At 40.0% G+C, this 72,089-nt stretch overlaps 1 protein-coding gene and 1 non-coding gene across 2 annotated transcripts; both read left to right on the top strand.

Annotated features, from left to right (window-relative positions):
* The first annotated feature begins 34,436 nt into the window (after positions 1–34,436).
* SMC3 (structural maintenance of chromosomes 3) lies at positions 34,437–71,532 on the top strand. Its single transcript, XM_033183101.1, has 29 exons — positions 34,437–34,592; positions 35,692–35,767; positions 40,745–40,783; positions 42,378–42,445; positions 44,417–44,488; positions 44,830–44,909; positions 45,628–45,706; positions 48,190–48,307; positions 49,011–49,186; positions 49,655–49,735; positions 50,487–50,651; positions 50,945–51,066; positions 51,290–51,503; positions 56,163–56,266; positions 56,452–56,551; positions 56,973–57,133; positions 57,606–57,747; positions 59,713–59,863; positions 62,721–62,873; positions 64,782–64,933; positions 66,280–66,438; positions 67,380–67,487; positions 67,951–68,059; positions 68,584–68,831; positions 68,913–69,125; positions 69,430–69,621; positions 69,781–69,958; positions 70,141–70,247; positions 71,130–71,532. Exons 1-29 carry the CDS (start codon positions 34,578–34,580, stop codon positions 71,199–71,201), a joined length of 3,654 nt encoding a protein of 1,217 aa, XP_033038992.1. The 5' UTR covers positions 34,437–34,577; the 3' UTR covers positions 71,202–71,532.
* LOC117069978 lies at positions 43,391–43,490 on the top strand. Its single transcript, XR_004431745.1, has one exon. It is a non-coding gene; the product is annotated as a small nucleolar RNA U13 (small nucleolar RNA).
* Positions 71,533–72,089: the final 557 nt, after the last annotated feature.

The raw sequence follows: 72,089 nt of genomic DNA, 5'->3' as shown, positions 1-72,089 counted from the left end.
GATGCATATTTAAAGATATCCCAGCCGGGCGCGGTGGCTCAAGCCTGTAATCCCAGCACTTTGGGAGGCCGAGACGGGTGGATTGCGAGGTCAGGAGATCGAGACCATCCTGGCTAACACGGTGAAACCCCGTCTCTACTAAAAATACAAAAAACTAGCCGGGCGACGTGGCGGGCGCCTGTAGTCCCAGCTACTCGGGAGGCTGAGGCAGGAGAATGGCGTAAACCCGGGAGGCGGAGCTTGCAGTGAGCTGAGATCCGGCCACTGCACTCCAGCCTGGGTGACAGAGCGAGACTCCGTCTCAAAATAAAAAATAAAATAAAACAAAATAAAGCTATCCCATGTAAATCACTTAGAAGAGAGCCTGGCAGAAAATAAATGCTCAAAAAACTTTCTGTTATTATGTTCTGTTTATTATTAAAGTACTTTTTATAATTTTCTAAAAAGAGTTATGGTTTGAAAGACCCTTCCTCATGTTTAAAGGACACTGTTCCCTTCTCCATATGTCTGTGGTGATTGTTGATGGTTGTAGAAGTATCTGCTAGATCAGGATGTGGGCTGATAGCTGAGAGGGTGTGATGTTTGGGAGAGATTAGAGTCCTGGGGGGAGGTTTAATCCAGGAGGCCTTCCCGGAGGTGGGGAAGAGTTGAGGACAGAGTTTTAAAAGGATACTGATGACAAGATGAATGGAAGCATTATGAATGGTGTGGCATCTGGAAAATGGAACAATTTTGCCTACCTGGTATGAGAATAAACTGATATATCACAGACATAAAATGATTGGCACATAACAAGGACCCAGTGAAGGTTGATGATGAAGAAGGAGCAGGAGCGGAAGGGGCAGAGAAAGAGAGAAAGGGGCTGAGCAGGAGACCCTGGTTCTAGGTACAGCTGTGCCTCTGATTAGCTATGTGAGACCTTGGGGACATCATGCCCCTCTTGACACCTCAGACTTCTTTTCTTTTCTTTCTTTCTTTTTTTTGAGATGGAGTTTCACTCTTGTTGCTCAGGCTGGAGTGCAATGGCATGATCTTGGCTCACTGTAACCTCCGCCTCCTGGGTTCAATCGATTCTCCTGCCTCAGCCTCCTGAGTAGCTGAGATTACAGGTGCCTGCCACCACGCCCGGCTAATCTTTGTATTTTCAGTGGAGACAGGGTTTCACCATGTTGGCCAACTGGTCTCGAACTCCTGACCTCAGGTGATCCACCCACCTCTGCCTCCCAAATTGCTGGGATCACAGGCATGAGCCACCGTGTCTGGCCTCTTTTCTTTAAAATGGACGACTTAGGCCTAAGGTTTCCACCTCTGAGAGTCTCTGTTTATAAATATAAAATAATGACAGTCTCCGGGTGTGGTGGATCATGCCTGTAATCCCAGCACTTTGGGAGGCAGGTGGATCACCTGAGATCAGGAGTTCGTGACCAGCCTGGCCAACACAGTGAAACCCTGTCTCTACTAAAAATACAAAAAATTAGCCAGGCATGGTGGTGGGCGCCTTTAATCCCAGTCACTCCAGAGGCTGAGGCAGGAGAATCACTTGAACCTGGGTGGCAGAGGTTGTAGTGAGCTGAGATCATGCCATTGCACCCCAGCCTGGGCAACAAGAGTGAAACTCTGTCTCAAAAAAATATAAATAAATAAATAAATAAAATAATGACAGTCATTGTGTATTGCCACTTACTTTATACGAGTCTCTCCTATAAGCCAGGTACCTGTAACATCTCACTTGATTTTCACAATGACCCCATTCATGGATTCCACTAGTATTCTCACTGTATTGAGAAAACAGAGACTGAGAGAAGTAAGGTAACCCGTCCAAATGGTTGATCGAGTAAGCAGGGTTCCTGACTGCAGGAAGACAGAGAGATGCTGCCTCCTGGGGCGTGTCCTTTTCTACAGAGAAGCATTTTCTTCATGACTGAGATTGGGGGTGGCCCCGGTTCCCTGGAGATACCAGTGTTGCAGAAGGCTACTCTTCTTCCTGATCTCACTGCCCAGTTCTGTGGCCGCTCCCACCCATAACTTGAATGTCCCCCCACCCACACACACACCCCCACCTCAGCACAGTGACTTTCCCCCAAGGCTGTGTCACGCTTAACAGATGACACTCAGGGAAAGGCTCTGTGGTTGAATCACAGTGACCACTTCCTGTTCCATTCAGGGTCCCCTGTTCTCCAAAGCCCTCACTCTGCCATGCCCTGTTTAGTAAATGCCACAAAGTTTATGACTCCTGGACTGCTAGGGAAGCTTAGTCACCCCTTCCTATACCCTGATTCTACTAGACTTAAAGGCATCAACTCTCAGCTTCTGCACCATTTCACTACCTTGCAACAGGAGGCTAGTGGGACACCCTGTTTGTCCCGGGGCTGCACAAGTAGGCAAAAGGACAATCTCCATTCCTCTAGACTGGTGATGTAAGGCTGACCGGACAGGTGGGCAGATGTCCAAACCTCAGCCATGAAGTAAGGGAGGTAGTCACTGACCCTGTGGGCTCCTCAGAGGCACCTACTCACTGGATGTTGTTGTCTCCAAGCACATGGGTCAGGACACCAAGTGGAAAGAAATGCCAAGGGGGTTGTATGTCTTTGGGGGAAACCCCAATTCTCTTCATTTGCTCAGAAATGGCTTCCTGGAGGCTGACAGCTATCGCTGATGTTGAGTCTGAGAGCCGAGGAAGTCATCAGACACTAGGGGCCATCCAGAAGAGGAGACTTGCTCTGGGTAAATGCACAGAGCAAAATCTAGGGCCATCAGGGCGGGACTAAGATCTTCAGCAGTACTCAGCCTCTAAAGATTATGCTACAAGTATTTCTTGCCCCACACAAACCCTCAATAGATAATACAAAATAAAACAATCTAAATTCTAAAAATAAGTATGTCCTTATCAACATATCAATGATGTTACTTATGAAAATGGAAAAAAGATTCTAAAATTCATATGAAACCCAGAAGACTCCAAATAGCCAAAGCAATTTTGAACAAAAAGAACAAAGCTGGAGGCATCACACTACCTGACTTCAAAATTTACTATAAAGCTGTAGTATGGTACTGGCATAAAAAGAGACACATAGATCACTGGAACAGAGTAGGGAACTCAGATATAAATCCACACATTTGTAGCCAACTCATTTCAACAAAGGTGCCAGGAGCAAACAATAAGGATCATCCCTTTAATAAATGGTGCTGGGAAAACTGTTTGCAGAAAAATGATTCCAGACCCCTATCTCTCACCATAAACAAAAATCAAATCAAAGTGCATTAAATACTTACATCTAAGGCATGAAACTATGAAACTATTAGAAGAAAACATTGGGGAAATGCTCCAAGACTTTGATCTGGGCAAAGATTTTTTGTGTAATCTTTTAATGTAACCTCAAAAGCAACAGGAAACCAAAGCAAAAGTGGACAAATGGGATTACATTAAGCTAAAAAGCTTTTGTATAGCAAAGGAAATAATCAACAAAGTGAAGAGACAACCTACAGAATGGAGGAAAATACTTGCAACTATCCACCTGACAGGACATATAAAAAGCTCAAACAACTCAACAGGAACAAAACAAATAATCCCATTTAAAAATGGGCAAAATATCTAATAGGCATCTCTCAAAAGAAGGCATACAAATGGCCAACAGGTATATGCTCAATATCATTAATCATGAGAGAAATGCAAATCAAAACAATGAAATATCATCTCACCCCAGTTAAAATGACTTTTATTTATTAAAAAAAAAAAAAAGCAATAACAAATGCTGGCAAGGATGTGGAGAAAGGAGAATTCTCATACACTGCTAGTGGGAATGCACATGAGAACAGCCACTATGGAAAATAGTATTGAGATTCCTCAAAAAACTAAAACTAGAATGACCATATGATCCAGGAATTCCACTGCTAGGTGTACATCCAAAAGGAAGGAAGTCAATATATGGAAGAGATGTCTGCACTCCCATGCTTACTGCAGCACTATTCACCATAGCCAACATACGGCATCAACCTAAGTGCCCATCAACAGATAAATGGATAAAGAAAATAGGGTACATACACACAATGGAATATTATTCAGCCATAAAAAGAATGAAATTCTGTCCTATGCAGCAACATAGATGGAACTGGAGGACATTATGTTAAGTGAAATAAGCCAGGCACAGAAAAACAAATACTGCATGATCTCACTCATATGTAGGAGCTACAAAAGTGGATCTCATAAAGAGAGAGAGTAGACTGGTGGTTACTAGAGGCTGGGAAGGCGAAGGGAAGTGGGGATGAAGATAAATTGTTTAATGGGTACAAACATACCATTTGACAGAATACATAAGACCTAGTGTTTGATACATAAGGAGGGCAACTATAATTTATAATCATCTATTGTACATTTCAAAATAGCTAGAAGAGAATAATTCGAACATTTCCAGTGTAAGGAAAAGATTTTTTTTTTTTTTTTTTTGAGACGGAGTCTCGCTCTGCCGCCCAGGCTGGAGTGCAGTGGTCGGATGTCAGCTCACTGCAAGCTCTGCCTCCTGGGTTTACGCCATTCTCCTGCCTCAGCCTCCCGAGTAGCTGGGACTACAGGCGCCCGCCACGTCGCCTGGCTAGTTTTTTGTATTTTTAGTAGAGACGGGGTTTCACCGTGTTAGCCAGGATGGTCTCGATCTCCTGACCTCGTGATCCGCCCGTGTCAGCCTCCCAAAGTGCTGGGATTACAGGCTTGAGCCACCGTGCCCGGCCAAGAAAAGATTAAACATTTAAGGTGATGGACATCCCAAGTATACTGATTTGATCTTTATAAATTATATGAATGTATGAAATTATCACATGTCCCAAAACTATTTACATGTAAATATCATATATTAGTACATAATAAAAAGTTTAAAAAAGAAAAAATAAATAAAAACAAGCATAAGGAAATTCAGTAATGTTCTGATTATTTCCATAATGACTACTTCAGCCCTATTTTATCAGTGTCTTTTTTTCTCACTTTCTGTTGCCTCCACTTTGCTAGTGCCATAGCCCCATGTGGTCTACCTGTTGGACAATCCTGCAGTGGATAGACGTCACTGGACCACATGTGTTGGCCAATATAGGGACGATCTTTCTAACCATTTATGTTGTGTGACCACTAAGAGGGCTTCCCTGGGAGGAAGTGCCCAGTCACTGTTGTGTTCCCAAAGAGGCCAGAAGTCCCTATGATGGGGACAAGATCTGTGAGAATCTGGAAAGAAAGCAGCTTACCCTATGAAGTCTTTTCTAGTCTGATGATGCTAGGGTGGGCATTCCAAGTACTGTGGGATGGGCCTCTGGGGTCCCTTTGGGGACTTTGAGGAAAAGAGTCACCCTTTTCTCCAGGAAGGCCAGCTTACCCCTGGCTTGGAGGTCTTGGATCAGCCCTGCAGCTACATCTGGAAAACCAGCCACACTGTCACAAGATAGCACCAGGGATGACTGGATCAGGACCAACTCGGGGGCACCAAGGGGCATTTTAGCCACCCATCAGAGCACTCTGTGTTCAGTCCTATTTACATGTATGTTCCCCTGTGCTCAGCTATGAGCTCCCTGAAAGGCACAACAGTCTTATTGGTTCTTGTATCCCTGGTGCTGGCCCTTGGTTGAATTAATAGAATGAATAGAGCCAGGAAGAATGAAATGGTGTATTTCTTTAAGGCAGTATATAAATACATATTCTATAAACAATAAATAAAATGCCTTCCAGTTGTCTAGTGACTTTGCACAAGGATCCTCAGGAAACTGGTTATGTGTTCACCTCTGGAGAGGGGGGCCAGAGGACAAGGGTCTTGGGTGAGAGGGACACTATTCATCCCTTAATGCCATTTTTATCATGTGTATGTGTTAGTTATAGAAACTAAAATAAAAACACTGAGGTTAAAAAGTTCCCAAAGTGCTTCCAGCAACACAGTAGGCAATCTAAGTGGTGTAACAGAGTACCGGATATTGCAAGTGTGTGATGATTCTTACAAGAGGCTCTTGACCTTTTTCTCAGATTTATAGACTTTCAGTTTACAAACCCTTTTCATAACACTGAAATGTTTACTTTCCAGTTTAGAGCTCAATAACTCATCAGTTAAAAGTAGGCTGGTGATGAAGGCAGGCAAGAACCCTATCCCCCAAGAGAGGAGTCAGAGAAATGACTCATTTTGGGTGCAACAATTGACAGCCACAAAAGGGACCAAAGGCTATTGGCAAAAGATTATATTGTTTTCTTCTTTTCTTTTCTCTTTTCTTTTCCTTTTCCTTTCCTTTCCTTTCCTTTCCTTTCTTTCTCCTTCTTTCCTTCCTTCCTCCCTTCCCTTCCTTCCTTCCTTCCTTCCTTCCTTCCTTCCTTCCTTCCTTCCTTCTTTCCTTCTTTCTCTCTCTCTTTCTTTCAGACAAATACTATTTAGTTAAAAAGCAGCCCTTCCAGGCTGGGCAAGGTGCCTCATGCCTGTAACCCCAGCACTTTGGGATGCCAAGGCAGGAGTTTGAGACCAGCCTGGGTGGCACAGAGACTCCATCCCTACATATGGGAAACTGAACATTCCTCCCAATGCCCTGGGTTAACATATGCTGGGGCATCATCCAGCTACTGGTATGTACCAAAGACAGAGCTTATTTCAAATGACCCATTCCCTTCAATGGGAGCCAGAGCGAAGGAGGCTGGGCAGGAAACCAGCCAGGCTAGCCAGAGCCCACCAGCATGGCCTCGGGTCTGGCCCTATGTTAATCCACCAGTTCCTGCAGCCCTAATCAGATCCTGAGAGACCAATTTATTCTAAGTAATCAACAAGAATGGGAATAATGAAACAGGAAATGGATGTGTTAGTTTATAAGCCAATTCCTTGAGGCCAGCAGCAACAGGATTACTGCTGCTGCACTATTGTTCTCTCTTGATGGATGAGGCAAGTTGAGACCACTGTATAAGCAAAAGATTGCTCAGAATGTCAAAAGACTACAAAGGCACCTGGGAATTATTTAGAGGGAGGCAAGTGGTGTAGTAAAAAGAGGGTGGTCAGATGAAATTGGCTGGAAATCATGGCTCCAGCACTTACTAACTATGTGACTTTGGGCAAATTACCTAAAAGTCTATGTCAGTTTCTCCACAAATAAAATGGGCACCATAACACCTAACTCACACAGCTGTTTTAAAGAGTAAATGAGATAACATACGGAAAAGTCCAGGCACAAACTAGATATCACCAAATGCGCACTTCCTTTTAATTATTTTTACAGATAATTTTCAACTGCAAGGTGATACATCATGTTAATTACTGAATATGGAAAATGTTTGATAAGCCAAAGGAAAAAACTAAAATCTCCCACAATTCCATCAGCCAGAGATAACTGTTAGTAGCATTTTCGTATGTGTCCCTCCAGGCCTTTTTTATGTGTTCTTGTTTTTAAAAACAAAAACAGGATCCTACTCCCATGGTGTCTTAAAACCGATTCTTTTAACTTATGACCATATATTAACATCATCTCATATCTTCACATCCTCTACCGCATGATTAAAAAGAAAAAGTCGGACATGATATGGCCATATCATACATATATATATATATATATATTTTTTTTTTTTTGACAGAGTCTCACTCCGTCACCCAGGCTGGAATGCAGTGGTGCGATCTTGGCTCACTGCAGCCTCCGACTCCCAAGTTTAAGCGATTCTCCTGCCTCAGCCTCCCAAGTAGCTGGGGATTACAGGCATGTGCCACCACACCTGGCTAACTTTTGTATTTTTAGTAGAGACTGGGTTTCACTAAATTGGCCAGACTGGTCTTGAACTTCTGACCTCAAGCAATCTGCCCTCCTCACCCTCCCAAAGTGCTGGGATTACAGGCATGAGGCACCATGCCTAGCCTTATTATTTAATTTTTCAGACAGGGTCTCACTCTGTCACCCAGGCTGGAGGGCAGTGGCACGATCACACCTCACTGTGTGTGGTGTTGATCAACCTCCAGGGCTCAGGTGATGCTCCCACCTCAGCCTCCCAGGTAGCTGGGACTACAGGCATGCGTCATCACACTCAGTTAATTTTTTAATTTTTTTTTTTTTGTAGAGGCAGGATCTTTCCATGTTGCCCAGGTTGGTCTTGAACTCCTGGGCTCAAGGAATCCCCCTGCCTCGGCCTTCCAAAGTGCTGGGATTACAGGCATGAGCTACTGAGCCTGGTCGTCATCTTTTATTTAACTAACCTCATATTGTTGAGCAATGTCTCCATTATAAACAATGCAAAACTGAACATCTTAGCAGCTGAGCAACTTTCTTTCTTTCTTTTCCTTTTTTTTTTTTCTTTTTTTTAGACAGAGTCTTGCTCTGAAGCCCAGGCTGGAGTGCAATGGTATGATCTCGGCTCATTGCAACTCCGCCTCCCGGGTCCAAGTGATTCTTCTGCCTCAGCCTCCAGGTAGCTGGGACTATAGGCGAGCGCCATCACGCCCAGCTAATTTTTGTATTTTTAGTAGAGACAGGGTTTTACCATGTTAGCCAGCACTGTTGACCTCAGGTGATCCACCCACCTTGGCCTCCCAAAGTGCTGGATTACAGGCATGAGGCACCATGCCTAGCCTTATTATTTAATTTTTCAGACAGGGTCTCACTCTGTCACCCAGGCTGGAGGGCAGTGGCACGATCACACCTCACTGTGTGTGGTGTTGATCAACCTCCAGGGCTCAGGTGATGCTCCCACCTCAGCCTCCCAGGTAGCTGGGACTACAGGCATGCGTCATCACACTCAGTTAATTTTTTAATTTTTTTTTTTTTGTAGAGGCAGGATCTTTCCATGTTGCCCAGGTTGGTCTTGAACTCCTGGGCTCAAGGGAATCCCCCTGCCTCGGCCTTCCAAAGTGCTGGGATTACAGGCATGAGCTACTGAGCCTGGTCGTCATCTTTTATTTAACTAACCTCATATTGTTGAGCAATGTCTCCATTATAAACAATGCAAAACTGAACATCTTAGCAGCTGAGCAACTTTCTTTCTTTCTTTTCCTTTTTTTTTTTTCTTTTTTTTAGACAGAGTCTTGCTCTGAAGCCCAGGCTGGAGTGCAATGGTATGATCTCGGCTCATTGCAAACTCCGCCTCCCGGGTCCAAGTGATTCTTCTGCCTCAGCCTCCAGGTAGCTGGGACTATAGGCGAGCGCCATCACGCCCAGCTAATTTTTGTATTTTTAGTAGAGACAGGGTTTTACCATGTTAGCCAGCACTGTTGACCTCAGGTGATCCACCCACCTTGGCCTCCCAAAGTGCTGGGATTACAGGCATGAGCTACCGCGCCTGGCCCTGAGCTGAGAAACTTTCACTACTCCCCAGTGATAAATTTCCTGAAGGAGAATCGTTGGTCCATGTTGACAAACAGCCTTTCAAAAGTTTCAGCCATTTTCTGTTCCTACCTACCCAGTTTGTTATTTTTATTTTTACTTTTATTTTTATTATTTGTTTTTGAGACGGAGTCTCCCTCTATCACCCAGGCTGGAGTACAGTGGCATGATCTCAGCTCACTGCAACCTCCAGCTCCCAGGTTCAAGCGATCCTCCTGCCTCAGCCTGCGGAGTTAACTGCGATTACAGGCGCCCACCACCACACCTGGCTAATTTTTGTATTTTTAGTAGAGACAGGGGTTCACCATGTTGGTCAGGATGGTCTCGAACTCCTGACCTCGTGATCAGCCCACCTTAGCCTCCCAAAGTGCAGGGATTACAGGTGGGATCCACTGCACCCGGCCATCAGTTTGTTATCTCAATTGCAGGCCAACCCTGGGTTTTGTTTTTGTTTTCTCTTCGGCAGCCAGTACCCTAGCAATCACTTTCTCTTCTAGAGATAGTTCTGTACAAATATATAGATTTGGTCTCTGGGCCTCGCAAGGCCTCTTCTACCCAGTCTAATTCTGGAGACATAAGCTCTGGAGAAAATGGTCTCCTGCTAATTTCCCAGCCCAGTCACTAATCTCGTGTTACGGAGGATCCATGGTCAGTAATTCGATTACTGCTTATCTACTCTTGGCTACATTTCTCAAATGTCATTAGCCACATTCACAAATCTTGTTGAAGGTGAGTGGTTTCTGCGGATAGCGAATATCACTCATTTTCTATTTACACTTCGTTTCTGAGGGTAAGGGTCTCCAACATTGTTTGCAAAGGTGGACTGGGGAGGACAGCATTTTATCAAAGCTGAAAGTAGGAAATTTGGTCCTTGGGACAAATAGCAGGAAATGAGAGCTCAGATCAAAGGAAGGGCACCCCTGGAGGAAGGAGATGTGGTACAAGCAAAGGCGTTGGTCACACATGTGCCTTGGCTCATTGGCCTGTGTCACTTCAACCTCTGCTTCTGTCGTCACCTCTGTTTTCCCAACTCCCCTTTCTTCTTCTTTCCCTTATCAGGACCCTTGTGATTACACTGGGCCACTCCAGATGATCCAGGATAATCTCCCCATCTCAAAATCCTGAATTTAATCAGTTTTGTCATGTAAGGTTTCATATTCATAGGTTCTAGGAATTAGGATGTGGACATTTGGGGGAGTATAATTCTGCCCACCTCACCTGGGCAAGCCACTTTCTCTGGCCTGAGTTTCCTTATCTGCAAACCATGAGTCTCCGATAAAAAACTCTTCACGATCCTTTCCAGGTTTGGCTGGTGGAAATATTTTGAGTGAAATCCAGGGGGACTGAGGTGTAGAAACTGTACTCAATTTCTTACGCGTTTCTTTATTTCCTCCTCTAGAACTATACTCTCTCCTCTGAATGCTACCAATGTCACTTGTATGTAAGTTTTTATTTTATTTATTTATTTTTTGAGACGGAGTCTCACTGTGTCACCCAGGCTGGAGTGCAGTGGCGGGTTCACGCCTCAGCCTCCTGAGTAGCTGGGACTACAGGTGCCCGCCACCACGCCCGGCTAATTTTTTTGTATTTTTAGTAGAGATGGGGTTTCACCGTGTTAGCCAGGATGGTCTTTTCTTCTGACCTCATGATCTACCCGTCTCGGCCTCCCAAAGTGCTGGGATTACAGGCGTGAGCCACTGCGCCCGGCCTGCATGTAAGATTTTATTCATTGAAGGAGCCTGCATAGAGTGCTTACTATGTGCCAGGCCCTGTTCTAAGCCTTCTGCAGATATGAAACCATTGAACTTTCCATAATAGCCCTATGAAGCAAGTGCTATTGCTATCCTTATTTTATGGAGGCAGAGAGAGGTTAAATACATCTTGCACAAGATCACAGATGGCAGGACTGAGGTCAATCTTCAGCTGTCTGGCTTCAGAATCTGTACTCTTAACCACTGGCCAACCAGCGTCTCCTTAAAACACTTGACCACAGTCATGAGGCCATTGCTTAAGTCTCTTCTCCGAGACTGTGGGCAACTCAAGAGCAGGAGTCTTGTCTAACTCGGTGAATCCCAGCTCTGATAACAGCCTAGCACACAAATAAACCAAAATATAAGCATACTACTTACTACTCGAGAGCCTCTTGATCAGGGCCATGACTGCAGGACATAATAATAAACATTTGTGGGACACTTCAAAAGAAAACATAATCCTCATGCCAGCACTGGGAAGGAGGTACTATTATGATCTTCATTTTACAGACTAGTAAACTGCCACAGAAAGAAAAAGGCTGAGTAACGTGCCCAAGGTCAGGAAAGGATTTGAGTTGAGATCTGCTTGACTTCCAAGCTTGCATCGTGAAGGTGAGCACGAACTCCTTGAGGGCTGCAATTTTAAAGTTAGAACCAGGTTGGACTCTGGACAACCACAGAGAGGAACAAAAAAAAAAATGAACATTTTACTGGACAATGCAATATGCCAGGTTCTGGTGCCAGGTGCTTAACATAACTCAGTCCTCAGAACAACCTGGTTGTTCCATTTCACAGATGAGAAAACGGAGGTTTAGAGAGACTAAGTGAGTTCCCCAAAGTCTACTGGGAGAGCCAAAACTAGACATAATTCCACAATTCATCAACTTTCCACTATTATTAAGCTGCTGGGCCTCAGTTCTCTCATTTGAAAAGATGGAGTCCAGCTCAGCTTTTTTTTTTTTTTAAACAACATTAAGTGTGTGCTTATTGCATGCCAAACACTGTGCTAAGAACTTCACATTTATTTTGTAATTTCATCCTCATAACACCCCCTGAGGTGCTATATACTATTATTATTATTTCCACTTTACAAATAGAGAAACTGAGGCTTAGACAGATATCTGTTGTTACACAGCTACTCTGAGGCCCAGCCCGAGTTTAACTGAAGCTTGTTAGAATCATAAGCCAGACTCTTGCCTATTTTCCTGTGCAGCCTCCAGCAGTCTCTGGCAGCCTTTGGAGTGAGGACATCCTGTGTTCCTCTAGAATCAGAACAAGGCTGGGATGGACGTGGGATGAGTTCCTCAGTGCGTGGGCCCCTCTTCCTTTGGATTTCAAAGACTCACTTCAGTAAAGTCCTGTCAAAGTCAAAAGGTGACATTGAATGGACAGTCAGCCCAGGCTCAGAGTCCAGTCCTGGCACCTCAAGGGCTTGGCTATTTCCTCTGATCCTGTTGTCAAGGCAACTTGGATCCCTTTGTGGTTCTGTGGCTATTCTCCCTCTTGTGTTCTTGTCTTCCTACGGTTTCAAGAGAATACTTTAGAGACAGCAGCTCCAAATGGCCTACTTGTCACCGATTGAAGGAGATGCTGACTTGAAATAAAAACAGTTCCTAGGACCCTTCAAGGTCTCGACTAGAAAGGGCAATGCTCTGTAAACACCTTAAGGGCAGAGATTGTCTTATCATAGCTGTACCCCAGTGCCTCACAGGATGCCTGGAACAGAGTGGGCGCTCAGTTAACGTTGAGCAGATAAATTAATGAGTGAATGAATGAATGAGTGAATGAATGAACTGATGATGCAAAGGGCTCCCTAAGCTTTTCAGGGGTTGAAAAACTGGGGCAGAATGATGGGCTAAGATATGTGGCAGAACTAAGAATAAAAGTGCATTCGTGTGTGAGTGTGTGTCCCTTGGCAAAGGCTCCACAACCCCTGTGATGCGTTGGCCTGTGTACCTCCACCTCTCCCCTCTACATCTTGTGAGCTAGAGCTGTTGGTTGGGTAGAAACAGTTCGTGCGCACTCCAGGCTTCTGGCCTCAGGAAACAATCTCTGTCTTTCTCTTCCTCCCACCCCTGTAAATTGTGATAAAATACACACGACACAAAATTTACCATCTTAAGCATTTTTCAGTGTATGTTGATGTTAGTATGCAACCAGTCTCCAGGACTCTTCATCATGCGAAGCTATCTCTTTAATCTTGTGTCCATCCCAATTCTACCTACTATTTTGAATTTTAGCTACCAACAGACCCTGGGTTTTGACCTCTGCATTGAGTCTTAGTGTGTTACAGGACGGTATTGGTGACCAACAAATGTTCACTGGGTAATTGATCTTACTGTGTGTGTGTGTGTGTGTGTGTTTTCCTGCGTGCTTCAATCTCTTGGTCTAAGAGCAATTTTGGCTTTGTGATGCATCCCACAATTACAAGAACTTCTTGACCGCCCTCTAGTGGTAAAGATGAAGATATGACACTCAGAATAACCATTCGCCTGATGCTGATGTGAAAGTGGCACTTTTTTTTCTGATAACTCACTGGACTTTATATAATCCAAAATTGTGATTGCTCCAAAGTTGGCAGTTCATCCTCACTTTACAGATAAAGTTGACGTATAGAACATTGCTTTTCAAATTGGCGAAGGACCAGTTCTTTAAAAAAATTTAATCTGCAAGCCAATCAATTGTACAATAAAAATGAATTATTAATAATACTGGACATATTACATTAAAAAACAAAGATATACAAAATTAAAACCAAATTTCATTATCATATCCAACAGACAAAATTGCATTTCAATAAATAGAATCAGAATAAACATAACATAGGGAAAAATAATTGCAAAATCTGTACATGTTTATTGAATGTGTAATTATATGATTAATACATAAATTGCTATTGCATCATAATTTTTGTTGTTCTGCAATTATAACTAAATGAAAAATTATGAGTAAAACAGTGTTTCTCTACTTTGAATGAACACCATGCATATCAATATTGAGCATTCTTAATGGACAAATACAGAAGTTATCGCTTGCCAACCTATTTAACCTACCCAGAATGGACTACAGTGCTACTTGCAAAGTAGAATGCGTGATGAGATTGCTTCCATTTTTGTTGTTGTTGTTGTAATTTAAAAAAGGAAAATTATCTTATTTATTTATTTATTTTAGAAATGGGGTCTCATTGTGCCACTGAGGCTGGAGTGCGGTGGCAAGATCATAGCTCACTGAACCCTCCTGAGCTCAAGCGATCCTCCAGCCTCAGGGCCGCCCCCTTCTGCCGTCCCCCATCCCCCGCCAGTAGCTAGAAGGGACTCCAGGCACATACCACAACACCTGGCTTCAATGTTTTGTTTTATTAAGAGCTTAGTGGAGAACCAGTCTCACCAAGCTTTGTTAATGGGAATGGAAAAAGAGATTTTAAGACAGTTTTAGGAAGCTCGGGATTTCCATCTTTTGCTTTTCTTCAAAATGAAGCAAATGATTCTGTGTTTTCAAAATTCGTCAGTTATTCAATTGCCAGTTTATCCTGTAGAGTTAAATTGTCTTTCAATGAAAGCAACGGATTATGGATCTATGAATTTCCCATGCATGAATCTTCTTTTGATGGAAATAAAATGTAAATGTTCCATAACTCCATAACTTGTTTGACCATAACATTTTACAGATATACAATACCAAGATTATCACCGACATCACTGATAATTGTTGCTAAACTATGGGGCATGTTATAACGATCTCTGGATATTCTGTTCTTCCAAGCTTCTGTCATTTTTGCCCTTCAATCTTCCTTGCCATTGAAAATCATACTGCATTTTTTCCCCCTGCTTAGAAGTAGTAAAAGCATTTAAAATGCCAAAAATGTCACACAAAGAAACATACCTATTGTCCAAACTACATTTTTAAAAGGTTGGGACCTTATAAAAATGTTTGTTTGTTTGTTTGTTTTACTTTCTAGAAACACTAAGAGTTTATTTCACAGTCAAACATTCCTAATAGTACTTTTCTCTTCAGTAAGCATTGTATCTCACCTATAACAGATGTTTATGATCAGCTTCCATATCAACACATATTATAAGAGAATCATCTCAAATTTCATGCATTATCCTTTGCATAACTATTTTGTGCTATGTAACTAGACACTGTTTAGTTCAGCTAACATTTTTTCATTATAAAACTTCCTTGATAAAAAAAAGCAGCGCGTTGATTTACATTCTTCTTCACACTTAGTATGTTTTTCTGTCAATGAGGGTGCACTTTAGATCATTTCCTATAGCAGTCTTAAACCACATTCCTTGACAGTGTAATCCTTTATAGTTTTATATATTTAGGACTTGTTGTGCTTGTCATCAATGAAACTGAAAAAAATTCTTCCACTATGTTCAAATTGCATATATACTACGTTAATTGTCATGTTAGCAGTGTGTGGGCATTCAATAACTCGCAGTGAAAACTACTTTGCTAGCAGTGTTATTCTGTGAGCTAATCCGTCATGTCATTAGCTAGTTATGGAATTCATCCAGCCATGAAAAATGATATTTGAGTTACTTTCTTTGCCATGTATTCACCCATAATTTCAAAGATCTTTGATACAGCCTTGTGCTAAAGTCTTCCTTTTAAAATTTTGGCATCCTGAAGTGCTACTTTATAAGATGCTCATACATTACTAACGTTTATATGTGAAATATGAGCATCTGTTCTTATGAGTTTTTTAAATTCAACATTTTTTCAAGGTATTACTTAGGTTTTGAATTTACTTCTTTTATTTTCTATGTAAATGCTACATAAGGTTGATGGTCTTATGAGCTTTATTAGCTAGTATATCTCTGCAAATAATATACTATAGTTTTAGAATATTAGTATCAATTATGGCTACAAAACTGAACTCAATAGGTGAAGAATTATACTTCTGAGTAAAACTAGTACAAACTCTTTGTAGTAGTTTAATTTCTTTGAAATCACTTCCATAGTCAGAATCTGTTTTACTACTGCTGCTGCTGCGCATTCGCAAAGGTGTGTCTTTTCTTGATTAAAATAAGTCTGGTGAAGTTTGTTTTGACACATGTAAATTACAGTAAAAAATTATTATGAAAGTCTGCTTCCTAATTCAGCTAATATTTTTATTTTATTTATATTTTTCAATTTGAAAACAGTCACTGTTTATTAACTGACCAGATTACAAAAATAATCGTGGCGGACACCTTAGTTCATCCTTCTAAGGAGCCTTTTGATCTGGTTGTCCCTGTTGCCAGCATCTCCACCTTCTACAAAATGGGTGATCTTTTCCTTCATTCCTCCTCATGGAGAGGATAATTTGAAAGGCCTGAGGAAGTTATTTGCTTCTTTGAAGCATTTTCCAACAGCATAGACCTCATGAATCAGATCCACTGTGCAGATGATGCCATATTTACCAAGACATCACACCATCAAAGTGTTATCTGTCAAGACAATTTGCTTCGTATTGATTTTGCTGTGACAACACTTGGAGACTAGTTCATTTACTGAATTCAGGTTCGGAGACTGTCATGCAATATATGGCTCTACGATCCTCAGCATGTTAACTGAAGCATTGTTGAACTTAACAAAGGTTCTTGTGAAGATCTGACAAGGCAAAGAATCTGCAACACCTTTTGGACCCTTGGGCTGCCACCACGGAGACCTCTGATCCTGATGATCAATGCCAATCTAGGTTCTGCAGGTACACAGAAGTTGCCAGCTTTTCTTGCCATTCTAGCCATTCATATCTCAGTTCTATACATCTGTCTATATTCCTAGTGATAGTGTTTGGCTTCTTCATAGATAAGCTTCCTTCCTTTCCTTCGAAGCATCCTTATCTTCAGCTCTGCAAAATGCCTTCACTTTTACTTAAAGGTTTCTGGCACAGCAGGAACCTTCTTTTTCTTTTCTTCAACACTCTCTCTGGTTCCACCCAGAAAACTGAAGATTTTAAAATTATAAACTAGGCCGGGGACGGTGGCTCACACCTGTAATCCCAGCACTTTGGGAGGCCGAGGCGGGTGGATCACGAGGTCGCAGCTCAAGACCATCCTGGCTAACACAGTGTGAAACCCCGTCTGTACTAAAAAAATACAAAAAAATTAGCTGTGCATGGTGGCGGGTGCCTGTAGTCCCAGCCACTTGGGAAGCTGAGGCAGAGAATGGTGTGAACCCAGGAGGCGGAGTTTGCAGTGAGCCGAGATGGCGCCACTGCACTCCAGCCTGGGCGACAGAGCGAGACTCCATCTCAAAAAAAAAAAAAATTATAAACTAAAAAAAAATTAGTTTTTACAAAAACATTACAGATAATAAGTAAAAACAAGAAAATATCAAAAGAAATAAATGCTCTTGTTTTCTCAGGTTTTTACACGCCTTTGGCTGTCAGTTGACTAACTTTAAAATACCACACACTGTTGCATGGTCCTACTGCCATACAGCTCATGGCCAGCACCTGAACTGGTCTATCCCTTTGCTCAGTGAGACAGGTTCCCTAAAGCACTTGAATGTAAAACTGCTTTAAAGTTTCTAAATGCCTGCTTGCAATTAGGTACTGCTGTCCTCGTGAACCGATAACAGTTTGTGGACTGCAGGGGTCTATGGAGCACACTTCGAATAGTGCTGACAAGAAGAACTAAGTGGCTTGCTGAGGCTCACTGGTGTGTAAGTGCTAGACCACCTTTCTCTTAGTCTAATGCTCCCTTCATTTCCTACTTTAATTCATTTTTTTTCATCTATCAAGTGGGTTTTTGAAAAGATTAAATGAGATTACTCATGTGAAGTGTTCAGCATAGAGCCTGGTACAGAGTAGAGGCTATGACTATTATCACTAACTCACTGGTGTAAGGGAGGCTGATGTCTTCCTAGCCGCGGATTCCCAGCCTTTACTGTCTTCCTCAGGACCAAGCCACGGGGAGAGGGACCAGTTCATCATCCACATTCAATGAGCACAGGCACCCCCCAGTGCTCGCCTTTCTCAATCCTTTCCCCTTTGAGGAGCTTGCATCTGAGATCCTCATCTATGGGTCCCTATATCACACTACTCTGAGAATTGTGCACCTGGGAGCTATACAGTGCAGTCCACACAGTCATACACAGCAGCATTGTCTTGATTAGCTAGAGTCAAGCCTTGGCACTGAAACACGGTCTTTCCTTCCAAATAGTAGAACCACTAGCTTTCTTCCCAGGGAAGTTATTACGGTGACCACAAAACTAGCTTAGATGATATAATCAGGACCCTCACTGACTATCCTTTATCCCCTTAACGAAGCAGTTCAGAAGGTAACTGTGACCTTGGACATTATCTGCAGATAGCGGAGATTTTATTTCATAACTTCCAACTCTTCAGCTCAATGCATTTCTATAGCTAATGTTCACCTGGATATCTGGCCCAGGGCTGATAAGTTCTTTGTAGCTTCCTTTTCAGGGATGTACAAATGAAAGGATGAAGGCAAATTCAGTGCCCTGGGCAACAAAAGGCAAGGTCAGCTAGGTATAAATTTCAAAGCACGTAAGCATGTCTTTCTTCCTTTTCTGCAGAACCATAATTACCACATGTTGTCAAGAATGAAAAATAACCAACAAATGTATAAGTCACTATGTAATTTCAAGGGACTGTATGATACACCTTAGACTAGCCAACAGTCTGTCCTTTAAATTGTGTGAAATCCAGGTGGGGAGACAAGACAAAAGTATGAGGAAGCATTCAAAGGCACTGGTAGACTAAAGAATAGCAAAGGAAGGGCTACACATGAGCCCTCAGCACAACAGGCTGTGGATACTTTCATGCATGTTAACAGACTCCTTGCCCAAGTGCTATGCCAGCTACCTGGTTTTCTGCCTCCATTCCTTCTCTGAAGCCAAGGAAGTCTGCACAGCCAAGCAGAGGTGCAATGACCTCTGAGGGCAACCTTCAGTCAGTGGGAGATGAGAATTGGCGGACGAGAGTCTCCATGTCCCTGCACTTTGGTGGGACCATTCTGAGGTATTGATATGGTTTGGCTGTGTCCCCACTCAAATCTCATCTTGAATTGTAGCTCCCATAATTCCCATGTGTTATGGGAGGGACCTGGTGGGAGATAATTGAATCATGGGAGTGGCTTCCCCCATACTGTTCCCGTGGTAGTGAGTAGGTCTCAGGAGATGTGATGATTTTTCAGGGGATTTCCCCTTTTGCTTGGCTCTCATTCTCTCTTATTTGCCGCCATATAAGACATGCCTTTTGGGCCGGGCGCGGTGGCTCAAGCCTGTAATCCCAGTACTTTGGGAGGCCGAGACGGGCGGATCATGAGGTCAGGAGATCGAGACCATCCTGGCTAACACAGTGAAACCCCGTCTCTACTTAAAAAAAATACAAAAAACTAGCCGGGCGAGGTGGCGGGCGCCTGTAGTCCCGGCTACTCGGGAGGCTGAGGCAGGAGAATGGCGTGAACCTGGGAAGCGGAGCTTGCAGTGAGCTGAGATCCGGCTACTGCACTCCAGCCTGGGCGACAGAGCAAGATTCTGTCTCAAAAAAAAAAAAAAAAAAAAAAGACATGCCTTTTGGGCCGGGCGCAATGGCTCACACCTGTAATCCCAGCACTTTGGGAGGCCGAGGTGGGTGAATCATGAGGTCAGGAATTCAAGACCCAGCCTGGCCAAGATGGTGAAACCCCGTCTCTACTAAAAATACAAAAATTAGTCAGGCATGGTAGCAGGCATCTGTAATCCCAGCTACTCAGGAGGCTGAGGCAGAGAATTGCTTCAACCTGGGAGGCGGAGGTTGCAGTCAGCCGAGATTGCGCCACTGCACTCCAGCCTGGGCAACAGAGCGAGACTCCCTCTAAAAAAAAAAAAAAAAAAAAGGCCGGGCGCAGTGGCTCAAGCCTGTAGTCCCAGCACTTTGGGAGGCCGAGACGGGCGGATCACGAGGTCAGGAGATCGAGACCATCCTGGCTAACACGGTGAAACCCCATCTCAACGAAAAAAATACAAAAAACTAGTCGGGCGAGGTGGCGGGCGCCTATAGTCCCAGCTACTCGGGAGGCTGAGGCAGGAGAATGGCGTGAACCCGGGAGGCAGAGCTTGCAGTGAGTGGAGATCCGGCCACTGCACTCCAGCCTGGGCGACAGAGCGAGACTCTGTCTCAAAAAAAAAAAAAAAAAAAAGACATGCTTTTTGCCTTCCGCCATGATTGTGAGGACTCCGCAACCACGTGAAACTGTGAGTCTATTAAACGTCTTTTTCTTTATAAATTACCCAGTCTCAGGTATATCTTTATCAGCAGCATGAAAACGGATGAATACAGGTATGCTATATACATTTCCTCAGAAGTTTCCCAGTGGGCTTGATTCCCAGTGTTCATGCAAGTAACCGGTTCAACAGAGCCTAAATTATTGGCTTTTCTGTCTTCCCTGTCTCACTCTTCCTACTTCATCACTTCTGCTCCCTGGGATCGCCTCCCATTTAAACCACCTGCACCCAAATCCTGACGTCAGGCTTCACTTGCAGAGGAAACTAAAATAAAGTCCATGGGCAGATGCCGAGTAACCTGCATGTTTCAGATCCCCTTCAATTATTATTATTATTATTGAGGCAGAGGTTCATTCTTGTTGCTCAGGCTGGAGTGCAACGGCGCAATCTCGGCTCACTGCAACCTCTGCCTCCTGGGTTCAGTGATTCTCCTGCCTCAGCCTTCTGAGTAGCTGGGATTACAGACGCCCACCACCACACCTGGCTAATTTTTTCTATTTTTAGTAGAGACGGGGTTTCACCATGTCGACCAGGCTGGTCTCAAACTCCTAACCTCAGGTGATCTGCCCACCTTGGCCTCCCAAAGTGCTGGCATTACAGGTGTGAGCCACCACGCCCGGTGGCTCCCCTTCAATTATGAAGACTTCTTCTAAACATCAAGAACTTTCATGGAGCCTGTCTTCAGCAACTAGTTGTTGTGCTTTCGGTATTCAGGCTTCATTCATTCAACAGGCACTTTTTAAAACTCTGATAAAGTACAGAACGACCAAACGCTACTGTGACATCTATTACTCTTGTGAAAGGGTGTATATATATTTCTTACGATAGCATCTATTGAAAACAATGGTGTTTCTAGAGATAGAAGTAAAAATGATTTTCAAATGTATGAAAAGGTGCTAAACCTCGCTCACAGGAATAACAATGCAAATTAAAAGACATTAAAATGCCATTTTCCACGTTTCAGATTGGCAAAGACCACAAAGTTTGATAACATTGTGTTGGTTAGGATGTGAGGAATCATTAACTTAATAAATGATTATTGATCACCTATCACGAGTCTGTGCTGGGCACTGAGTAACCAGCAGTTAACAAAGTAAACCAAAATTCCTTCTCTCCAGGAGCACACATTCCAATGGGGAGCTGGTAATGCAGTCAGTGAAAATGATTCCCTGTGTCACTTCGTGAGTGCTCTGAAGAAAGACAAAGTCATATAAAATCTGCTAAGTGACCAGGAGGTGGTGTTACTTTAGATAGGGTGGTCAGAGGAGACTTTCCTTATATGGTGACAATTGAGCAAAGGCCTGAATGAAATCTTGTGGGTATTTCTCCTAGAAGTATTTTCCAGGCAGTGCGAAGTAGTCAGATGAAGACTTTCACAGATACCAGTAATAAAAACTGGACCCAACGTTAAGCAATGGCTTCTTAGATAGGAAAACCACAAGCAACCAAAGAAAAAAAAACCAGATAAATTAGACTATATTAAAATAAAAAATGTATGTGCTTCAAAGGACATTATTAACAAAGTAAAAAGATAATCCACAGAAATGGGAGAATATATTTGCAAATCATGTACCTGGTAAGGGTCTAGGATCAGAACATACAAAGAATTCTTACAACTTAACAATAAAAAGAAATAACCTAAATAAAAAACAGGCAAAGTCTGGGCACGGTGGCTCACATGTGTAATCCCAGCACTTGGGAGGCTGAGACAGTTGGATCACTAGAGCTCAGAAGTTCGAAATCCGGCTGGGCAATGTGGTGAAACCCCGTCTCTACAAAAAATTCGAAATTATCTGGGCATGGTGGCACGCGCCTGTAATCCCCACTACTCAGAAGCTGAAGTGGAAGAATTGCATGAGCCCAGGCGGTTGAGGCTGCTGTGAGCTGTGACCATACCACTGCACTCCAGCCTGGGTAACAGAGCAAGACTCTATCAAAAGAAAAAAAGAAAAAGAAAAAGAGAGGAGAGGAGAGGTAACTGATACATGCTACAACATGTATGAGTCCTGAAAACATTATGCTACGTGAAAGAAGTCAGACACAAAAGGCCACATATTTTGTGATTGCATTTATATGGAATATGAAGGCTGTGAGGATTTGGTACAAGTATAAGAGCAATATATGGAGGATTACCCATTTATTCAGTCAATTATTTTTCCAATGATCGGTTTTTCATAATAGTTGCAATTTTCCTACTATGATTAGCTCAGTGGAGAGAGAATGCTTGTAACCCTCTCTAGGGGTAAAAGGGTTTGGTCTTTAGCTTTTAGAGAATGTTTAAGGTTACCAAGAATGTTTCTCTCTAACTTTTCTTTTATTCTCAAGGTCCTTATTCAGAAAAGTAATGCAAAACCTGGAACTATAACAACAACAAAAATTTGCAAGGCTTTTCAATATAATTAATGACTCAGTATTCACAATTGCTTAAGGCCCAGATGGTTTACAATGCTGTAGAAAATGGAAGAAAACTGATATGATATGATGAATTTCTTTTGACCCTTAGAAAAAGATAACCTTAAAGGTTATAGTTTATCATCCTGTAGAATATTTACTAGTTTTGTGTCTAACCTAGGAATAATATTTCAGCACTCTTTTTTTCTAATGCCTGTGTAAATTTGAGTTTCTTACATTCTCTTCTAAACCAGCTTTGTCATTTTAGTGATTCCCTCATTAATAAGTTAAATCAAACTATGACACATGCTCATATGAGAATTGAGTTTTTTAAAATAAAAATTTGAAGATTGTGGTGGCACAAAGTTAATTTTAAGTAGAGAAGCAAAATGAAGGTTATTGAGAGTTTCTTGGGTACTTCTTTTTAAAATTACCAGGATTTTCCAATAATGACAATTTTCCTGGCATCATTCAGTGGACGGCTGAGGACCTGTATTTCCTGTGAGGTATAAGAGTCCAGTCTTTAGTTCTGGGGGCTTGTTACAAATATCTGAAAAGGCTCCTTTGTAAGGTTTTTCTCTAAAGTCCCAAAAGAGGTCTTGCAACATCGCCTAGGTATCTCTCTTCTGTGAGAGAAGCAATGAAAGAGTGTGTCTCTCTTTTCTAAATCCCACCTTCTCACAAATGTTCTTCTTTCATCTTCCAGGATGGGAGTGTCCTAGGTTTTCTCTTGGGTGATTTGACAGTCCCAGGCATCACCAAGACAGAACTATAATTTGGGAACATCTCTGGGGTGCCAGCTCTATCTCTTGGGTACTATGAGAATTGAATAGGAACTGGGTGATAGTGAGGTATCTCTTTCTTATTCATGAGACTGGAATCTCTCAGCAGTAGAGGGGAGATAAGGAGGGCAATGAGAAACTATGACATCAAGGTACATCGTATGTGCACTTCACCCTTGCCCTGTACCTCACCTTTGCTGTCGTTGGAGTCTTTATTGCACCAGATATTTTACTGCACCAACTACATTGTTGTTTTGTGAAAGAGTCTACAGCCTCAGAAATTTTTTGAAATATGGCCAGAAGTCTGGGCACAGGTAACAGCCCTCTGCCCAGGTAGCATCAGACTGAAACCAAGGTGTTAGCCAGGCTGCAGTTTTATCTGAGCCTTAGAACCTTTTCCAAGCTCCCTGGATTTGGCAGAATCCATTAATTGCAGCTGTAGAACTGTAGAACTTCTGGGATGCTAAGGTCCCCAAAGAGGTCTTGCAATGTCTCCCAGGTATCTGTGAGAGAAGCAATGAAAGAATTTGTCTCTCTTTTCTAAATCTTTCCTTGAAGCTACCTGGCCACTGCACCTGGCCAAAATTATTTTTTTTTTTACTTTAAAAAAGTATTTTATTACTATTTGTAGACACAAGGTCTTGCTCTGTGCCCAGGCTGGAGTGCATGGTGTGATCTCAGCTCACTGAAGTTGTGATCACTCCTGGCTCAAGTGATCCTCCCACCTCAAGCTCCCAAGTAGCTGGAACCATAGATGAGAGCCACAGTGCCTGGCTTCCTTTTCATTCTTTTTTTTTTTTGAGGCGGAGTCTCTGTCGCCCAGGCTGGAGGGCAGTGACGCGATCGCGGCTCACTGCAAGCTCCGCCTCCCGGGCTCACGCCATTCTCCTGCCTCAGACTCCCGAGTAGCTGGGATTACAGGCGCCTGCCACCATGCCCGGAGATTTTTTTGTATTTTCAGTGGAGATGGGGTTTCACCGTGTTAGCCAGGATGGTCTCGATCTCCTGACCTTGTGATCTGCCCGCCTCGGCCTCCCAAAGAACTGGGATTACAGGCCTGAGCCACCGCGCCCGGCCTTCCTTTTGATTCTTCAGCAACAACCCATATTGCTAGTTCCTTCAAACTTTTCACTTTCCAAGCTTCTCCGCATCACCACCACATTTTCTCACTCAGACTGGGCTGTGCACTAGTAACATCTTAAATTTATATAACCATGTAGTTTAGGAGTTTTCCTACTTTTTAATTTGCTGATAAATAAAGGAAATAAAGGGACATGATTTCCATGTGGCCAACAGGGAAACTGAAGCACAGACAGAGCCATTACACCCATGGGTCTGCAGCACAGTTGGTGACGGATCTGGGACCAGTTGCTGATTTCCAGGCTGGAGCTCTTTCACTAGGGGAGTGGCTTATCTGGTTTGCTTTTCCTGCCATTCCTCCTTCACCAAAAAGCAAGACTCCTGCTTTCATCTCCTATGGAAGAAAAAAGAAGGAAGGGAGAATTCTGTGGCTAGTCACCCTGCACTCTTCTTTCCATCAGCAATTCCGCTGAATTAGCTGTCAGGGATTTCCTTAGATAGGATTTTCTTTTTTTTTTTTTTTTTTAGATGGAGTCTCTCTCTGTCACTCAGGCTGGAGTGCAGAGGTATGATTTTAGCTCATTGCAACCTCTGCCTCCCCGGTTCAAAGTGATTTTCCTGACTCAGCCTCCTGAGTAGCCGGGATTACAGGTGCGCACCACCACTCCCACCTACTTGTTGTATTTGTAATAGAGACAGGGTTTCTTCATGTTGGTCAGGCTGGTCTCGAACTCCTGACCTCCTGATCCGCCTGCCTTGGCCTCCCAAAGTGCTGGGATTACAGGCGTGAGCCACAGCACCTGGCCTTAGATAGGGTTTTTAACACACACCACAGGCTTCTACTCACTTCAGTGCCTTCAGGTGAGTGGTTCTCCTCTGCTGAAATGCCTTCATCCTTCCTCTTCGTGAACCCAAATCCACCCCAGTCGGCAGACATTTTCCATGTCACTTTCCTGCCTGACCCCACTTCACCCCACCAGGACTGTGACTCAACCATGCTGACCAAGAGTCTACGATGGGGCCAGTCATTGTTTCTAGGGTCTTCCACCTTCCTGATCTCATTTCAACTCACAGAAAACATGTGAGGCAGATATTTTTATTCCCATTTTAGAGCTGATACAACCCAGACTCAGGAAAGTTGAGAACTCCAGCTTCTTGACTCTCCAGGCTTTTCTTTCCCCCACAGGACTCAAGGTGTTTTTTTCCTCGTCAATGTCCTTTCCTTTATGAACATTCTAGTATTTCTGTGTACCATTCAGAAGAACTGCAAGAATTTTAGTTCCAGGGTTAGGTGAGTCTCATGTAACAGTCTGTGGGAGGTTGAAAATGGAATAATTTCCACTTCAGTTATGCTGGATATTAAAATAAAGGTTGCCAAAACCATATTTCATTGCAAGCATCCAAGTTACTGGATGTCCAGAAATGAGAGGTATAGGGGCCAAGGCCCTGGCTCCCCTGGAGGTTCGAAAATCACTGACACGAGGCAGATTAATACGAGAAAAGGCATACAAATTTATTTAACATGTACACGCTCAGGGAGAATCACAGCGTAACTGCCCATACCCTAAGGGTCTTCAGAAGCTCCTCCAAAATTCTTAATTCAGTTTTGACAAATGCATAAACCGTGGAATCCAAATCTCTATAAAGATACAGAACATTATCATCATCTCCCAGACAATTCCCTACGTTCCTTCCTAGTTCTTTCCAACTCTCCCTGGAGCAATCACTTTTCTGATTTTTTTCTGAACCTATATGCTCTCATTTGTCAGAGCTGATTTTTTTCCACCTTAGATGTGTTTCACCTGTTCAAGAACTTCATATACATAGAATTATACAGTATGTATGCATCAGGGGAAAGCTATTTTCACTCAGTATAATACATACATTTTTTCCTTTTTGTGGAGAATGGGGTCTTGCTTTGTTGCCCGGGCTGGTGTCAAACCTTTGGGCTCAAGCATTCCTCCCACTTCTGCATCCCTAAGTGTTGGGATTACAGGCATGAGTTACCGCCCCCGGCCACATGCAATATAATATTTTGGAGATTCACTCATGTCCCTGCATCATGTGTCTGTAGTTCACTTCTCTCTCTCTCTCTCTCTCTCTTTTTCTTTTTCTGTTTTGAGACAGAGTCTCGCTCTGTTGCCCAGGCTGGAGTGCAGTGGCACGATCTCGGCTCACTGCAACCTCTGCCTCCTGGGCTCAAGCGATTCTCCTGCCTCAGCCTCCTGAGTAGCTGGGACTAAAGGTGCGCACCACCATGCCCAGTTAATTTTTATATTTTTAGTTGAGATGGGGTTTCACCATGTTGACCGAGATGGTCTTGATCTCTTGACCTCGTGATCCGCCCATCTCGGCCTCGCAAAGTGCTGGGATTACAGGCATGAGCCACTATGCCTGGCCAGACCTCCCTCTTCTTAGTAACTTGTTTTTTGCATTTCATTGCTTTCTTCCAAAAATACTAGATTTAGGGATTTTGTATTAAATGCCTTTTAAATTATGAAAGATAATTTAAACCAGAAAATGTATCAGCTTACAATATTGTTAAATAATATAGTTTTGTGTTGAACTTTCTAGTGACACAGTTACTACTGCATAAAAAGTTGGGAATCTGGAACATGGCATATTTGATTCTATGCCAGAATTTGGATTTCTGCATTAATCTAAATAGCTCAAGCTTTGTGTAAAGATGATCTAAACCTGAGATTTCAATAGTACATTTGAAATTATAATGTATTTCAATTAGATACAGCACTGTTATATTTTCTGAAATGGTTCAAGAATGACTTAGATAATCTATACATTGTCATCTGTACATGGTCTAAATATTGGTATGGTTAAAAGATTCACTGTTGAAATCTTTTCCTAGGTTTTTCCAGCTTTATTAAGATATATTTCACATACAATAAAATTCACCCATTTAAAGTATGCAGTTGAGTTGTTTTCACTATATTCAAGAAGTCGTGCAACCATCATTACAATATAATTTTAGGATGTTTTCAACACTTCCCTTCCTCCCCTAAAAAACAAACCTGTACTCCATTTTCAAACCTTCCCTTCCAATCCCCAGCCCCAGGCAGCCACTGACCTGTTTCTGTCTCTGTGGATTTTCCTATTCTGGAAAGTGCCTAAATGTTTTCCAAAGTGGCTGCATCATTTTACAATCCCACCAGCAACATACGAGGCTTTTAATTTCTCCATATCCCAGCGAACACCTGTTATTGTCTGTCTTTTTATTTTAGCCATCCTAGTGGGTATGAAGTGGTATCTGATTGTGGTTTTGATTGACATTCCTTTGATGACTAATGATGTGGAGCATCTTTTCACATGCTTATTGGCCATTTGTTTATTTTCTTTGGAGAAATGTGTATTCAAATATTTTGCCCATTTTTAAAATGGGTTGTTTGTCTTTTATTGTTGAGTTGTAAGAGTTCTTTATATAGTTTGGATATACACACACACACACACACACACACACGTAAATTGTCAGGTATATAATTTGCAAATATTTTCTCCCAGTCTATAGCTTGTCTTTTCACTTCTCTTAGTGAACAACAGTTTTGAGGAAGTACAATTAATCTTCTTTGTGTGTGTTACTTGTGCTTTGGCTATATATTACAGAAACCACTGCCAACATAAAGTCACAACAATTTACTCCTATGTTTTCATCTAGGAGTTTTGCAATTTTAGCTCTTAGGTTTGTTAAATAAAATTTATAGAAGGTCATTGGTTTTCATGGAGCTCCTGCACTAGACCCAATAGACCAAACCAAAACTGATTTACTCATATTGAAGTTCCACATCACCACGCCAAAACTAAGTTGTTTATCTGACCTTTCAAGAAATCAAGAGAGAGAGAAAATAGCCAAATTCCCAAATAGGCCTGTTTTAGCCAGCACGATGAGGAAGCTTCCTCTGCTTCAACCTTTACAAGAAGAGCAACTTTGAAACAACTGTGTTTTGTTTTCTGTCTGCTTTCCTCAGCCCTTTTCTACCTAGAAAGCCGTGATCCTCTGCTCAACTCACCAGAATATGCATTCTTTTTCATAGAAGGAGGTGTTGCCTGATTCTAGAATCACAAGTAAAGCCAATTAAGATCTTTAAACTAAATTCGTTATAATTTTGTCTTAGACGTGTTTAAGTCTATGATCCATAGAAGTTTGTGGCTATGGCTCATAGACCATGTTGTCCTAGGAGTGAGATAAGTCAGCCGACAGTGACAGTGTGTACAGTTTCACTTACATACCAAATTAGATTAGGCTTGAGCGAGCACAGGCCGATATCAGTCACTGCAATGGGAAGTGTCAACCCCTCATCCAGTTTATGTATGGGAGGCAGATCTCACATCACAGCCTATCAACTGAAGGGGAAGCTGAGTCCTAAGGAAGGTGTATTTTCTCTTTGGGTATATTCAGTATCATTTCCTTCAATCTGACCCTAAAACTTAACAGAGTACTGAACCCTAGGAAAAGGGGAACACCCGGATCTTTTGAATGCTGTTGGACATAGGATCTGAGCTGACAGTGAACTCAAACATGTTTATGGCTCCCCTGATCCAGTGGAGGCTTACAAAGGCCAGGTGATAAATGAAGTCCTGGCTCAAGTCTGTTTCACATTGGTTGCACTGGGTCCGTAAACCCATCCTGTGGCTATTTCCCTGACCAATGAGCACACAGTCAAAATGGATTTTTTTTTCTCTCTTTTTTCAGACGGAGTCCAGGCTGAAGTACAGTGGCGTGATCTTAGCTCACTGCAACCTCCCCCTCCTGGGTTCAAGCAATTCTCCTGCCTCAGCCTCCCTAGTAGTTGGGATTACAGTTGCAGGCCACCATGCCCGGGTAATTTTTGTATTTTTAGCAGAGATGGGGTTTCGCCATGTTGGCTAGGCTGGTCTCAAACTCCATTTGGGGTATCTAAGCCCCAAATTGTCACTGCCTTTTTGAGTCACATTTCTTTGTGAACTCCCACATGTACGTAAGTGATTAAAATCTGTTTCTTTCTTTTGCTAATGTGTCATCCAGGCTGGAGTGCAGTGGAACATTAATGATTCACTACAGCCTTGAACTCCTGGGTTCAAGCCATCCTCCTGCCTCAGCCTCCAGAGTAGCTGGGACTACAGGCGATCACCACCAAGCCTTAAGCTCCTGCCCTCTTATGTTCATGGATACCCCTACTCCACACCTCATCCATAAACATGAAAAGGGCAGAGGAAAAGTTTCTTCCTCCTCAACACTATTAAGACACATTCAGGCCAGGCGCGGTGGCTCACGCCTGTAATCCAGCACTTTGGGAGGCTGAGGCGGGCGGATCACAAGGTCAGGAGATCCAGACCATCCTGGCTAACACATTGAAACCCTGTCTCTACTAAAAATACAAAAAATTAGCTGGGCATGGTGGCGGGCGCCTGTAATCCCAGCTACTGGGAAGGCTGAGGCAGTAGAATGGTGTGAACTCAGGAGGCGAAGCTTGCAGTGAACTGAGATTGCGCCACTGCACTCCAGCCTGGGCGACAGAGCGAGATTCGTCTTAAAAAAAAGACACATTCACGCTAGAGGTAATCAGTAAATATCTGTTCAATGAATGAATAAATGAATAATGAGGGGTTGGGTGGTCCCAGAGTCTTTGGTCAGTTTTCTCCTGGCATTTTGACCTTTCTAAACTGAAAGCTCTTTGCTGTCTTTTCCCAGGGATTTGTGAATACAAGTTTGGCTATGAACTAATAACAAAAATAGCTAACATTATGTCTTGTGCCAGTTATTTTAAATAAACCATCCTAATTTATCTGCAAGGAAATTTCCATAGATGTCATTAAAATCTTTACTTATAGACAAGGAAACAGGCTTCAGGAGGTTAATCTTCCCCAGGTCATATGTCAGCAAGTGGTAGAGCCGGGATGTGAGCTGGCACTCCCAAAGTCTGATCACTGCCTGTTGGGGCAAGTCTCTATCTGCATCTTTGCTGCCTGGAAAGGCAGAGAATATTCCCATTTTATTTACAGGAAAACTAAAGTCACATGGTAAAATGACATGTCCCAAGTCATGGAATTTGTCAAATGGAGTCAGCATAAGACCCTTGGGTTTCCAACCCAATGCAAAATAAGTACTCTTGCTCCTCACAGCATCAGAGAAAAACCTAAGACAGACCATACACATGATAGCACTTTGAAGTGGGTGAGGAGCTACACAAATATACGGGATTATGATTGCTGTGTCTGTGCTTTGAGCATTAAAGACTCCATTCTTAAAGAGACTTATGATTAATGTCTCTTTTTCCTCCCTCCCACTCCAGTGTGTCTAAGTGATCATGCTGAATCAATCCGAGGTGGGGTTGGGAGAGAGAAAGAAAAGCACTGAGGTGATGCCATGTGTTGTTAATGGGATGTTCAGATGTAAAATGATGTTACCAAGCAAAAAGGGCTCAGTGCTTGATGTGCTAGAAGCCAATACTATGATACCAGGTTTTTGAGAAAAGCTTTTTATTGCAAGTTGACTAAAAAGACAGGAATCCAGCTCGAATGTGTCTCTCTGTGCTAGGTTTAAGGTAGTAATTTTATTAGAAAAAAATTCATCGGTGGATTCTGGGATTAGCAGGTGATTGGCAGAAGGAAAGGGGAGGTCTAGAAAGTGCTGAGGCATGCACAGTTACCTCTTCATGCCACCACATAGATCATATGTCAAATTCAGGGGGAGTTCGTATGAACCATGCACTGGAGATTCAGGCTGTGATGTCAGCAAATCATTCTGCACAAACTCCACTTGGTCATATTGGTTCCAAGCAATTTCAGCCAGTTTTTTAATATTACAAGTGGAGGGAGTTTCAGCAAGTTGTTTCTTTTCTCATCTGCTATCCTGCAAATTCAAGAATTTGTTAGTCACAGGCTTCTTTAATTCTTTGGGGCACTGTTTCAAAGGCTGCAGTTTTCCGTTGTTTAGCTATGAGCTAGTAGGCACTGTGCAGCTGGCATTCTGCTTTATGGTGGCAATTTCTTTCAGGAATGTCCCTTTGCTTCCAGATAGTTCATAGGTTTGAAGAACTATTCATCCTGGCTAAAGGAGATCAATATGTTCTACGCCTACGTACTTACTAGAAGATAATGATGCTCCTAAGGGGGATGAAAGGTGGGTGAAATGGGGACATAGGGAGCTTTTAAACACCAATAGCTGGCATATGTGAGCCCTGCACAGTGGTAAGTACTTTGCTTCTGTGGATTTTTCACTCATAAGTATTTACTGAGTACTTTCTGTGAATTAGTTACTAAATAACAGCAGGAACAAAATGAAGTCCCTTCTCTCTTGGATTTATATTCTTGCAGAGACAGACAAAAAATACATAAACATAAACAAAAGCATTACATTCTCAAAATCACCTTTTGATTTTTTTTTTTTTTTTTTTGAGACGGAGTCTCGCTCTGTCACCCAGGCTGGAGTGCAGTGGCCAGATCTCAGCTCACTGCAAGCTCCGCCTCCCGGGTTTATGCCATTCTCCTGCCTCAGCCTCCCGAGTAGCTGGGACTACAGGTGCCCGCCATCTCGCCCGGCTAGTTTTTTGTATTTTCTAGTAGAGACAGGGTTTCACCGTGTTAGCCAGGATGGTCTCGATCTCCTGACCTCGTGATCCGCCCGTCTCGGCCTCGCAAAGTGCTGGGATTACAGGCTTGAGCCACTGCGCCCGGCTCACCTTTTGACTATTTTAGGTTTTTCACTGACCTTTTTTTCTGCCTATATAAATAATATAAACTAATTGTATAAGATTCATTTAATATGGAAAAGCCTAAGGAAGAAAGTAAAACTCCCATCACTGTGAAAGCCATTCAAATGTTTTAGTCACCATCTTTTCATATTTTACCTACATATGTATAAACAATTTTAGGTAAATAGGATTATCTTATGCACCCTGCTTGTAATTCTAAATATGATGGAGTTTTATTATCTTCATTTTGTAGACTAGGAATTAGAGGCTTAAAACTTTTTTTTTTTTTTTGAGATAGAGTCTCGCTCCATCACCCAGGCTGGAGTGCAGTGTCACAATCTCGGCTCACTGCAACCTCTGCCTCCTGGGTTCAAGTGATTCTCCTGCCTCGGCCTCCCAGGTAACTGGGATCACAGGCACCCGCCACCACACCCAGCTAATTTCTGTATTTTTAGTAGAGATGGAGCTTTGCCATGTTGGCTAGACTGTTCTCAAACTTCTGACATCAAGTGAACCACCCACCTGGGCCTCCCAAAGTGCTGGGATTACAGGTGTGAGCCACCACATCTGGCCTAAGCTTTAAATAATACAACTAAAATCTAGAAGTAAAATGTTTAGATTGGGTGCAGTAGTTCATGCCTGTAATTCCAGCATTTAGGGAGGCAGAGGTGGGAGGATCCCTTGAGGCCAGAAGTTAGAGACCAGCCTGGGCAATATAAGGAGACCCAGTCTCCAAAAAAAAAAAAATGTTAGCTGGGCTTGGTGGCCATAGCCCTAGGCTGAGGTGGGAGGATGGCTTGAACACAGGAGTTCAAGGCTGCGGTGAACCATGACCGAGCCACTATGCTCCACCCTGGGTGATAGAGCGAGATCCTGTCAGAAAAAAAAAAATAGAAGAAAGAAAAGAAAATGCTTAAATATTTATTTATTTATTTTGAGACAGAGTCTCCCTCTGTTGCCCAGGCAGGAGTGCAGTGGTGCAATCTTGGTTCACTGCAACCTCTGCCTCCTGGATTCAAGCAATTCTCCTGCCCCAGCCTTCCGAGTAGCTGGGATTACAGGCTCCCGCCACGACGCCTGGCTAATTTTTATATTTTGAGTAGAGATGTGGGTTTTGCCGTGTTGGTCAGGCTGGTCTTGAACCCTGACTTCAGGTGATCCTCCCCCCTCAGCCTCCCAAAGTGCTGGGATTACACGAGTGCGCCACTCAACCTGGCCTATTTATTTATCTATTGTAAACCAAGGGCTGGATAGGATTTTATCCGGGCTCCACATAAAGGACTCCTAGGAAGATACCCTGGTTAACAGAGGCAGTTAGGAGGCTATCAAAAATAGTTCAATCTAGAAATAATCAGGGCCAGAATTGCCTCCAGCAGCGGGCTGGAGGGCTGGGGATGATCTGGATATTTTGTTCTCTTCCCAGCAAGTAATTTCAGAGCTCAGAGATCCATTTTTTAAACAAATGATGTTTTTCTCCCAAGACTGATAGGGATCAGATAGACCTACGGTTGCCACTAGCACCTAATCTTTCAGGCTGTTTTTTTTGTTTTTAAAGTAGATTAAAACCTTTGAGCCTTACCTAAATCTTTGTTGCAATTATACAGATCTGCCTAGATTTATAGCAGATGGCAGAGTAGAAACAGTTCCGGAGGGAATTAATTAACACATATGAAAACAAATTTTCGAGCATTGACAAATCCCTCCGGGGTTGTCCTGCGAGTGGGCAGTTCGGAACCAGCTTGGGGCGTGCTAAGATTGTAAATGTTCCTAGGGAGAGCTATAACAAAGGGGCAGCAGGGACTCTGTGCACAGAATTCCAACAGTCACCAGCATTCCATGTGTTCCAGAACTGGCACAGCGCGCGCGGTCCGCTTTTTTAAACAGTGCGGAATCACGTGGCCGACGGCCCGCAGCGCTACTGGCCCTCGGAGTCTCCCACTCGGCTTTGGCGCGGAACCTTTCCCCCTCGTGGACGCGACCATTGGCCCCGCGCTCGGAGGGGGTACGGACCAACCTTACGGTCATGGCTTCTCCGAGTGAAGCTTTTGACTAAGTCTCAGGAAAGCGTTAGCTACAGAATTCTATATTCAAATGAAACCCATCAAACAACGCTGTGGAAGACTGGTTTTGCCTAAAAGAAAGAGCAGACCTGAACTTGACTCCTCCTACGCCCTGTGAGGGCTGCAAGGTGGTTCCTTCCGAGGCGCGGACTCCGCCTCCACGAGCGCCGCCATTTTGTTTGGCTGGAGGGGAGCGAGCGGCGCTTTGGGGGAGGGGTCGCGTAGGCGCCTCACCTGACCCTGCAGCCGCGCGGTTGCTGCTCCGGGGCAAGTCTTCCAGGCCAGGGGCCCGGAATCATGTACATAAAGCAGGTAAGGCCTTCGTGTCCTTCCACCCCGTCATGGGCCGGTAGGGACCCCTCCTTGAGGCGGGAGTGTTGCGGCGCCACCCGCAGCCTTTCCCTTCTCCCCACAGGCTGGACCAGGGCTGGGGGGGGACTGTGGGGGAGGAGGGGGCCCCAGACCCCGCGAGTGCCCCGGCTGCGGGGTCGCGGAGAATTGGGGTGCTCCTCTGCAGCCTGGGCCTCCCCGCTGGCGCGGGTCTGGGAGAGGCAGGATCTCCGAGAGGTGTGGAAGGGCGGGCGGGCGGGCCGCTGGGTGGGACTGGGCCTTCCCGGGCGGCCCGGGAGCTGGCTGGGGCATCGCGCCGGGGCGGCCGCGGGCGGTAAGGGCTGTGTGGTCCTGCATGGGTGGCCTCGCACGGGTCATGTGCGTGGAATGTGTGGAAACGTGGCCTCCGGCTCGGGGGCGGCCCGGGGGGCACAGGCTGAGGCGTCAGCTGTCACTGCGGGGGGCCGTTCCTCTCCCGGATTAACCCGCGAAGTGAGCGGGACCCTCCTGCTTGCAGGATGCGGAGCGCCGCCTCCCTCGGTTGTTTACTTCTGTCAAAATGGTCTTCCCGCGCGGGAGTCCACCACGAAGATGAGCCCAGGCACACGGCCTTGGAGACGGTTTTCTGTTGGATCTGTCGGGCTCTGAGCACTCCTTTGGAACGTGGGCTCTTTCTGGCTGGCCGGTGACTGAAAGCAGCACTCGGTGGTCTTGGAGTCAGGAGAGCTGGGGCCGGTCGGCCTGCTGGATAGACTTGCTATTGTACTGCAGCGTTTAGTGTTCCAGTTAGGCTCACACAGTGTTCTTGATTTTGAAAGATCCTTAACAGGTTGACAACTATAACTCCTAAAAAAAATAAAACCCAGCAGCATTGCACTGGCAAAGATTACCGATGAAAAGACTGTTTTTTTTTTTTTTTTTTAGCAGATTTTTAATCACTTTCCAAAATGAATTTTTCATATATGAAATTGCAGGTTTTCTATATTGCATTAAATGAGAAACAAGAAAGAAATTCAAGAGAAAAACGTTAATGTATTGTTTTTGGGGGAGTGAGTTCTCAAAAATGTTTTTTATTTGCAAGGTGATTATCCAGGGTTTTCGAAGTTACAGAGATCAAACAATTGTAGATCCCTTCAGTTCAAAACATAATGTGATTGGTAAGTGTTCTTGGTTTACTCGGTCATATTTATAGTCTATAGAGATAACGTAAATTCTGTCGATTTGTATATTGGCTTAAGGAGACAGGAATTGTCTTTGAATGTTAAGTAAAGTTATGTATATTTTTCTGCGTGAAATAACTTTTCTGTCTTATTGCACTGATGAATTGCTTATTTTTATAAACTTAAAATGTTTGGATAAGACACTCATAAGTTACCCATTTTTTATCTGGGTAGCCTTGTATGTATGTGTAAGAGTGTTTTAAAGCATTTGCGCTCTTCTGTTCTTGTTATATATCTTAAACTGCTGACTGTTGCCTTATTTCAGAGACAAGACAGTTTTTATTCACAAAGTAGATCCCAGGATTCCCGCCCCCCCCACCCTCCAATTCAGTGTCTCTAAGGACAGACCATGTAGCTAGATTGGAAGAGCATAAACTTTAGAGCATAACAGAATGGGGTTCCAATCCCAGTTGTAGGGGGGTGGGGGGTTGGGGGAGGGATAGCATTAGGAGAAATACCTAATAGAGATGTCGAGTTGATGGGTGCAGCACACCAACGTGGCACATGTATACACCTATGTAACAAACCTGCATGTTGTGCACATGTACCCTAGTATAATAATAATTAAAAAAAAAAAATCCGAGTTTCATGTTCTTTTTGAGACTTGGAGACGTTTCAGTTTTCTCGTTTGTAAACCTGTCTCATAGGGCTGTTGGGAAGATTAAATGAGAAACCTTGTGTAAGTGTGAGGATAAAGGGCTGATGGTGATTGCCATTAACAATATGTAGTCATTATAGATGGCTCAGGTTGTAGTGTGCATTTTGCTGATACAGCTAACAAAGATGTTTTCTGACATTCTGCTGAGTATTTTACAGGATAGATGAAAGGAGTGCTTCTGGACACCAGAAAAACAGACTGCTATTGACGCAGTTTTGCTGTACAGAGTCCAGACTAAGGGGTATATTAGTTTGCTAAGGCAGCCATAACAAAATACCATAGACTGGTGGCTTAAACAAGATACTTTTTTTTCTCACAGTCTGGAGGTCAGACATCCATGATCAGGATACTTTTTTTTTTTTTTTTTTTTTTTTTTGAGGCGGAGTCTCGCTCTGTCGCCCGGACTGGAGTGCAGTGGCCGGATCTCAGCTCACTGCAAGCTCCGCCTCCCGGGTTCACGCCATTCTCCTGCCTCAGCCTCCCGAGTAGCTGGGACTACAGGCGCCCGCCACTTCGCCCGGCTAGTTTTTGTGTTTTTTTTTTAGTAGAGATGGGGTTTCACCGTGTTAGCCAGGATGGTCTCGATCTCCTGACCTCGTGATCCGCCCGTCTCGGCCTCCCAAAGTGCTGGGATTACAGGCTTGAGCCACCGCGCCCGGCCATGATCAGGATACCTGCATGGTTAGGTTCTGGTGAGGCGCTCTTCCTGGCTTGCAGACAACTGCTCTCTTGCTGTGTGCTCACATGGCCCCATCCTCATGTCCTCATTTAACCATAATCATCTTCCAGGGCCCCCCATGTCCAAATACTATCACATTTGGGTTTAAGGTGTCAGTTGTTTCAGGGGAGCACAATTCAGTCTGTGGCACGCAGGTGAGATTCATATTACTAATGTTTCCAGAAGACCCTTAGAGAATCATACTTTATTTTGTATAAAATTATAAAATTGAAGTCAGGTTTTTTTGCCCTCGATTTATCAATAGCAGCCTTGTAGTTGGAAATAAAGAAGACATACTTTTTTTCCCGCTTGTGCTCTATCTACTGAAGTCATTTAATTGAATTGACATGCCATAGGGTGGCTTAATTGTACTGGGGTTTTGCTTACATACAAGTACTTTCTGATTTTTTTCATCAGTCAGAAATTCTTTAGAAATGTAGAAAAATAAGAATTACTAGATTTCTATTTTCTTTAACTTGCACCTTAAAATAAGTACCTTAATATTTCATTTGTGTGATTTTATAAATCATCTGTAAAATAACTTATTAGCTAGAATGATTACATTATATCTATAAGGTCCATCAAATACCATTGTTTTAGCTATTATCAGTTAGCTGTTTTACTACTGTGATTGCAGCATTAGATTTATTAACAGTCACTGTTACAAAGGAAGATGGTTTTGTTTAAAACGAATGAACCCAAGATAACTACTGATTAAACATGTTTTAAAACCAGGCACGTTAGTAATGTAAGAAAGACCAAAAGTAGTTATGTACTGAGATTTGCCTTAAAAATATCTGGTGAAAGCATACCACTTTGATTGATGAATGATGTTGACTATTAAAAAATATCTTTTGTACTGATGTTGGGTATATGCATCAAACATGTATCTTTTTAGGGATTTTTCCCCCTAACCTTTTAACAAAAGAAATACATGTTAGTTATAGAACGTTATGGAAAAGCTAAAAGGAAGAAAATTAAGATAAACTATAATCCTTTTACCCAGAGGTAACCATTCTTTGTTTTTTACTGCAAACCATGATTCTTCAGAGATAACTATTCTTAATAATAACAGTCTATACTTGTGGTTAGTCCTGGTTTCCTAGAAAACAGCACAGACAGGCTTAGCTGCTAAGGCTTTAATGGGAGGTGCAGTTTGAGGGCGAGAATGAAGAGAAAAGCTGGTCACAGAGTTCTAAAGAAGACACAGGTGGTTTGCAGTCATGTTGAATAACTTACAGACTTTGTGGACCTACCATGCCTGAGAAAGGTCAGATGATAGAGGAATGGATTTGGATTCGGACAAGGATTTGTTTGCTGGCACCTGTCTTTCATTGGTCAAAGTTTTCTACGTCTGGCAGTAATGCTTCCAAACTTTTGGATTGTGGTGCCCTGGGAACTAACACCCGGAAGTAGTCAGGGAGTTATAGCCTCTTTTCCATCTTCACAATTCGGGAGTACCTGAATGTACTCCCAAGGTAGCTTGAATCCACCAAAGGTATTAGTAGACTGAGCCTCTCCATTGATTGGCAGCCAAGGCCTGGGTTGAGAAAGATGAATCTGGGGCCACATATCAACTGTGTTTACCTCAATTTGTTTTTAGTCTTTGTATACATCTGTAAGTAAGCCTTTTTAAATAAAAATGGGTTCATCATATAATTTATTGGTAATTGTTATTCTCCTTCAGGATAAATCTTGAAATATCTTTCTTTATTAAATATTCAGCATCCTTTAAAATTGCTATGTAGTGTTCCACTCTATAGGTAGGAGTAATTTTTACAAAGAAATTCTTAAAATTTCAGTTATTTATAGATGGATTATGGTTTGAAATATTTATTCATTTAATGATAAATTGTCATCTTAAACTTTTATTTAGAAATAGTTTCAAATTTACAGAAAAATTGCCCCAATAAGAACTGTACAGAGACTACTCATAAATCCTTTACCTAGATTCACCTATTGTTAACATTTTCCCCACTTGCTATATCATTTCCACTCTCTACACACTTTTTTCCTTAGAGTAAGTTATTTATACCGCAGTCCTTTATCTCTGACTTTAATGTGTACTTTCTAAGGGGAGGGATAGTCTCTTTCATAATCAAAGTGCAATTTACAACTTAAGTAAATTTAATACATAGTAAAAATCTGTCCATTTTCCAGTTATGTTGACCTAGAAATGTTCTTGATAGCATTTTCCCCCCTCCAGTACAGGATCTAATTTAGGAGCAGGTGTTGCTTAGTTGTCATGCTTCTTTAGTCTCCTTTAATCTGGATCATTTCCACAGCTTTTGTCTTTTATAACATTGTTATTTTTGAGACTTAAGACATAAGTGATGTTGTGTCCCTTTCAGGATATCACATCTGGAGGCACATGAGGTCTGACTCTTATTAATATTACTTTTGATCACCCAGTCAATGTCTAATGTTTCCACTGTGTAGGTATTATTTTTCCCTTGCAACTAATAAGTAATATAGGCAGATGCTTTTGGACCATGTAAATCTTGTGCTCCTTTTCAAACTTTGTGCCTACATTTAGCATCTGTTGATGACCCTTGTCTTTATTCTGATGGTCACAAAATGATTTTTCATTTCCAGATCTCCTTTCACATTTACAACTTGGCATTTGGTAATTTTCCTCCTTCCTTACCTACTTATCTTTTTATTATTGGTATGGATGCATGGATTATTCCCCCCACCAATGATTTATAATTTATTTAGTCATTTTGGTGCTCAGATTACCCTTAGATTTAGCTACTGAAAGCCCCCTTCAAGCTGGCTCCTACGTCTTGTCATATGCGTTTTTTTAAAAAGTATGTCCTTTCTGGCATGACATGATCTTTTTGGGATTTACTTTGCATTAAAGATGGTAACTATGTGGTTAATTTGCTCAGAATATTTCTGGCTCAAGATTGAGAAGACTGACATAGTTATTTATGAGTCTTAACACTGAAAATTTCACTAAACAAATATACTTGCTTAAAATCAAAAGGATTTGATATCCTTTTAAATATTGAATTGCTTATATTTGAATTTTGTTAGTCAAAAAGTACCTTAAAATTATTTATACTTTTGTGGTTCTGTGAGACTACACATGATAATATAGGGTTGATTGTAAACATGAGAACACTGTCAGGATTTTAAATGATTGTTTTAGAATGTTAGCAATAGATGACTCTTTCATATGTTAAACATATATATAGTTAAAATAGAATTATATATCCGTTGTAATATGATAAATTATAAGAGCCAGGTAGTATATTTAGCTACTCCTATTCATTGTAAACTATTGGGTAAGAGGAAAAGGATCAACTGTGAAATATCTTTAAAGAAAAAACTGTTAGAAGTCTGTACAAAATTGAATTCATTTGGTGATTATAGTTGTTTTATTGGTTTATTTTATTCACGGTTGTTTAATTTCAGATGTTAAGATGTATTAGAAAATTGGATTTTAAAAATTTTGAGTATTTTTAAAAAGGTAAACAGTTTTAAGTTTATTGGTTTTTATGTGAAATAACTTGTACTTTTTGAAATTTTCCAGTGGGCAGAAATGGATCTGGAAAAAGTAACTTTTTTTATGGTAGGTATTGTTTTTTGAATTGTAAATATATTAAGACCTGGGTATCTTAGGGTAGTTTATTAAAATCATTAATTTTCTGAGGTTATGTATGCATGAAACCCAAGAAATACTTTATATGGGATTGCAGCTTAGTGTAGAGGGTTTAGAGTGTACAGATCTGAATTCTGCTTTATACCCAGTGACTGATTAGCTGTGTGAGACTGGGCAAAACATGTAGCCTCTCAAATTGTTCTTTTCACTTTAAAAATGGAGATGTTTGGATGTTTGCCCTGTCTACCTTGGATGGTTTGTAAGAATGGAATGCAATAGTATGTATGAAAATGCTTTTTAAACTTGAATGTAATATATAAATGTTATAAATGCGTATTTTAAATGTATGTAAATGCAGTAGAATAGTTGATAGTATTGTTTTGGAAAATGGTTCATCTTTCTTATTTCACCTTTTTAAAAACGTTTTCTAAACCAGTCATCTTTGTAAAGAATGAAGAGGTATAAAAAACTTGAAACTGAACAGACTGTTGTCAGTTTAAAGATAGTAAATAGAGCTTCGAAAATTCTCTCTAAAGATAAATTGCATTTAAGTATAAATAGCAATGCCTCTGTTAACAAATCCTTTGAGGAGAAAAACATTTTAACAAAATTAGACTGTCAAGGAGTAGGTTGAAAAATATGAACTTTTTAGTTGGGTAATGCTTGAGGGAAAGGAGCATTTAGTGGACTGGCTTAGTAAGAGTAAAGGTTCTGTCCCTTCTGTGCACACGAATCTGAAAGGCACACTCTAGCCTGTATATCCTGTTGTGGTTGTAATTTGGCAATGATGAGAGAGTGGACTGAAGTGGAAGTATTTGAGAATCTTCAGGGTTGAGGGCAGTGTGAAGTCTCCTCACCCCGACCTGTGTCCACAGCACACACATTAATGCTTATGCTCGTACTTGCTGATGGGGGCACCCCCCTCCCCCGCATACACACAATGCCAGAGGTCTCTTGGGTGGACTGGGACAAGAACAGCTGAGTAAAAGAGTTCCACTTCCTAGGCAGGGTGGTCCAGTTAGGTACTCTATATGGAAGTAGGAATGGCCCCTTCTTACAGAGCTCAGTATAGTATAAGAAGTGTAGTAGAAGTTGGGCATCTCAAACATTTCCTTGTATTTCCTTAGTTTTATTTCTTTTGGTAAAGTATCCACTTAAGCATATTCTCATACATTGTTTTGTTAAAAAAGATTTTAACTCATATCATTTATGTCTAGTGGGGAAAAAAGCACATACAGTGTTAATCTAATCTGGTCAGTGTGCACTTTGAGCCAGAAGTATACCTTAGTTTTGCTTGTCTGTTTTCATGTATCTCAGTGCTTTCTCTTTATTTTCTTTCTTTAAATGTTTCAATGAAAACTCAGTATTTTTCTTATATCACTTCCTACCTGATCAGTCTTATGTGCAGGCATGTTTTCTGCGTTTCCTTTTGTCTATATGAAACAGATAATTTATTTGCATTGTCTGTTACCAGACACACTATATTCTGTTGAGGTGTGGGAAGTTGTGAATAAGTTATAAACACTTTTTTAGGGTATACTAATAGTTGTTTTTGTATTTCCAGCAATTCAGTTTGTTCTCAGCGATGAGTTTAGTCATCTTCGTCCGGAACAGCGGTTGGCTTTATTGCATGTGAGTGAGACTGCTTTAAGACATTATTGATATTAAATGTATTTTAAAAATAAATTTTCCATGCTGGTTAAAAAAGCATTTGTTCAAGTTTCAGATTCTTTGTGAACCAGACACAATCTATCTCATAAGCGTGTTACTCTGCTGTGAAATTTATCTTAACATGTTAATGCCAGATAAAAGCCCAATTTTTATACAGTGGTTAGGAGAAAATTACAGGATTTGCCTATAGATATGTCCTCCATATAAATTTCTTAAAGGAGACGTGATATATCTCCTAAGTGTTTTATTCTGCTATGAAATTTAGCCTAACATGTTAATGCCAGATAAAGGCCTAATTTTTATACGATGTTCAGGAGAAAATTATAGGATTTACCTACAGGTGGGTATGTCTTCCATATAAATTTCTTTAAGGATGTGATCTGCAAAGCCTTAGAAGCAGGTTTGCTGAGGAGAAAGAGGAGTTTGAGATTGGAGATTAGGAACTTTAAGATGCAGAACCAAAAATTGGGAGCATAGAGAAACAACCATTGCAAACTAAACAACATACAAGTTGTTTGTTGTTTTAGCCATATTTGTACTTAGATAGTAAACATCATTTTCCAGTATGAAAAACAGTAGAGATATTCTGCAACTTACAGTGGGGTTATGTCCTGATAAACCCATCATAAACTGAAAATACCGTAAGTCAAAAATGGACATTAACCTACAGTTGAGCAAAATGATCTAATACAAAGTCTGTTTTATAATAAAGTGTTGAATCTCTCGTATAATTTATTGAATACTGTGCTGAAAGTAAAAAAAAAAAAAAAGTGATTTTATGGGTACTCAAATTATGGTTTCTACTGATGGTAAATTGCTTTCACACCATTGTTAAGTTGAACCATCATAAGTTGGGGACCACCTGTTTATTTACAGTAATGTGAGTTAGAATATTTTATTAAATGGGTCCTTTTGTAATTCATAAGCACGATGATTGGGTTTTCGTGTTCATGTGAGTCATGCCTCCCTCAAACCTTGTTAGGATGTTTGAGGAAAAAATATGAGTAATGGACTAAAGTAATTTTAGGATAGAAAATCGTGAAAGACTACAAAAAAATGATATAATTAATCCTTCTGGTTTGAATATTGCTTATTGAAGACTAGAAAATGAAATTCCTCAATATATCTTAACAGTGTTTCTCACACATAGGAAGTTGTTTCGTTTATCTCTTGTCTGTCTTTTCCCCTTGTTTAGTTTGAATTTGTAGCCCAGTAATCAGAATTGATTTTCCATAGAAAACTTTTTAGGTTTTTCAGATTGGCATTAAAATAATAACCTGTTTGGTACAATTCTTCATTGTATTTACAACATAGTAACAGTTTCTATAATCTGGAAGGTATCTGGACTTGGTACCATAGTTTTTGTGTCACAGGTTGGTTTAAATGTGACACGTTAAATGTATTTCTATAATAGATTTAAAACTGTAGAATGTCTCAAATTTTTTTAAAAAACAGACTTTTGGTAATTATCCCATGATTTATTAGGATTTCTTTGCAGCATTAAAATGAGACTGTAAGAGAAAAGGCTCATGGTGTGCTAGGTATTAGCAAATAGGTAGGATTAAATGGCCCCAGTCTTGCAGTCATGTGGTCTGTAGAATCAAATTTAAGGATATCTAACTTTGACATGTCTTGCATAGTTCTTATTTTTTATTTAGAATCAAAACTATTTGGTTGAGAATTTTTGTTATCCTAATCTGACATCTCTGATGTTTTGGCAAGAGGAATATATACTGTCTCTCTCGGGATATCCCCAAAGTTTGTATCCCTCTTGCCAAAACAGCAGAGACATTAGTGTGTGTGTATATATATGAGTCTAGTAGAAATTTTTCTCCATTGAATCGGACTTGTTATGCCCTAGACGTTAAGAATCCTTTAAAGGGTATGAATATACTACTTAAGTGGCAAATTTCTCACTTTTTTCATTTTTAGGAAGGTACTGGTCCTCGTGTTATTTCTGCTTTTGTGGAGATTATTTTTGATAATTCAGACAACCGGTTACCAGTAAGTAACTTTTTTTTTTTTAAAGTAATGTTGAGAATTTAATTGGAGTAGCTAATCTTCTTCATACTTTGAAACTTTTTAAGCTTTTATAATTTGTTATAATTACAGTTTATATACTGATTTTATCTTAAAATTACAGTGAATACTCTGTTAACAAATGGGAATGTACAAGTTGTTGTGAAAAGTGTCTTGGTTAAGAGTATTGAGTATTCGTAGTATTATCTTTAGTGAGATAATTGAAATTTTAAAATAAATAGTTACGGTCAAGGACTTTAAAATGGCCTTATTTAAAAAGTTTTCTCCTTCACTATTAAACTTTGGGCTTTTACATTTTTTCTTAGATTGATAAAGAGGAAGTTTCACTTCGAAGAGTTATTGGTGCCAAAAAGGATCAGTATTTCTTAGACAAGAAGATGGTCACGTAAGCATTTTTCTTTTTAAAAAAAAAAAAATGAATATGTACTTAAATAGAGATGGAGTGTTGCTATGTTGGCCAGGTTGGTATCGAACTCTTGGCCTCAAATGATCCACCTTGGCCTCCTAAAGTGCTGGGATTATAGACATGAGCCACCACGCCCAGCCAGCATTTTTCTTTCTTCTTTTTCCTAATATGGAGTCTCACTCTGTTGCCCAGGCTGGAGTGCAGTGGTGCAATCTCGGCTCGCAGCAACCTCCCCCTCCTGGGTTCAATCTATTCTCCTGCCTCAGCCTCCTGAGTAGCTAGGATTGCAGGCACACACCACCACACCTGGCTAATTATTGTATTCTTAGTAGAGATGGGGTTTCACCATGTTGGCAGGCTGGTCTTGAACTCTTGACCTTGTGATCTGCCTGCCTTGGCCTCCCAAAGGTGCTGGGATTATAGGCATGAGCCACTGCCCAGCCGCATTTTTCTTTATGATTTCCTTACAAAAGAGTAAAAGTATTATTTTACCTGCTTCATACATGGGGAATATTTGCTTCATCTTTGACAAATCAATATAGAGGATAAACGTTAAGAATCAGAAAGTTCTGAGGATGATACAGATGGTTTAATTACTGATCTGCCCTCCCTAATGCTATCAACCCAGGGCCTAGTCTACTCATTGCTTAGTGGTGCTTTAAAATTACCTGAAAGTAATTTCATTGTTTGTCAACAGGAAAAATGATGTGATGAACCTCCTTGAAAGCGCTGGTTTTTCTCGAAGCAATCCTTATTATATTGTTAAACAAGGAAAGGTAAAACAATTGTATGTCCTTTTTTAATAGAATTTGTTTTCTGAGTAATTCTTGAGTGATGAATTTGGTTTATTGATTCGAGTGGTTAAGCTGAAGCAAAAATGGCCATATCTTTTACATGGCCATAAAGTACCAAATAGGTCTGTCCATTGCATGTTGAGATGGAAGTATTTTAGCATATTAAGTGGATCTTGTTTTCTTAGTGACTGGTTTTACTTACTGAGGTGAAAGTATGGGAAGACATTATTGGCTTATGAAAGTTGAATTAAGAATATTGTAGGAATTCTATAAAAATCACATTTGAAAAACTTTCTAAAATTAGTGTTTTGTGTTACCCAGTTATTTATCACAATTAAAATACTGAAAAGCTAACATTACCAGAAATCTGCTATTTTGCTACATGTTATTTTCCCTAATAGGGATTGTGTTTTTTTTACATTTTTTCAGCAACCAAACTACATACTTTTTTAGCTGATTGTTCTGCTATCTTCTCATATACTTTCACTTTTTTTGGACTAGGGAAAATTCTGAGAATATTCACTTATTTTATACTGTAGGCTTTTTTTTTTTTTGGTATGTATTGGAAAGTTAGCATTCAGAAGAAGTGATTAGGAAGAATATGGAGTTTCAGTTTTAGAAAATGTGGTACTGGAAGAACAAGTTTTTTTTCCCGATTTTACTATTTGTGGGAGAGGCATTTTTTTAAATGGAGGCTGATTTGAAAGAGCACTTTTCTGAGATCCCTCTGCTCTCAGTGTAGGCCCTTTTACTTCATTTCAGTTTCTGCCCCTGTGCCGTCCTTGATTGCCTCATCTAAAAGCATTGCCTTCTCCCCAACCCTATGTGCTTTATTTCCTTAATCTGTTTTGTTTTTCTTCGTAACACTTATACTGTTAATACTTATTTTCTGTCTTTTTCCACTAGAATGTAAGCTCCGTGAGGGCGGGACCTTTTCTGCTTTGTTTGCTCTTTTCCACTGCCCAGCAGTGGCAAATATGTTGTAGCCATTTGATAAATAATTTTTAAGTGAGTAAATTGCTTGAACGAATATGTATAATTGGAGCACACAATAATGAGGATCTGAAGGATGATTCTTTGATATAGATACTTTTGATAGACCGTATTTTCTTAGAGATAATTTCAATTTTTTAATGCAGTGGTATCATTTTTGATGTTTAGGGATACTTGTTATATATTAAGTTGCATGGCACTTAAGTTGTACCATTCTCTCTGTATTTAAAGCATATCATTTTGTCATATCGTTAGCCTTCTGTATCTGTGGGTTCCACATCTGCAAATTCAACCAACCATGGATCAAAAATATTTAAAATAAAAATTTTAAAACAGTTCAATAAATAATACAAATTTAAAACTACGGTATAACTGTTTACATAGCATTTATATTGTGTTATAATTTAGAGATTAAAGTGTACGGAAGGATGTGCATAGGTTTTATGCAAATACTATGCCATTTTATATAAGGGACTTGAGCATTCTTGGATTTTGGTATCTGCAGGGGGTCCTAGAACCAATTCCCCATGGAAAGTGGGGGAGAATTGTACTTTTAGTATATTATTATAGCTTAAAAAAAAAGTGTAGTCAGTGATAGTTTCCCCTTACAAAATACTTTGTTTTTTGAGAATGGAGCTCATCTTTTTTTTTTTTTTTTTTTTTGAGACGGAGTCTTGCTCTGTCGCCCGGGCTGGAGTGCAGTGGCCGGATCTCAGCTCACTGCAAGCTCCGCCTCCCGGGTTTTACGCCATTCTCCTGCCTCAGCTTCCCGAGTAGCTGGCGCCTGCCACCTCGCCCGGGTAGTTTTTTGTATTTTTAGTAGAGACGGGGTTTCACCGTGTTAGCCAGGATGGTCTCGATCTCCTGACCTCGTGATCCGCCCGTCTCGGCCTCCCAAAGTGCTGGGATTACAGGCTTGAGCCACCGCGCCCGGCCTCATCTTTTATACCTTATCATATTGACTAAGAAAAAGATAGTGGTGTGAAATAACTCCTTCACTTGTTAGCCCTATTTCATAAAGGAGAATTATGAACGTAACAGTTGTATTTGGATTTTATTTGGTAAATTTCATTTAAGTAAAGGAGACATAGATATGTAGGCATATGTGCTATACAAATGACATTAGGCAAATCATAATCTATTTAAAACTTGGCATGTCCCAAATTCAAAAGTCTGAAATACAAAATGCTCCACAGTCTGAAACTTTTTGAATGTGGATGTAACATTCTAAGGAAATGCTTGTTGGAACATTTTGGATTTCAAATTTTTGGGTGTGGGTTGCTCAGCTGGTAAGTATAAGTGCAAATATTCCAAAACCCAAAAAAATCTACAATCTGTAACACTTGTGGTTTGTAACGCTTTTGCATAAGGGATACCCAGCCTTCATGTGTGTTAAAAACCTTTCAACGTGGAGTTCTTGTTCTTAAACGGAGGCTACAGCTATATAATGGTTATGTTTCTAAAAATTTTAGATCAACCAGATGGCAACAGCACCAGATTCTCAGAGATTAAAGCTATTAAGAGAAGTAGCTGGTACTAGAGTGTATGATGAACGAAAGGAAGAAAGCATCTCCTTAATGAAAGAAACAGGTAAAATAAAGGTGTTTCTGCCTTTTTTTGTTGTTGTTGCAAATTACTGTTTTTGTGACAGAGTAGCTCCATGATAGGAATATTTAATCTGTCTCCCAGGTTCAAGTGATTCTTCTGCCTCAGGCTCCCCAAGTAGCTGGGATTACAGGTGCCCACCACCACACCCCGTTAATATTTGTATTTTTAGTAGAGACAGGGTTTCACCGTGTTGTCCAGGCTGATCTTGAACTCCTGACTTCAGGTGATCCACCTGCCTTGGCCTCTCAAAGTGCTGGGATTACTTGTATGAGCCACCGCGCCCAGCCGGCACACTGACTTTTTAAAAGGAAGCTTAAACTGAGGCCCTTACTACATGTTATAAAAGAACCAGTGTCACCATGTGTAAATTTGTTCTCTGTTGCTTTTCATAATGAAGGATCTTAACCCATTTATGCCTAGCATTCCATTATTAGAATCCTAAGCTTGTGGGTGTTACCTATATCTACTGCCCAAGGTCATCGCCAGGGTCTGATTTTTCACAGAAAAAAATTTGCAACCTCCAGCATAAATGGGTTGCTATTTTAGTATTTTAAATTTGGTTGCCACATTACATCAAAGAAATAATGCTACAGTTCTTAAGAATAATTTAATTCAAGATATATTGAAGAAGTGATATTACATAAAAATTTTATTCAATTCTTCCATCTATCTCATTTCTTTTAAGAGGGCAAACGGGAAAAAATCAATGAGTTGTTAAAATACATTGAAGAGAGATTACATACTTTAGAGGAAGAAAAGGAAGAACTAGCTCAGTATCAGAAGTGGGATAAAATGAGACGAGCCCTGGAATATACCATTTACAATCAGGAACTTAACGAGACTCGTGCTAAACTTGATGAGGTAAAATATTTACCTTTGACACTGAAAATCAGATTAATTTTGTTTTTATGAATTTGTTAAACTCAAGCCGTAATTACACTTTTCATTGATTTTAAATAGAAACTTAACCTCTCAATGAATTTATTAGTCAGCAAGTTTTTTCTTTTAGTTTAAGGAGAATAGCCACGTGGTCGTTGCTATATAGGATTATCTGAACTATAATCAGATGGTGTTATTAGGCAGATGAGATGAGAGGAAAACCATTTTGAACGTTTCTTGTAGTTTTAGAATGTATTTTGTAATTAGTGTTGTTGACATTTTATACAAAAATTTAGGTAGTGCTTCAGTTTTCTAGTTAAAAATCATTTTTAAAGTTTTTGTAAAAATTTGGTTACTTTTGGTTTATTTTCATATAACATTTTTATTAGATGTTATGAAATATTTAGTAAATACAAAAATGAGTTAGATGTAACTTGTTTTTTTTCTTAGCTTTCTGCTAAGCGAGAGACTAGTGGAGAAAAATCCAGACAATTAAGAGATGCTCAACAGGATGCAAGAGATAAAATGGAGGTAAGATTCTAAACAAAGTTCGTGTAAACTTAACTTTTTTCTTTTGAGACAGGGTCTTGTTCTGTCATCCAGGCTGGAGTGCATGGTGCCATCATGACTCATTGTAGCCTTGACTTCCCAGACTCAGGCGATCCTCTTGCCTCAGCTTCTCAAATAGCTGGGAGCACAGGTGTGTACCACCACACCTGTCTAGTTTTTAAATGTATTGTAGAGACAAGGTCTTTCCATGTTGCCCAGGCTGGTCACGAACTCCTGGGCTCAAGTGATCCTTCTGCCTCAGCCTCCTGAAGTTTTTTTTTTTTTTTTAAAGACAGGGTCTCACTCCATTGCACAGGCTGGAGTGCAGTGGCGAGATCACAGCTCACTGCAGCCTTGATCTCCCAAGCCCAAGTGATCCTCCCATTTCAGCCTCTTAATTTTTTTATTTTTTGAAGAGATGGAATCTCACTATGTTGTCTAGACTGGTTTTAAACTCCTGGGCTCAAGGATTCCTCCCATCTGGGCCTCCCAAAGTGCTTAAATTACACGCATGAACAACCATGAACAACCATGTCCAGCCATCGTATAGTTTTTGACCATAGTAAACCCTTTTGTACCAGAATTACGGAATGATCACCACAAGGGGGAGTTAGAGGAATTGAATATTGAAGAGTAGTACTAAATGTTAAGTGAAAGAGAATTAATGGTGTCACAATTCTGCTGTTGTACTTCTAATTGCCTGACTTATTTTCTTTTTAATACTTTTGAATAGGATATTGAACGCCAAGTTAGAGAATTGAAAACAAAAATTTCAGCTATGAAAGAAGAAAAAGAACAGCTTAGTGCTGAAAGACAAGAACAAATTAAGCAGAGGACTAAGTTGGAGCTTAAAGCCAAGGATTTACAAGATGAACTAGCAGGCAATAGTGAACAAAGGGTAAGTTAAAATGCTAAAAATGAAAGACATGAATGTTCAGGTGAGTAGGAACTGCAGAAGACAGTCCTTTCTGTGACTGGTATATGCTGGAATTTTTGTTTAAGCTTTACTATGTTAACATAATTTGTACTCAAGTAACAACTTAGTACTGTCCCTTTGTTTCTTACATTAAAAAAAAATTTCATGTTACAGGTGGGTTTTCTCATTAAGTTTTTTTCATGAGAAAACATGCTGGACCTAAATTATGCTAAAATTTTACAGCAATTTGCATTTTTATTTATCTTTATTTACAGAAACGTTTATTAAAAGAGAGGCAGAAGCTGCTTGAAAAAATAGAAGAGAAGCAGAAAGAACTGGCAGAAACAGAACCTAAATTCAACAGTGTAAAAGAAAAAGAAGAACGAGGAATTGCTAGGTCTGAGAACTTTTACCAACACTTTAACTTTCTGCATCATATTATATAAAACTAGATAGTCCAAGGAGCTCAATTATATAGTAGCTGCTTTTTACACTTAATTCTTTTTTTTGTATCGTTTCGAAAAATGGCTTTATGTTTCTGTATACAGTTGACATTATTGGTTGCAATTAAACTTGGTTATTATTCTCCTTTTCACCCCATTCCCTTCTATTTTGTGTAGATTGGCTCAAGCTACCCAGGAAAGAACGGATCTTTATGCAAAGCAGGGTCGAGGAAGCCAGTTTACATCAAAAGAAGAAAGGGATAAGTGGATTAAAAAGGAACTCAAGTCTTTAGATCAAGCTATTAATGACAAGAAAAGACAGATTGCTGCTATACATAAGGATTTGGAAGACACTGAAGCAAATAAAGAGAAAAATCTGGAGCAGTATAATGTAAGAACATTTATAGCCACTTTGTAAAAATCTTTCAGAAGAGATAAACGTGTTTAGTTTTATCTACTTCAAGTTTTCTTTATAAATAAGTCTACATGTGACCTTAAAATATATGACATACTTATTTAGAAAAGGCCTGCACAATATACATAGAGTTCTCTTTTTTAAGAATATTATGTTCATGTCATTGAACCTTTATGTAGATTAAGTATATTAAAATGTATGTATGTATTTTTAATTTTTTTGAGATAGGGTCTTGTTCCGTCACCCAATCTGGAGTGCAGTGGTACAAACACAGCTCACTGCAGCCTCCACCTTCCAGGCTCAGCGATCCTCTGTCCTTAGCCTCCTAACTGGGACCACAAGCATGTATCACCATGCCCAGCAAATTTTTTTTTTTTTTTAGAGACGAGGTCTTGCCATGTAGCCTACGCTGGTCTCAAAATCTTGGGCTTAAGCAATCCTCCCACCTTGGCCTCTCAAAATGCTGGGATTACAGGCGTGAGCCACCATGCCCAGCTTAAAATATGTTCTTATGAATTGGTAGCATGTGTCTTACATACCCTTAATTTTGACAAGATGTCACATATGTCTAAAACGGCTTGTTAGTAATTCTTTTTTTTTTTTTTTTTGGAGATGGAGTTTCACTCTTGTTGCCCAGGCTGGAGTGCAGTGGTGCGATCTCGGCTCACTGCAACCTCAGCCTCCTGAGTAGCTGGGATTATAGGCATGCACCACCAGGCCCACTAAGTTTGTATTTTTAGTAGAGATGGGGTTTCTACATGTTGGTCAGGCTGGTTTCAAACTCCCAACCTCAGGTGATCCACCCACCTCGGCCTCCCAAAGTGCTGGGGTTACAGGCGTGAGCCACTGCGCCCGGCTGCTAGTAACTTTTTTTTTTCTTTATTTTGGAGACAAGGCTCATTGCAACCTCCACCTCCCAGGTTCAGGCAGTTCTCTGCCTCAGCCTCCCGAGTGGGTGGGATTACAGGTGGCTGCCACCACGCCTGGCTAATTTTTTTGTATTTTTGGTAGAGGCGGGGTTTCACCATCTTGGCCAGGCTGGTCTTGAACTCCTGACCTCGTGATCTACCCGCCTTGGCCTCCCAAAGTGCTGGGATTGCAGGCGTGAGCCGTGACCACGCCTGGTGTAACTTTTTTTTTTTTAAACTTCATTTTTTGGTATTCCAGCATCATATGTTACATTTAGTTGTCATGTTTCTTTTATCTGCTTTAATCTGGACCAGTTCTTTAGTTTTTTCTTGACTTTGGGACTTGACATTTTAAATTATTTGTTATAAAGTACATATATTAATATTTATGTACTCATTAATTGTATATTATATATAATTATTTGTCCCTAATCTCTTCTTTTGGAGATGGAGTCTTGCTCTGTCGCCCAGGCTAGAATGCAGTGACGTGATCTCGGCTCACTGCAACCTCTGCCTCCCGGGTTCAAGCAGTTCTGCTGCTGCAACCTCCCAAGTAGCTAGGACCACAGGCATGTGCCACCACGCCTGGCTGATTTTTTGTATTTTTAGTAGAATGGGGTTTCACTGTGTTAGCCAGGATGATCTCGATCTCCTGACCTTGTGACCTGCCCGCCTTGGCCTCCCAAAGTACTGGGATTATAGGTGTGAGCCGCCATGCCCAGCCCCTAATCTTTTGTAGTGATTTGCCCACTAAGTTTTTGGTGACTCACCTTTAAATGTATCCAAAACCTCAGTGAAGTTTTAAGGAGCTGTTTTCTTTGTACTCATATTCTCACTTTACATAAAGGGAAAAAAATACAGTGGGGAGCAGATGCAACAGCCTCTGTAAGCATAAAAAACAGGTAGGTAAAATTGCCAGGAGTAGCCTGCTGTTTTTGGAAGTCCATTTGTGCTGTGGGCTTTAGTTATGGTACTTTGTGGAGGGAGTGGAAAACTTGGGTTAATCTAGGTAGTTCTTTATATGGTTAGTGTAGTCTGAACTGTAATAGTTACACCTCCTTTCTTGAAATAAAATGTATTTTCTCTTGAGTTTATGAAACTAACCTCAGCAGATGCCCTTTTTGAAGGAGCCTTCAATGAGAGTATTCATTTTTTGTCATGCTTGAAGTTCATTTATTTTCCAGTATTCCAGTCACACTTCTGGTTATCAAAATGACCACTTGTGAAGATGAAGCCTTTCCTTTGGACAGAGATGATTTTATAGTGCTGATTGTATTATGTAAATAGCCTTTTGCCTCTTGGTATAATTCTAAATTAATTTTTCCACAGTGTATTTTTAAAACCTGCAGTATGAAAAATAAAATGTAGTTTTGGTGGTTTTATTATGCTTTATTATGGTTCATTTATGTGATATATATCATACATACTTACCAAACTAAGTTTTTGGACTTTTCTAACTTATGTCAGTGGTGGTATCTTGGCCCTAGCAACTGCTGTGGAGAAGGGGAAGCTCTTGGATAGTTGCAGTGCAAACTAAATGCTAAATGTTTTTTCTTTTCCAGGTGGTAATGCATTTAAAGTCTGCAAAACATTGTATTTTGAATTTAATATAGGTAGCTTACTTTATTACTGGTTCTGAGTAGCATCGTGGTTTCAGAGAGGGAACCATTAGTGTTCAGATACACCTGGAAAAAAAACAAAGTACATAGGACTTTAGAAATACTGTAAGCTGTAATGCTGGTTAGTAACACAACAGTCTTTGAATTGTTTAGGACTGTGAAAGCTGAAACATTAATTTAGGAAAACTGACTCTTCAAGGTTTACACTCTTCTTTTAGCATGTGTTCAGATAGCCTGGGGATGAATTAAGTAATTGCTGTAGAAAAGTTAAATTTTACATAGGGAATTTGTTTACTGTTTTATGGTTTCAGATACCACTGAGTCCCAAGTTCCTCATGTGTAGAATTAAAGGGTTTAATTATCCAGGATGTTGAAAGTCATTCTGATTATCCAAGATTTTTTTTGAGACAGAGTCTTGCTGTCACCAGGGTAGAGTGCAGTGGCACAATCTCAGCTCACTGCAACCTCCGCCTCCCGGTTCAAGTGATTCTCCTACCTTAGCCTCACCGAGTAGGTGGGACTACAGGCACGCGCCACCACGCCTGGCTAATTTTTGTATTTTTAGTAAAGACGGGGTTTCATGATGTTGCCCAGGATGGTCTTGATCTCTTGACCTCATGATCTGCCCCCTTCGGCCTCCCAAAGTGCTGGGATTACAGGTGTGAGCCACCGCACCTGGCCAATTATCTAAGGTTTTATGACTCAGTAGTAACATTGACTTTTTGTCAGTGGAATTAGTAGTAACATTGACTTTTTGTCCATTAAAATTTTGGACAAAAAGTCAGTATTACTACTGAGGACTAATAATTGTTAGTACTCTGTGGGACTATTTACAATTACTGTGATATCTGACAATAATTAGTTGTAATACAGACAGATGAATATAATTAACTCATGAAGCAGTTTGAAGCCCTTCCCCTAAAGGATGATCTTCAGATTTATTTTGCTTGTTTTATTGCTTCCCAAAAAGGCAAGGATTTTTGTTTGCTTTGGTCTTTGATGATTCCCCAGCTCTTATAAGAATGCCTGGTACATACTAGGCTTTTGGTAACTTTACTAAGTGGATGAAGTGTCAGCTTCCTTAAACTCTAGCCAATGAGGATATTGGATTTTTTTTTCAGCTCAGTATAATTTACTAAATTAATACAGTTCATTAACTCTCCTTAAGGAAACAGCATCTAACGTTAGGTTCTTATAGATTTGTTTTAAGCTCATTTTTCTTGAATGTAAAATAGTTGAAAATAGTTTTTATATTCTGTTGTGTGTGTGTAGAAGGGGCAGTATGAAAGTGTATAATGCACTATTATGAGAACTTAGAATTTTTTTCCTACAGTTCTGGAGTATATATTATAGAAATAGGAAGATTTAGATCACTAATGAACAAATTAACTTTTATTTTAGCAACATGTTTTAGAGTATTTAATGGTTTTTGTTTTCTGGTAGTATTCTCTTTTGCCTAAAGACAACTTTTAAAAACTGAAGGCCGGGTGCGGTGGCTCAAGCCTGTAATCCCAGCACTTTGGGAGGCCAAGATGGGCGGATCACGAGGTCAGGAGATCGAGACCATCCTGGCGAACACAGTGAAACCCCGTCTCTACTAAAAAAAATACAAAAAACTAGCCGTGCGAGGTGGCAGGCGCCTGTAGTCCCAGCTACTCGGGAGACTGAGGCAGGAGAATGGCATAAACCCGGGAGCCGGAGCTTGCAGTGAGCTGAGATCCGGCCACTGCACTCCAGCCTGGGCAACAGAGCGGGACTCCGTCTCAAAAAAAAAACAAAACTGAAATTGGATTTTTCAACAGCATCATTGAGGTATAATTCACATACAGTAAATTGTACATATTTAGTGTACATAATTTTTCCTAGTCAGGAAAGTGGCAAAAATATATAATTTGATGAGTTTTGACACACACATACACATCTGTAAAACCATCACCACAGTTACGACAATAAACATGTTTATTACCCAAGTGTTTTCCATACCCCTTTGTAATTCCTCCCTCACCTTTTGTCTCCCTCCCCCATCCATCTGCAACCACTGATCTGCTTTCTATCAGTGTAGATTAGTTTGATGAAACTGAATTTTAAATTTATTTTTATTTCCATAGAAACTGGACCAGGATCTTAATGAAGTCAAAGCTCGAGTAGAAGAACTGGACAGAAAATATTACGAAGTAAAAAATAAGAAAGATGAATTACAAAGTGAAAGAAAGTTAGTATTTAGACTAAAATATGCATTAATTTTTTGAATAATATTTGTTACTAGGTGTTATGTGGTCTTTAAGTTACAAATTAACCGGTCAGTCTTGTTTTCTATATTTTGATTCTAAACTGTATACTATTAATACATCCTCATATGTGTTTAAAATTAAAGACAGTCTAATTTTTATTTATTAGCTACTTATGGAGAGAAGAGAATGCAGAACAGCAAGCACTTGCTGCTAAAAGAGAAGATCTTGAAAAGAAGCAACAACTTCTTAGAGCGGCAACGGGAAAGGTGGGCAGGTTCTTTTCATCACCTCTGTTTACACTGAGTCATTGAGTTCATCGTTACGTAAGAATTTTTTACCTTTCAAGGTGTAGGTCATGGGTTCCAAGTGATAAATAGGAGTCCAAATTATCTTCTAAATATTAAATGATAGAGATTTAAAGTTTTATTACTACACATACTATTAATAGTAGCACTTTTGATTTTCAGATAAAGAGCCCATTTTTAACACCGCTGTTATGGAACAGAACCTATCATATAAGGTGTTACATGTAGTTGGCATATAGTGAGGAGGTGATGTGTTTGTTGGAGAGGATGTTTAGTTTAATCACTGGTATTTTTAAAAATGTATGTTGTTGTGGTCTCATTCCTTTCCAGGAGTCTCATTGGTGATATTATTTTAATATTTTTCATTTCTGACAATTTATAGGCCATTTTAAATGGAATAGACAGCATAAACAAAGTGCTAGACCACTTTCGTCGAAAAGGAATAAACCAGCATGTTCAAAATGGCTATCACGGCATTGTGATGAATAACTTTGAATGTGAACCAGCTTTTTACACATGTGTGGAAGTCACTGCTGGAAACAGGTTAAAGCTTTTGCTTGATATTTAGCATTTTTAGAAGAGGGAATAAGAATAGCCTGAGAAACAACTTTTGTAGTTTTTGTGCATCATATCTTCCATTATCTTTTTATACTTTGGTTCCTTATTTAACTTTCTAATTAAAGAAGTAGATGCTAAGTATTTGTTCCTAATTATAGAAGCTAGAACTTTCCCCTTTGGGGAGTTTTTCCTTCTCCGCCATTGGAATTTTTAAAGTAGTCTCATTTTTTTCCAAAATTATTTGGATTATATAGCAAAAAAGTTAATTGTTTGATGCTTAAGTGTTTATAACACTTTAAAAGTGCACACCTTCAGTCCCAGCTACGCAGGAGGCTGGGGTGGGAGGATTGCTTGAGTCTAGGAGTTCAAGATCAGTTTGGGCAACATGGGAAGACCCTGTCTCAAAAAAAAAAAAAAAAGTATCAATAAAGATTTGTCTTACTCTCTTTATATTCAGGTTATTTTATCACATTGTTGATTCAGATGAAGTCAGCACGAAGATTTTAATGGAGTTTAATAAAATGAATCTTCCTGGAGAGGTTACTTTTCTGCCTCTTAACAAGTTAGATGTCAGGGATACTGCCTATCCTGAAACCAATGTGAGTCAATGTGTGATAAGGTCTATTTCTCTTTTATGATGTTATTTTTTTGTGACATAGTCTAACACATGCTAGTGCCCAGTCACTACACACTGGGATTCAATGGTCTATGAGATAAAAATACCTGTCTTCCCATGGACCTTAGTGCTGAGTGGGTTTTGGGGAGGGAGACAGAAGTCACAGCCATGATCCGTGGTATAGTGATGTGCGCATGTAATCCCAGCTACTTGGGAGGCTGAGGTGGGAGGATCATTTAAAAAAGAGAAAAAAGCCAAGATATGAAACAAATCATTGCAAATGTACAGTGTTAAAAGCGTTAAGTACAGGATACTTTGAGAGTGTATCTGGGAGTGACATAATTAAGGTTAGCGAGTTGGAGAAAAATTCCCAAGGAACTGTCATGTAAAGATTTAAAGTGTCTTGATATATTTTAAAAATAAATTAAATGAAAAAAATGGCTAGTAAGGTGATAGACTTCAGAAACATAATATTGCTGTTACTAGCTAGTGAACTTTAGGTAGATTAAAAATATTCTTCAGACACCATTCTTAGAACAGTGTAATTGCTTTGAGGTACTTGACTTCAGAATGTTGATGGTGGTATCAACTGTTCTACCATCCCCTGAAGTTAAAGCTGAAACCCCATGAGAATGATCAGTAATTTAAGTGGAACATTAAGAATCCTGTACGCTATCACAGGGTCTGGCTTTTTCTGCTATTACATCTATAAATTGTTTTTGAAGTTTGGGTAAGAAAAATTGGGTCTCAAAAACATGATGTATGAATGGAATGAGACACAAAGGAATACATGGGGTGTGGTTCCGTTTACGCGACATAAACAAAACCAAACTTAGATGAGGACCGGGCTCGGTGGCTCATGCCTGTAATCCCCTCACTTTGGGAGGGGGAGGTGGGCGGATCACCTGAGGTTAGGAGTTCAAGACCAGTGTGGCCAACATGGCAAAACTCTGTCTCTACTAAAAATACAAAAAAATTAGCTGGACATGGTAGTGGGCACCTGTAATCCCAGGTACTTGGGAGGCTGAGGCAGAAAATCGCTTGAACTGGGGAGGCAGAGGATGCAGTGAGCCAAGATCTTGCCACTGTACTTCATCCTGGCAACAGAGCAAGACTCCGTCTCAAAAAAAAAAAAAAAATAGAACTAGGAAGTACAAGGAAGTGATTAGCACCGTCATGGCAGTGGTCATTTCTGTCAGGTAACCACCATAGTTAAATGCTATGTGATTAGGAAATGAGCACACCCATGGCTTCTAGGGTGTCAGCAGTGCTCTGTTTCTTGTGCTGTGTGGTGGTTATGTTGGTGTTCTCTTTATTAATTTACACTGAACACTTAACTACGTTTTTCTATATGTGGGATATATTTTCATAATTTTAAAAATTCCAAAAATCCTGTTCTAACAGTTTAGGAGAGAGAAAATGAAATTCTATCTGACAAAATATTTTCCTGAATATCTAATTTAGATATATAAAATATGTAAAATTAAAACTGAGGAAATACTGTTTACATTTAGCCCTTTTATGTGAGAGATACTATCCTCTAAGTTTTGCATATATTAACTCATTTAGGCTTCACAACTTTATAAGGAAGGTGTGTATTGTCTACAGTTTTGTAGATGAAGTAACTATTATTTGAGGAAGTTAAGCAACTTGTCCGCAGCACACATCGGATAAATGGTGAAACCAGTGTTTGAATTTGGGCAGTCTAGCTGCAGAACCACTAAACTCTTTACACTATTAGGCTCTACTGTTGAAAACTTTGATTACATGAGCAAAATTACCAGGATATTCTAGTGGAATGAGTCTTCTAACTACTTCAGGAAAAACCCCAATAGTTTTGAAATATAATGGTGTTTGTGGTTTAATTTGTGTTTCATAAAGATGTAATTTTGTAATTCTAAGTTTTTAGTTAACTGTGATCTCTCTGTTCACAAAATTTCATTTTTAGGATGCTATTCCTATGATCAGCAAACTGAGGTACAATTCCAGATTTGACAAAGCTTTCAAACATGTTTTTGGAAAGACTCTTATTTGTCGTAGCATGGAAGTTTCAACCCAGCTGGCCCGTGCTTTCACTATGGACTGTATTACTTTGGAAGGTTTGTAATACTAATTCTTAGCTTTAAACAGATAAATTCTAACAAATCATTTAAAACATAGTCTGGCTGGGCACAGTGGCTCACGCCTGTAATCCCAGCACTTGGGGAGGCCGAGATGGGTGGATCACCTGAAGTCAAGACCAGCCTGGCTAACGAAGCGAAACCCTGTCTCCACTAAAAATACAAAGATTTGCTGGGTGTGGTGGTGTGCACCTGTAGTCTCAGCTACTCAGGAGGCTGGGGCAGGAGAATCGCTTGAACCCGGGAGGCAGTGGTTGCAGTGAGCCAAGATCGCGCCACTGCACTCCAGCCTGGGTGCCAGAGCGAGACTGTCTCAAAAAACAGAGAGACATATAATCTGTGTAATATGTCACTTGAGCTGTATGCATGTCTGATGAATATATCTTAACAGTATTTTGGAGGCATTCTGGTTTTGAGAGTGTTCGAAAAATTCGTCCTTTGCCTTTGGCCAGGTGTGATGGCTCACATCTGTAATCCCAGCACTTTGGGAGACCGGGGCAGGTGAATCACTTGATGCCGGGAATTCAAGTCTAGCCTAGCCAACATGGCGAAACCCCATCTCTACTAAAAATATAAAAAATTAGCTGGGTGTGGTGGTGTGCACCTGTAATCCCAACTACTCAGGAGGCTGAGGCATGAGAGTGGCTTAAACCCGGGAGGCAGAGGGTGCAGTGAGCCAAGATCACACCCATGCACTGCAGCCTGGGTGGTAGAGCAAGACCGTGTCTCAAAAAAAAAAAAAAGAAACATTTATTTTCAATTATTTTATCGTTTTTTAAATAGTTGGTTTGTTCAATTAAGAGTCCAGACAGGGTTTGTACTTGATACTTAGTTGATGTCTCTGAAATGTAATCATTTGGTATGTAGCAGGGGTTCTTAACCTTTTTTGCAGTGTGGACTGCTTTGGCTATTTGAAGCCTATGGATCCTTCCTCACAATTTTTTTTTCTTTTCTACAACAAAAGCCACATTCAACACAATTTTTAATGCTTAAAATAAAATACTTTGGATCACAAAGATGTATTGGCAAGGTTATTTAAAAATATATAATTATTTAATGTATTCAAAAAACAAGATTTAGTAGTGGGTCTAATAACTACCATAAGTTTGAAGTACTAATACATGTAAACAATATTTTGAGATCTGGTAAGTGTAATCTAATATGAAAATAGCTCTTCTTTTGGTAAAGTCACAGGTACTAATACTACTACTGTGGTTCTTGTCCTGTTCATTATAGAAGGAAATGTTAAATCTCATTTTGAGGTTAATAAAAATAAAGATGTAAATTTTTTTCCTACTCAAATCACAGATCTGAATTTTATCTTTGGAATTCAGGTTAAGAACCCCCAGTATATAGGTTTACCTGCCCTCAATTTTTTTTTTTTCTCTTTATTTGTTAAAGAAAGCAGGTAAATCATCTCCCCCAAGCTTTGTTTCTGTATATGTACATTTTGTTGTGGTTTTGAACCATCTGAGAATAAGTAAAACATGACACTTCATCTCTAAAATTTAAGCATGCATCTTCTAATAAGAACATTCTTTTGTATAGCCACAGTATCATTGTTACACCTAAGAAATTTAACATTAACCTAATATCTTCTAAAAGTATCCATATTCAAACTTTGTTTTCCTAAAATATTTTTCTATCTAGGATTCAATCAAGTATGCATGTAGTGTCTTCTCTTTAGATTCTTTAAATATAAGACAGTTCCTTCTCCCTTCTCCCCACCTAGAAAAATCCAGAAAAGTTCCATTTTCTGGATTTGTCTTATTGCTTCATCATTGTTTAAATATTGTTGGCATGAATGTATATACTTACAGTGTCATATAATGTGTCTCACTGTTAGTGATACTAGGTTTGATCACCTGCAGATCTCTCCATTGTAAAGGTACCCCTTTTGCCCCTTTGTAATTTAATAATATGTGAGATTATTCTTCAAGACTACATGAATGTCAGGTTCTCCCAACAACTTTACCAGTTGCTTTAGCACCTTTGTTGACTCTTGCCTGAATTAGTTATTACGCTGGGAGTTTAAATATGGTGATTTTTGAATTCTGTCATTGCTGCTGCCATTTATTAGCTGTCACTCTTCTGTAGAGAAGAGTCTCCACTTTTCATTTTCTTAAAAAGTATCGCTGTGATTCTTGGATTATTTTTTTAAAAATAAAATGTGTTATTATACTGGTATTGTTATTTTGACGCTCAAATTTTCCTAAATAGGGCCAGTGGAAATTTCAGGCTAGGTCCTGTGTCTTACTAATGTGTCTTCATTAGTCTTCAACACTTCCTTGCTCTCTGGTAGATGTTCAGGTTCAACTGGAGGGTCTTTTTTTTTTTTTTAGAAAAAAAAAAAAAACTGCGAGTTTTTGTTAGGAAAAAAAAAAAAAGACTGCGAGTTTTGACTGGGCACAGTGGCTTGACCCTGTAATCCCAGATACTTGAGAGGCTGAAGCAGGAGGATCACTTGAGGCCGGAAGTTTGAGAACCACCTGGGCACATAGCAAGACCTGGTCTCTACAAAAAAGATGTGGTGGTGCACACCTGTTCCTAGCCGCTCAGGAGGCTGAAGCACGAGGATCACTTGAATCCAGAAGTTTGAGGCTGCAGTGAGCTGTGACCACAGCACTGCACTCCTGCCTGAGCAAGAGAGCAAGACTCTGTCTCAAAAAAAAAAAAGGAAATTTTAGCATTGAAAAGCAAAATTTTTTCAAGGGCGTTTAAATTCTTTTCAATTCTCATTATGTACTTAAAGCCTACAGGTTAGTTTTTTTCATTGTAAGTCAATTTATCATTGAGTAAAAGTTACACAGCTCTATCACATATGTTTTGTTTATAGGTGACCAGGTCAGTCATCGGGGTGCTCTAACTGGGGGTTATTATGACACAAGGAAGTCTCGACTTGAATTGCAGAAAGATGTTAGAAAAGCAGAAGAAGAACTAGGTGAACTTGAAGCAAAGCTCAATGAAAACCTGCGCAGAAATATTGAAAATATCTTTTTGTTTTGTGCATAAAGATATTGTGGGGAAAGAACTGTGTTTTGGTTGCCATATATAATCTTTTGTTTTTTCACATATGTATTAAAAATTTGTGTTTTAAGTTCAAGGGCTTATGTTTGTTTAGCTTTTGAAGACTAAAAGCTATTTTAATGATTCTTTAAGTGTTAAGTAGCTAATACCATCAAGTCACTTGGAAGAAAAGAACCCATAGAACACCAAAATACAGGTTGTATCAGGCAAAGAAAGAGGAAACAGAAGGATCAGTTAGTGAATTGTGTAAGTAAAACCTTGGTAGTGTTTTTTTGTTTTTTTTTTTCTTGTTAAATTTATGTAAGCAAGAGATAATGTTTTAAGGAAGAGAGTGAGAGGCATCGGTAATGTTACATACTGCTTAGAAGTTGAATATATAAGGACTGGCAGTTCACTGTACTTGTGTGGTGGCACAGGCCTGTAGTCCCAGCTACCTGGGAGGCTGAGGCAGGAAGATCACTTGAGCCTGGGAGGTAGAGGTTGCTGAGAGCTGAGATTGCACCACTGCACTCCAGTCTGGGTGAAAGTGAGACCCTGTCTCAAAAAAAAAAAAAAAGGGGGGGGGTGGTAGGGGAGGGTGAAAAATGTTAGATTTTACTGTCTTGAAGTTATTTGGTGCAAATTTAATGTCAGTGGAGGAAATGGCTATCAGATAATCAAGTCTGAGTAACCATAGTTGTTTTTTTTACATAAAAATGATGCTACATGAGGAGTGGTTAGTTCAGTTCACAAATGAAACAATTGTGTATGTGGATTTTCTTAAAACCACCGTGGTGCTTTGGTATAAGACAAAAGTACTTTATGTGTGCTTTCCATTTCGCCAAACAAGTTGAAAAATATACATACTTGAGCATCAAGAATAGATACAAAGTTAGTGGTTTTTACTGCTTCAAGTGAAACTGGCATTTTAAAAAAACTGCAGATATGGTCGGGCGCGGTGGCTCAAGCCTGTAATCCCAGCACTTTGGGAGGCCGAGATGGGCGGATCCCGAGGTCAGGAGATCGAGACCATCCTGGCTAACACGGTGAAACCCCGTCTCTACTAAAAATACAAAAAAAATTAGCTGGGCGAGGTGGCGGGCGCCTGTAGTCCCAGCTACTCGGGAGGCTGAGGCAGGAGAATGGCGTGAACCCGGGAGGCAGAGCTTGCAGTGAGCTGAGATCCGGCCACTGCACTCCAGCCTGGGCGACAGAGTGAGACTCCGTCTCAGAAAAAAAAAAAAACAACAAACAAACTGCAGATATATACCTTCTGTGCCATCAGTGCAAGCACAGAAAAAGAATAAGCACCTGAGCTTTGACCTTGCAGGGGTCTGCATATCACACTTTAAAGAACTGCCTGAATTTGGCAAGATGTTGACACAGAGAGTGTGGGGAGATACTGAGGAAAAGGAGGATGTTGACAGTGTGTACCAGCTGTCTTCCTGTGTTTGATAATCCAGCTAGATTGAATTATTTCTTCCACATATGGCAAGAACTACTCTTCATACATAAACCCTTAACATAGTGCCTTAAGCATAGTAACAGTAAACATTTGTTGAATGAAAAGATACTTAAAAATATGTAATATTGTTAGATTTCACCTAGCCGCCTCTATGGTTTTCCAAGAATTTGTTTTGTATAGCTTTTAGTAAAACCGTATACATGTTGTTCTGAGAGTGAAATGGTGGGGTGTGAAATGTTTCAAGCTTCTTTATGATTGAATGCATTTTGGGTAATACAGTTCAGCATTGTTTTGTTCCATAAATTTGAGGACATAAATGTTATTTGGGGGTAAAGAAAAGGAAGGGATATATGGTGTTGTGTCTAAAAAGAATTCAGAACGTGATATATTTACCACCTGGAGATAATTTTCCTTAGCCTTGTATATGGATTAATAATGAAATTGATCAGTTGATGAACCAAATGCAACAGATTGAGACCCAGCAAAGGAAATTTAAAGCATCTAGAGATAGCATATTATCAGAAATGAAGATGCTAAAAGAGAAGAGGCAGCAGTCAGAGAAAACCTTCATGCCTAAGGTTCGTAAGTATATCTTTGGTTATAGATCAATTGTTACAGATTAATGTGGATCATACATTATATGGGTTATCCTTGAATTTTATGCTTCATTTTTGTTTGGACCCATACTTTTTTTTTTTGAAGACAGTCTCACTCTGTCTCGCTCTCGCCCAGGCTGCAGTGCATCGGTGCGTTCTCAGCTCACTGCAGCCTCCACCTCCTGGGTTCAAGCGATTTTCCTGCCTCAGCTTCCTGAGGAGCTGGGACTACAGACGTGCATCACCACATCTGGCTAATTTTGTGTTTTTAGTAGAGATGAGTTTTCACCATGTTGGCCAGGCTGGTCTCAAACTCCTGACTTTAGGTGATCTGCCTGCCTTGCCCTCTCAAAGTACTGGGATTACAGGTGTGAGCCACTGTGCCCAGGCTGGACCCATACTTTTAGGTGTCTACATCTATTTTACCATTCTTAAACCCATGAATACCCAGAGTCTCCTGTTGTTGGCACGTTCAAACTTTCCACCTTCATTGAACAAATAGACATTTGAAGCTATGACATAGCTGTCTGATGGTCAGTTTTTGTCAGTAACCATTTTTATCTGAAGCACAATGGAATTAGTTGAATATTTGATTCCATTTTTGTCCAGACTGTATTAAAATTAGAAAGGAAACTTGTGATAGTATGTTATTGGTCTCAAACTTGACAGTTTTGACCAATCTTTTACGTAGTATAATACTAAAACTACAAAGAGCTTTAAAAAAAAAAAAACAAGATGTGCCTACAGTTGTACCATCCCAACACATTCTGACAACTTTTTTTTGGTTTTTTTTTTGGGATGGAGTCTCGCCCTGTCACCTAGGCTGGAGTGCAATGGCATGATCTCGGCTCACTGCAACCTCTGCCTCCCGGGTTCAAGCGATTCTCCTGGCCTCGGTCTCCCGAGTAGCTGGGATTACAGACACGCGCCTCCATACCCAGCTAATTTTTGTATTTTTAGTAGAGACGGGTTTCACCATGTTGGCTAGGCTAATCTTGAACTCTGGACCTCGTGATCCACTGGCCTGGGCCTCCCAAAGTGCTAGGATTACAGGCGTGAGCCACCGCGCCCGGCAACTTTTTGTTATAGTATGCCTGAAGATTTTTGTGTAGTTTAATCATGGAATATGATCTGGCCCACCCTGCCCCACCTATACTATTACATCGTATGTTTTTTGTTGCTAGAGTCCTAATTACCACATTAATAGGCACCTAATATTTGAATTGATATATGTATTTAGCTCAGATCAAATATAGATTGTTTTTAAATTTTCACTATAAGTAATCCAGAGGCTAATACCTTACTAATAAACGGATAACGTCATATAGCAACGTAGCTTACAGAGTTTGGAGGCAAGCTTGCACGCTATGGAGTCTACCAGAGAATCATTGAAAGCAGAACTGGGAACTGATTTGCTTTCTCAACTGAGTTTGGAAGATCAGAAGAGAGTAGATGCACTGAATGATGAGATTCGTCAACTTCAGCAGGTAAGTACACAGCTGACTGGAAAAAAAAATTCATTAGTAATTGGCTATTGTGAAAAGTGCCTTTCTTGCTAACTAGGGGAATATGAAAGAAAAGAACTGAGAAAATATTAAAATGTGGCTTGGACTTTTAATACCCATAGGAGTAAATAAGATTGTTTTTCTAAACCATTCTAGCTAGGTTAGGATTATACAAGAAATTTTCATTTCCTTACAGTTTAGTTAATTAGCATTACTTGCTAGTTGTAAGTATTGCTATTAGTAAGTTTGAGCTTGTTAGCCTTACCATATTTATCTTACTACCTTTACATATTTAATATTTTAATTAAACATTTGATTTTTTTTTTTTTTTTTTGAGACGGAGTCTCGCTCTGTCGCCCAGGCTGGAGTGCAGTGGCACGATCTCAGCTCACTACAAGCTCCACCTCCCGAGTTCACGCCATTCTCCTGCCTCAGCCTCTGAGTAGCTGGGACTACAGGCACCCGCCACCACGCCTAATTTTTTTTTTTTTTTTTTTTTTTTTTTAGTAGAGATGGAGTTTCACCGTGTTAGTTCACCAGGATGGTCTCGATCTCCTGACCTTGTGATCCGCCCGCCTTGGCCTCCCAAAGTGCTGGGATTACAGGCTTGAGCCACCGCGCCCGGCCTTTAATTGATTTTTAAAACTGCATAGATATAAACCACCAACACTGTTTCTAAAAAATGAAAAGCAGTTAAAGAAACCGTTTTTGACAGCAAGCATTACAAAAAGAGCCAGCCACAAAAATTTAACATTATGAATTGATAAGAGAAAAATAAAGTATAGGGCTTTTTTGAAGAATGTAATGTATTAAACTTCATTTTCAGCTCACGTGAGCACAAGTACTAGAGAGGACAGCAGATGAGCACTCTTCCTGTGTGTGAAATGTACAGGCTTATGTAGACAACTTTTTCTTAATTCTAGGAAAACAGACAGTTGCTAAATGAAAGAATTAAATTAGAAGGTATTATTACTCGAGTAGAGACTTATCTCAATGAGAATCTGAGAAAACGCTTGGACCAAGTAGAACAGGTGTGTATGTGTTTTTTTTTTTAAGGGCTCCTTGATGGCCATGACCTATTGCAAGTGGTTATATCAGAGGCTCTGATTGAAAGCATGGGCCCTGGGGACAGAAAGCTTAGTGTCTGTGGGCCTTGGGTTGGAATTCTGCCACCTAGTGTGTGATTTTGGACAAGTCACTATTTCTAAGCCTCAGTTTCTTGTGTAAATTAAATATCATAGTTTTATATAATTGCTATCGTGGCACATTCTAAGTACTTAGTAAATGTTACAGTTTTTCAGTGGTGGTTAGATGCTTAGAAATTTTCTAGTAATTATGTCTTTTTCTTCCCTTTAATGGATACTTTAAGTATTTCTAATTATATGAAGTATTTATATTTTTTGGTTTTCTTGAATGTTTGTTCAGACAATAGCTGTAGAAAATGTTGGCAGTCATAACATTTGAAACTAATGGAATTTGCATTTTTTATTATAGGAACTTAATGAGCTGAGAGAGACAGAAGGGGGTACTGTTCTCACTGCTACAACATCAGAACTTGAAGCCATCAATAAAAGAGTAAAAGACACTATGGCACGATCAGAAGGTGAATTTTTATGTAGTAAAATTTTGTTTACATACTTGTTTTATAAAATTGTTTATTGCAGAATAAAATGTCCAAATAGGCAGAAGCATATACTAATGATTTTTTGTTTTCCATTATAAACAATGTATAGTGAATGGAATTTAGTAAGTTGACTATAAATAGGAACTTTCGTTTTACTGAAATGTTTGTGACAATTGAGACCATAAATGACTCATTTTGTTGATAAAATATGAAATACCTGACTCAAGTTTCTCTTATCACGTAGTTGCTAAGAAAATAACTTTAGTTTATAAGCATTAACATTGAATAATGAAAATTATATATTTGAGTGACTCATATATACTTCTAATTTTGTACTGACTTAAGTGGTTCATAAATTTTCACAGAAAATTTTAAACACTGACAAAAACTTCTAAAACCTATTTTGGTAGGTTTGATCATAAAAATCTTTACTCAAATAATGCTATAACACTGGCTTTAAACTAGATATTATAGCCTAATTTTGTTTCCCCCCCCCATCTTAGATTTGGACAATTCCATTGATAAAACAGAAGCTGGAATTAAGGAGCTTCAGAAGAGTATGGAACGCTGGAAAAATATGGAAAAAGAACATATGGATGCTATAAATCATGATACTAAAGAACTGGAAAAGATGACAAATCGACAAGGCATGCTATTGAAGAAGAAAGAGGAGTGTATGAAGAAAATTCGAGAACTTGGATCACTTCCCCAGGAAGCATTTGAAAAGTACCAGACACTGAGCCTCAAACAGGTTGGTTTTAAATTTGAAGTCTTGTTACAAATTGCTTGGTATGTAAATTTATTTATATGAATACATATTTTCTCTTTTTAGTTGTTTCGAAAACTTGAGCAGTGCAACACAGAATTAAAGAAGTACAGCCATGTTAACAAAAAGGCTTTGGATCAGTTTGTAAATTTCTCCGAGCAGAAAGAAAAGTTAATAAAGCGACAAGAAGAGTTAGATAGGGGTTACAAATCGATCATGGAGCTGATGAATGTACTTGAACTTCGGAAATACGAAGCTATTCAGTTAACTTTCAAACAGGTATGTTTTGCTTTGTAGTAAAAATATACACAGGACAAAAGCTTCAGCTCTTACTCAGTTTGTAAAGATTTTAAAGCTTTTTTCCTCATTAACAGGTGACTCTAATACATGTGAACAAATCTAGCATATAGGTTTACAGTAACTTGAATGTTTTACACAGCCTTTAGAAGGATCCAGTCTATTATCCTTGTTAAGATTAAAAAATAATTGGTAGCTTTTAAATATTTTACTTGTTAATGTGTAATTCTACCTAAGCAAAATTTATATTTCAGTCTGTTTTTTTTTTTTTTTTTTTTTTTTTAAGGTATCCAAGAACTTTAGTGAAGTATTCCAGAAGTTAGTACCTGGTGGCAAAGCTACTTTGGTGATGAAGAAAGGAGATGTGGAGGGCAGTCAGTCTCAAGATGAAGGAGAAGGGAGCGGTGAGAGTGAGAGGGGTTCTGGCTCACAAAGCAGTGTCCCATCAGTTGACCAGTTTACTGGAGTTGGAATTAGGGTAAAATGCCTTTATATTCCATTTTCCTCAGAGCATTACCATAATAGAATTGATAGTATCTTTTGCATATCTGATTGGTGCATTATATGCAAGTTACTTTTGGAAGATGGTGGTGGTTCTACCCTTTAGGATATTAACTCATAATATGTTTATTCTTAGGTGTCATTTACAGGAAAACAAGGTGAAATGAGAGAAATGCAACAGCTTTCAGGCGGACAAAAATCCTTGGTAGCTCTTGCTCTGATTTTTGCCATTCAGAAATGTGACCCAGCTCCATTTTACTTGTTTGATGAGATTGACCAGGCTCTGGATGCTCAGCACAGAAAGGCTGTGTCAGGTACAGTTCAGTACAATTTTGGTTTTGTATTTAACAATAAGCTGGTAATATTTGCTGATACATGTATGAAAAAAATCAAACTCGGGCAGGTTTGAATTTTAGTAAGAGTAAAGATAGTTGCTTTTTAAATTTTCAGATCTGCTGAAAAGAAATTTGTTAAAGCACTATTTCCTTTTTTACAGATATGATTATGGAACTTGCTGTACATGCTCAGTTTATTACAACTACTTTTAGGCCTGAACTGCTTGAGTCAGCTGACAAATTCTATGGTGTAAAGTTCAGAAATAAGGTAATTTTTTAAGTTTGTGTTTAATCAATTTGTTGAATTCTGGTTTTATGTTAAATAGTGAAAGAAAACTTAGAAAGTCTTTGCTTATCTGATGTCTTTTTAAAGAAAAAACTTTTCCTTCAAATAACTATGAAGTTTAGCAATATTTTATGGCATTGCCTTCGTTTTATTTTCATTGGCATTAGCAAACCATATCTTTCTATCCAGTCTATTTGGTGCTTCTGTAATGCACAATCTTTAACAATTACATATGTTCATTTGTATGGACTGCATAGCTCTTCCTGGGTGTCTTCCCAACCTTAAAATTATTGATGAAATAGCAAAGTAATAGAAAGTGAACAAAAGGTAGTTTAGATGTTTAGGCATGGTATTTCTTCAGAGCATTAAAATACATATTTTTTAAATCCATGCATTGAACAAACACCACTGTAAATAAAGGTTTTTTAAGTCAGTGCTTCAGAATTATTTTACTTCATATGTAAAATATAGGTGATAGGCTGTGCGCAGTGGCTCACGCCTGTAATCCCAGCACTTTGGGAGGCCAAGGCAGGTGGATCACCAGGTCAGGAGTTTGAGACCAGCCTGGCCAGTATGGTGAAACCCTGTCTCTACTAAAAATACAAAATTAGCTTGGCATGGTGGTGTGCACCTGTAGTCCCAGCTACTTGGGAGGCTGAGGTAGAAGAATTGCTTGAATCTGGGAGGCGGAGGTTGCAGTGAGCCAAGATCGTGACACTGCACTCCAGCCTGGGCGACAAGAGCAAGACTCCATCTCAAAAAAAAACAAAAATTTGAAAATGTAGGTGATAGGCTATGTATATTACCCTATACAGTGCAAACAGATGTATTTAACAGATTTTGTTTTTAACATTTATTCTTCAGGTTAGTCATATTGATGTGATCACAGCAGAGATGGCCAAAGACTTTGTAGAAGATGATACCACACATGGTTAATTGGAAAATACTACCTACTGGTTTGGGAGATGTGTATAGTAATATGATTCTCATACCCAGGAACTGTGAATTTAAACCTAAATATTTGGCCAATATTAATAGTTTTCAGACTTAAAGCATCATAGTCCTTTTATATTTGTCTTTGTATTTTATAAGATACTCTGTAATGTCATGTTTGTACTTATAGTTTAAGACTTTTATTTCCTGTACAACTTTTTGTAAAATGTCCTATTTTAAATCTTTTGAAACATGCTAAATATTCTTTCCTAATTGTTTTATCACTTATACTGCCTTTTTTATAGCTTCAATTAAATAATTGGTTTATGACTAATTTAGTGTTTTATGTGGCTTTTCATTTGTCATAGTCTCTTCCAGTGAGAACACTAATCAGATTGGATGTAAGGCCTCATTTTAACTTAATCACCTCTTTAAAAGGCCTGTCTCCAAATACAGTTACATTTGAGGTATTGAGGGTTAGGACTTCAACATGTGAATTTGGGAAGGGAAGCACAAAATCAGCCCCTACCATAGTATATTTATCATTGATATATTACTATCAACTAAACTCAAGCTTTCATTCAGATTTGACTGGTTTTTCTACTAAGGCCCTTTTTCTTTTCTAGGATCCCGAAGAGGATGCTACATTACATTTACTTACATCTCTTCTAGTCTGTGAGAGTTTCTGTCATTGTCTATTATATCTTGACAATTTTGAGGAATATTCAGATATTTTGTAGAATGTCCCTCAAATTGGGTTTGATATTTTTCTCATGGTTAGATTGGGGCTGATACCACAGAAGTGAAGGATTCTCATTACCTCGTATAATAGTACATATTATTAACGTGCTTTATCAGTGATGATGTTTACCTTGATCACCTACCCAACAT

This window comes from Trachypithecus francoisi, unplaced genomic scaffold (genome assembly GCF_009764315.1).
Source record: "Trachypithecus francoisi isolate TF-2019V2 unplaced genomic scaffold, Tfra_2.0 Contig01579, whole genome shotgun sequence".
Taxonomy (NCBI): Eukaryota; Metazoa; Chordata; class Mammalia; order Primates; family Cercopithecidae; genus Trachypithecus; species Trachypithecus francoisi.
This window is presented reverse-complemented; position numbering and strand designations above follow the sequence as displayed.

Excerpts from the sequence above, each read along its gene's own strand:
- SMC3 (XM_033183101.1), top strand. Across the intron at positions 64,934-66,279 it reads AGAAAACCTTCATGCCTAAG|CAACGTAGCTTACAGAGTTT; the intron begins GTTCGTAAGTAT and ends AACGTCATATAG. Across the intron at positions 69,959-70,140 it reads GCACAGAAAGGCTGTGTCAG|ATATGATTATGGAACTTGCT; the intron begins GTACAGTTCAGT and ends CCTTTTTTACAG.